General features: G+C 40.4%; 3 protein-coding genes and 1 long non-coding RNA gene across 4 annotated transcripts; 1 reads left to right on the plus strand and 3 right to left on the minus strand.

Annotated features, from left to right (window-relative positions):
• Positions 1 to 254: 254 nt before the first annotated feature.
• Positions 255 to 1,352, minus strand: LOC147795327 (uncharacterized). Its single transcript, XR_015423993.1, has 3 exons — positions 1,213 to 1,352; positions 822 to 1,004; positions 255 to 398 (listed from the first exon to the last, which is right to left on the minus strand). It is a non-coding gene; the product is annotated as an uncharacterized LOC147795327 (long non-coding RNA).
• A 147-nt stretch (positions 1,353 to 1,499) lies between these two features.
• LOC147795328 (uncharacterized) lies at positions 1,500 to 7,760 on the minus strand. The gene is made up of 7 exons (XM_087132048.1): positions 7,756 to 7,760; positions 7,319 to 7,493; positions 6,384 to 6,435; positions 3,475 to 3,612; positions 2,971 to 3,182; positions 2,149 to 2,282; positions 1,500 to 1,743 (listed from the first exon to the last, which is right to left on the minus strand). The coding sequence occupies exons 1-7, from the start codon at positions 7,758 to 7,760 to the stop codon at positions 1,500 to 1,502; spliced, it is 960 nt and encodes a 319-aa protein (XP_086988174.1).
• Positions 7,761 to 8,960: 1,200 nt separating this feature from the next.
• LOC147795329 (uncharacterized) lies at positions 8,961 to 14,705 on the minus strand. The gene is made up of 5 exons (XM_087132049.1): positions 14,155 to 14,705; positions 13,527 to 13,612; positions 10,373 to 10,410; positions 9,478 to 9,591; positions 8,961 to 8,965 (listed from the first exon to the last, which is right to left on the minus strand). The coding sequence occupies exons 1-5, from the start codon at positions 14,239 to 14,241 to the stop codon at positions 8,961 to 8,963; spliced, it is 330 nt and encodes a 109-aa protein (XP_086988175.1). The 5' UTR covers positions 14,242 to 14,705.
• A 27,910-nt stretch (positions 14,706 to 42,615) lies between these two features.
• On the plus strand, positions 42,616 to 69,891 carry LOC110988094 (uncharacterized). Its single transcript, XM_087132050.1, has 30 exons — positions 42,616 to 42,899; positions 48,331 to 48,421; positions 48,817 to 48,900; positions 53,788 to 53,852; positions 54,028 to 54,129; positions 55,231 to 55,368; positions 55,755 to 55,859; positions 56,239 to 56,496; positions 56,845 to 56,998; positions 57,453 to 57,666; positions 58,281 to 58,461; positions 59,067 to 59,360; positions 59,780 to 60,146; positions 61,842 to 61,968; positions 62,065 to 62,235; positions 62,323 to 62,529; positions 62,641 to 62,915; positions 63,472 to 63,616; positions 64,117 to 64,335; positions 64,525 to 64,675; positions 64,904 to 65,187; positions 65,541 to 65,741; positions 65,939 to 66,077; positions 66,381 to 66,560; positions 66,852 to 66,970; positions 67,096 to 67,386; positions 67,750 to 67,915; positions 68,133 to 68,348; positions 69,187 to 69,398; positions 69,662 to 69,891. Exons 2-30 carry the CDS (start codon positions 48,363 to 48,365, stop codon positions 69,791 to 69,793), a joined length of 5,256 nt encoding a protein of 1,751 aa, XP_086988176.1. The 5' UTR covers positions 42,616 to 42,899; positions 48,331 to 48,362; the 3' UTR covers positions 69,794 to 69,891.
• Positions 69,892 to 69,987: the final 96 nt, after the last annotated feature.

Here is a 69,987-nt window from a genome sequence, read left to right on the forward strand (position 1 = left end):
ATGCATTTGAAACTTGTGCAACTACAAGTTGTTGTCCTTGACAAGATATAATGCTCAAACGTATATCAGGTGTGTAATGAAGATTTGTATAATGTTTGGAATATGTGACCAGCATTAACATTTTGCACGAAATGTAAGATGAAAATAATAGCTCAGTAGTTACTGTGGGTTTGTAATAAATCTTGTGTTTCTTTGTAGACTACACCAAAATCGCCTGCTGAATTGGTGAAAAAGTATTATCTGACCTGGTAGAATTCCATGACGTCTGTCTTGATGTCGCTAAACAGCTGAGTGGCCTTGTTGACAACACTGATGACGCCTCTGAAGGAAGGTGGGAGTTGGTCTGGGTCAAAATGAGCGAGTCGGGACACAGCTCTGGTAGCCACTGATCTCAAATTCTGTGTACAGGAATTTTGACGATGGAACTTGGTACATGTCCCATGTGGTCAACAACGGGAAAGCATTATTACACATTACGTGAGATCACACCGTTGAACTACAGATGCGATCTCAGAAGTCATAGCCGTAAATAGATAGGGCATCCCCTCAACGCTTCTGAAATTGTACCACATAGTTGGTCAATCAATGAAGAAGCTGCGATAAATTATTCCGAAAATCAGTACTTCGACAAGTATCAACGTTCCTTTTACCCCAAGCTGAATTTTGGTGAAGAGTGGATTAATCAGGCACTGGGCATTTATTCCCGAAACTATCAGCTATATCACTGGTGGCTGCTCCAATGGAAACCAATTCCTCTTTTAAGAGAAAAATGATTAAACTAAACGACATCACCGATTCCTATTAACTTTCTAATGACTTACCGCGACGTTTTGGGGAATATTCTCAAGTGCCTGAACAAAGTCGTCGAATAGCTGACCAATACTGAGGTCGCCGTTGAAGAGCCCAACTACAATGTCAACCGCCCTCCTGATGTTTCCAACCACTTGTCCAATGATGAGGTCGTATGCTTTTACAAAGTCGCTGATGCGCTCCACACCAAATTCCTGATCGAGGAAGAAGAAGATCCAAATTTTAAGGGTATGGTCACCCATCACATAATCCTCAGAGTCAGGTTTTTAACAGTGATGTTGACAACAGTGATTTTGACACACAGAGATGGGTAAATCATTTATGAAGCATTGTTTTAGATTTCATATTTGATACAAATAAAGAGAAAGAAATTATGGTGCACAAGTTACAAATAGGGTTCACCTGCAGTATGTTGAGATTGTATTTAACATAGCCATTGAAGCAGAAACGGGCTCGGACAACATCCACCGACAGACCAAGAAGTCCAATCGTGACTGTAGCATAAGCCTCATCAAAAACGTCCACAACGAGGTGGCCAGTCAGAGGGGCTGTCAGAAAAAAGAACGTTGCGTTCAATTACACTTAAGGCTTAAGTTTTTCTCTCTAAGTTCTTGTTTCAGTTCTCACCGGTTTCCATAATACACAGAGAAAAAAAAACTAAACGCAACTAAAAGTAGAAAATGTCAGGCTTAGAATACAAAGTATTTTCTGGAAAGTCTGAGATACGTACAAATCTTCATGTCGAGTTCATTTCTGATGGTCAAGCCAAACTCTGCCCCAACAGTACGTCGGCCGCCGATGGACTTCTTCCAGTTAACTGAGGGACTGGCCAATTTGAACTCAATGCCCTCCCAAAAACCTCGTCTCAAACGACGCCTGGAAGGAACACTTATTCCGGTAGTTGATAAATTGGAGATATTGGCAAGAGCATACCTTAATTTAAAGAGAAACAAAACCAGTGCATGTTTATAGTAGTTCAAAATACATTTCTAGGTAATTATGACCGAGGCGGGTGTGCGGTACCTGTGGTATTACAAAGGTTTAGTTTGGGCATGTAGTAATAATTGCAGTGGTAAAAAGCAGTGGTGCTCAGGGTGAAACAGTTCCTCCTGCAGTGAGCCTCGGCGATATTTCAAAATGGCAAAGATACTTGAGAATGAAGGGATAATATTAAATTGTTTGAATTTCAGTTTGGGCCACCAAGACAGGGCTTTTACTATGCACACGTGTTACGATAATCTTGAACTTTTGAGGTATGATGGTCTTAGATTTCAAGCATGCACTGCTTAACAAAGAACTCGCTATCTGGTCTTTGAAAATCAGCATCCTAATTCTTACTCTTCAGGGGTGACAAACTTGAAGGCATTATGGTAGCCACCGTTTGGGTGGTCCTTGTAGAGCAGGGATGCCGCATATCTGACGTGTTCATCCTCGTCTTCATCCAAGGCAGATTTAAGGAGTATACCAGCAGCCTGAGTGGGACCAGGAAAAGGAAAAGCAATTTCTAGTGGCTCAAGATGGAGAACACCATTACTTAGCAGCAACAGAGACAATGAACTGGTTTAGTATTCAAATAGCGCATGCTCAGAACGAGGCTATTGGGAAAGCTACGCCTACTTGATAGTCTGTCCTATCAGCATAGCCATACTTTTTGAAATACCGAACTGGCTCATCGCAACTCCGATTATCCTGCAATGCCCTGTTTATTGTGTGGAGTATATACAGGCATACATTGATGGTTTTGCAGAGGCACCGGGAGTACAGCGAAATTGAAGTCATAGGGCGCCCTGACTTTTCTGTTCGTCCGACATGGTCCGAAGTCCTTTTTAAGCAGAAGAAATATATTGGTCAATACCTTCACCCTGCAGGTCTGTGCAGGCCTAGGTCTTTGAAAATGGTTCAAATTTCCAGTGCACATTCTTCGTCTTTTCTTTTATTTTTCTATTTACTTCCTCAATCTAAAAAGTCAATTTCTGAATGATTACTTAGTAACCCTCTGCCTCAGTTTGTAACCTTAAAGTTCGTTTTGTCCATGCCAAAAAATTACTTCTGGCATGCTTTCATTGTCAATCATGACACCTCGCTTAGGGTGTTAGGTATGGACGGATTTGGTTCTTGGTTAAAGAATGCAAGTTTTAAACAAGAAAAACACTGACTTACTGTGTCATGATGGTAGTCTCTCATGGAGTGCAGACCAGCCCTTTTCAGCATTGGATGAGTGGTGCTGGAGTTGGTATAGCTCTCTATGTGAGGAAAGGAGCGATGGAGCCCGGCATTGCCCAGGGCTTCGATCAAGACGACCGTGTCGTGATACAACTTGTCTTGTTGATCCTTACTAAGAGATGCTAAGGTCTTCTCGTAGGCCAAGGGGTCTGGCAATTCGGAAAAAATTGCACAGGGTACACATTGGTTTTGGACTGTTGTGTGGCGCTGTCAAACCTCGCAACGTATTCATTTGCAAAACTTGCGGAAATAAAAGACTTATAAAGGATTGAATATGAAGAATTTATTTTATGATTGCTGTGTGGTTTATATATCCAACTGTTTAAAAGTAGACAGTTAAGAGTAGAGCTGAAAAGAAAAATTAGGGTGAGATTGTATTGAATGAAATGATGTGCTGTCTCCCGCCTAAAATATCTAAAACATCCTAAAATCCTTACTTACCATGCACACCAAGTTTATCCTCAATCTTTACAACGATGGACTCTGCTTGGGCTTTGTGTCCAGCCTGCCATCGGTCACCAGCTAAAGCACCGAGAGCAAGCACAGCAACCCTCTGTATCTCAGGGTCTCTTAGAGATTCTGTGGGGAGATTAAGATTTACATGTTACTTTAACTATAGTGAGATGTAAATAGTGGTTGAAATATTCCAAAAATTAACCAAAATCTTAACTGGAATTTGGAAATAGATATGGGAATGAGAATCTTAATGGGAATGAAATTATTCTTTTATTCTTTCAGCAGCAAACAGTTTTGGGTATTCTTACTCCCACGTATTGCCGCACACTTTTACGGAATAGCAAAATGAAACCAACGACTGTTGTTTTTTTCAGTCTGCCAAACCTTCCGTACTGCAATTTTTTCTTGCGATTGCGTTCTAAATACACAGTTTAAAAATGAGACTTTGTCTCTGTGAGATATATATGTGGGTATACCTTACATTATGAGTCATATTGCGAAAAACATGTCCTCCCTCGTTGAACGACTTCTTGAAGGCTGACATTAATACAAGGCTTAAACTGGGAGCGATTTTTAAACTCCAAGCTTTAACTGAAGCACAAACACTGACGAAACTCAGGTGTGATATAGAGACGTCTGGGGTATTAATTGTAATGCAAGTCACGAAACTAAAATGATGATATGATAAAACATAGAGGTATACATAAAACTACAAAGTGATGCCTGCTGGGCGCATCCCTGTCTGTGCACAACTTATTGAAAACAAGAAATATTGTGATTTTTTTACGGCTATATGCAGATCTGCGTCTGTATTCAAAAATGTTACATCCACAAAGGTGATACGTAAACAACCTGAACGCACAAGTAATAAATAAACGTTTCATTTTGTTTTTCGTATTGATATCCATTGTAAAAACTGGATAGGACATCGCGTCCAAACCGCGTTCCGCGTATGTGCGTTCTAAGGAGGGTAAATAACGAGCGTCGTGAATATCGTTGAGTTCGTTTTTGCATTCAATTGAGGACCCTGGACAATAGAGAACAATAAGGTCCCCGATTGACAGAGGGTCCCCGCTTGACAACTGTGTACAAAACATGTGGATGGTCTTCTAAAAAGTTGAAGTACAAACAAAAGAAGAACAATAGTGGGGCCCCAGTTGCAGGCAAATACACTCTTGTGTGCTTGTACTTTCAACAGGAGTTTTTTAAAAACTGGATGAGGTTACTGTACTTCAATAGTGAGTTTTTGAAAGCATAAGATTTCTGCAAGTGGACCGGATAAATTTGGAAAGAATAATGGTTGAGGTTTACGCAGCAGTGAATCACCGGAGATCGACGTCAATTTTCAAAGGAGTAGAGGGAACCGTGAGGAACACTTTTCTAGTTTCAGAAAGTTTCTAGACTTGTACTTTATAATGCTTAACTGTAAGCTTATATAGGCCTAGTAAGAAATGTATGAGAGTCTATCCATCCTCGGCAGGCTTTGTATATGAGACTTTACTATCTCCAAGTTGGAACCGTCTGACATATTACCTATTGGCTAAAGTGGTTTGAAAAACTAAATGACTGATTTGTCGTTAATTTCCCCGAGATTTCACCAGAAAATCTCCATGAAAGCTATGATTTGTGTTTGTCAGATCTACACCGCTTAATTTGTGCTTACAGCAAAGATTCTCACATTTCCTTGTGCCATATGTCGGTTTTCAATAAAATTTATTCAATATAAGAATGAATTTTATTGCGTACAATTTTTCCTGCGAGTGCGTAAAATTAAAATTAATACTTTCATTTCGGGTAATTGATGAATTTCTTTTCAGTGATGGCTCATCGAAACCAGAATGAAAAACAAGTGGACATTTTGGACTTCATATTTCCTGACAAAACCTATTGTATGTCCTGGTAAAATTCTCAAAGTTTACACACTGAATAAATCACGATTGAACAGACCCAAAGTAAATAAAAAAAAATTGCTAGAGCAAGGCCGTAGATAACAGGTAGTAAAAAAATCAATTACAAACAAAAACAAACACACACAAACTCCAGAAATGATATTCTTGCATTTTCTGTTTATTTTTGGCTTGTTTTCGGGAGGGAGGCCGGTGGATTAGCCATCATCAAGGGAGAAAAAAGGTTATGTTAATTAATAATCAGTTTTGACCAAAAATGCACAGCATACAGCATAACATTATCCTCCTGAAGTGCCGCCATTGTTCGACGGCGGATTTTGTGCACAAACAATGTGCGATGTACTATCCAGTCTTTATTATAGATCAATGGTTCTCTGAAAACACAAACGCGTGCACGTACGTGCTGCACATGAATTTTGCTATGATGTGTTTTTAAATCGGATTTTATAGGTACTTGTTCTGCAGGACAGCCGCTGCTCAAGGGCCGTCAAGTCACATAACAATGATTGAAGTAAGGGAGCAACTTTTTAAATTCAATTTAACTTATTCACTGGAAGACAGCCGTCGAAAGACATCCATACACATTCGGACGACCTTGCTCGAACATTCGTTTAAAAATAATCAGGTATGGATGTAATAAATGTATGTCATTGCTCTGTACGTGTGAGTCGTATTCAAAAAGACGCGGTGATGTTCACGCATGTTGCACTTGCGCGTTGCATTTAGAATACATAATTCGAAATTCATTCTATCTGATCTGGAATGTTCTAGAAGCACGCATTTGGATTCAAAATGTCTGCACCTAGGATGATGTCAACTTTTCCACGCGCCAAGAATGAGAAGCTGGCGCGCTCAAATCCCTATACACAGCACTGTGGGTAAAACTGACTGACTGCTTTTTTTTTTATAAAAGGCCTCAAAACCGCAAAAGAAAAGACAATGAATTGGAACAATGAATGAAAACTCATTTGAATTTGTGACACTCACCAGGGAATAATTGTGGTTTGAAGAAGATATCTTGAACAGTACCTAGGAAATACTGAAAAATAATGTGTTGCTGTTAAAATGACTGTAATGAAAGTGTCTCGTATATCGACAAACGCAATTAAGGCGCCTCTCCATTCGCACGTTTTTCAGTGCGCTGCGTACATGCGTTTTACTTCACGGACACAGAAATCGTCTCCAAAACACTCGTGTGCGTAGCGTTAAAAATAGGGGCGATTTACAATATTGCACCTCCAAGAGTTTGCAACGCAGTGGCCAATCATAAATGTGCGCGAAATATGTCGATCCAATGCGTGTTTGGGAAGGGTCAACAGATTTTGCGCATTGTGACTGGACAACGCGTTGTAAACTCTTAGGCCGAGTTCGGGCGGCTTGTTCCCGTATGTTCATGTACAGCTCGATTTGTTAGTGGGTCGGCCGCTCAAACCCCGGGAACAAACAACCGGTTATCGCTGGTAGTTAGTGACAAGCAACATGCAACATGGCGGCGTCCATGTAGGCTACGTTATTCGAGAGTTAATGTTTGTATGGGCTGAATTCTTTTCTATATAAACAGGAACATTCATTTCTGTGTTACCAAAAATAATTAATGTTAATTTTTAACATCCCTTTGTCTATGGCTTAGGAAGCCATCTCTCTACTTTTTGCAGCTGTTCAAAAATCAATATCTCACGAGTTTTTCCGTGTGTTCCTGTAAAACCTTGAGGAGGAGGTGGTGTGTGATCCTGTTCCGAGAACAGTGTTCTTGAGTCGTGTTCCCGCCGTTCGAGCGCGAGAACCAGAAACCCATGTCAAGAACAGGCGGCCCGAACTCGATCTTAAAGGCGCAAGCGTTGACGCGCATATCGAGGTCGGCTTTAGTCTCTTGCACTAAACTGCCGCTAACTTTTAACAACTTGAGAGATGTCATAAACTACCTCGGAAATTGTGTGTTTGAAGCCAGCTGAGGCAATGAGTAGTCTCTCTACAAGCTCCTTGTCTGGTCTTGGAGACAGAAGGATGAGATCAGTGAGGAGTGACTGAGAGGTATCAGTATACATCGCGGCAACTGCATCCAGCATGTACAGTCTGTCCTGCTTGTCACCAACACGACTGTGGTGAGGAACGTGCAATCTATTATATCTGATCTGTCTGCAAAATTACTTAAATGTACTGAACGTAGGAACACATATTATTTGTCTTAAATAAAATACTGGAGCCTTCACAAGGTTTGAAAACTGAAATAAAAAGAACCAAATCGTATCAGCCCCAATATCCACCAACCTGACGCTTCTTCTCAAAAGAAGAATTACGAATTTTCTCAAGGCCCCCGTGAAAATATTAGGAATACATTTTTGAACCAAACCAGACCTACTTCATTTGTGAGTCGCTTGCATAATACGGCCTCGTCGTCGGCACAAGAGAGAGAGACTGCATTGGCCGGCCATTTGAACTGGGTAAAGGGCACCTCAGTTAAGGTTGTACTTTAAAACAAAACTTAGTGACGTGTCAGCGCCCGCTGAGTAGACCTAGTGAGTCTTTACCTGGACAGTGGTGGCTTGTACATAGGGGTCACAACCTCAGCCAGTTTCTCTCCGTCAGGCACTGAGTGCAGGGCTTGTACGAGCTTCTGGAAACAGTGGCTTTGTTCATTAGAGCCTGGTTGCAGCAAAACGGGAAAAAGTACTCTGGTCACCCTTTCCCACCTTTACCCCATAAGCACTTATGCTGTCCATTTGTTTTGATCAGTTCTAATTCACAAACATCTGCACTTGTACATGTGAGAATGAGATAAGACTTGGGTCTGAACAAACCTTGAAAGTTGTTTTTTTTCGGGGGGGGGGAGGCTAGCCATGGCATGGTTAGCTATAAACAGTCAGGCGCAAGATCATGGGGCATAGGGGTATTATGTATCCCCCAGTTTTGTGATCATGGGGCATAGGGGTATTATGTATCCCCCAGTTTTGTGGTGAGAAAAAATATGGTGGGTTTCGAGGAAATTTTCTGACTTCCCAGCAAGCCAAATTTATTCATTTGCATTGAAAAAAGGGAGAAAATAAAAAAGTTTATAAATACCCAATTTTGATGTACTGTTTAGGAGTGTGAGTATACATACTAAAGAACGATAAAAGTCTGTATCATAAATAGAGCCCCCGATGTTATCATAACTATCAGTTTATTTCGACCTGGTAGCATTATCAGTTTTCTTCTAAAATCATATTACTCCTTTTGAAATTTTTATGGCTGGGTAATTTTTTTAATCACATTATTATTGTAATTGTGAGCTTTCTGTCTGCGATTCCTTTAATCAAAAAGCTGTCCTTCCCATTCAGAATGGTCTGGTGAAGGTTCAGCATTTGAGTGAGAAAACCCACAATAGTGGATGCTAATAAATTGGATACCCCGGATAGTTGCCTTGTGGGTGCTGACTTTCTATTGTTGGAAATATTGGCGGGTCAGACATCCTCTTTTATGGCTAAACTGGCCACCTCACCTGCCAATGGTGCTTTCCTCATACAGGTAAGGTTGCCAGCGATCTGCTCTTTCAAAGACGTCATGTTGAAGCCCAGATGATCGTCTTCAAGCTGGGGACAGAGTGAGAACGCCAGACACTTTCAGGACGTACTCTACGCGTTGACCTACTGTCAAATCGTGACCCAGTCGAACCCTTGACTGCAATTAAACTAACTATTATTTAAACTAGTCTAGAACAGTTTGTTCTTCAAGTGACTACTTTTATGGCGAAGCGTGGAGGGTTTGGGAGGTTAAAACATTCTTGAACTTTCGCCATGAAATCACGAGAAGACATGAAGCGAATGATCTCTAGCACCACCAAGGAGTATGACTCAAGTTGTTGAAATCGTACCAGTACCACTGACCTACAAGGAAAGGCCTATGCCGTATGACATAAGTTCCATCAGATATCTTGTCTATGCACCACCCTTTCGCCTCGAGAATGTCTTTTGCAAGTCGTCGGTGTTTGCATACGTCAAAAAAATTCTGAAGAGCGTTCATTTTCACACATAAATTCTTTACATTCCTTGATTTCACTTACCTGTTACATACGTATTGAGTCTACCACTTACCTTTTGCATACGTATTGAGTCTGTCACAAGGTCTTCATCACCCGGTGGTCCAACGGGTGACGGGTAGTACACCTCTTGTACAAACTTCAGCTGGCCTTCTGAAAATGTCTGCATCTCTGGAAGCACTGAGCGACATTCCAAAATAGCAATGCAATCAGATTTTAAATTAGTTTGCTCAGAAAATAAGGCAACATAAATAAATTTCATTACATTTCTTTTATCTACAAAAATAAAGACCTGACTGCAAAATGAAATTTTGCTTGCCTGATTTTGTACCTGAGTTATGCCAAGTTAGCATTCAAAGCCTTTCAAGAAAAACTTAGGGTCATTTTGCAGAACATGTCAGGCATCAGGCACTTTTCTCGAAACTTTGTGATAAAAATATGGCCGTGTGTTTTTTTCCTCTGGCCAACTTAGCACATAAAATGCAATGTTCAGTAGGAAAATAGACAACACTGGAAAAGATTATCATTTTGTGGCTACAAACTACAGGGTGTATAAAAAGTATACAGTCAGAAAATTAACTGCAAAATAAAAAATGTGAACATATTTTGAAAATCTCTTCTCCAACATGAGTTGATCACAGTATCATGCTGTTATTAAACTTGTGATCATTAACAGATTTTCATGCCTGCGTGACCAGGAGCAATTTTCCTAAATCTCTCAAAAATCTAATCAACCTATGTGGGAGAAAAGATTTTAAAAATAGTCACATTTTGATTTTGTAGTTAATTTTCTGACCGTATATTTTTTGATACACCCTGTATTACCCTGTATAAAAGCATCTTCTCATTCAAACCATTTTATAGACTTAAAAATGCAACAGGTCTTCAGCTACAAGTCATGAAATACCAAATTGAAATGAGACTTACAGCGAGAATTCAATAAACACTATGGGAAAATTACCAATATCGTCCTCTGTTTTTTCATACTTGTGCTGAAATCTGTGAAACAAAACAAAATAGCTTTACAACAGGTTAAAACCAAAAAGCCAAGGCCGGAACTCACAGTTTCTGAACATTCGCGCGGCAGGTGCGGATGATGTCACCGATCGATCCTCTGATCTGCCCTTCATTGTCTAAGTGGTATTTATGTCCCAACACTGTCGCTCAAGCTACACATTTACTGAATCTGAATTGCCCTCTCATTTGTACATGATGAAAAAGATAGACAGCAAATGTGTGCAAACCCAAGAAAGAGAAACACCTGGCCAGTATTCAAATCTACAGATCATTCTAGTTTAGATTGGAAATAACAGGCAGATGCTGCGGAAAAGCTCCGGATTTGCCTTTTATAGCCGTGTGGCCGCGGACACAAATGACCAATTCTTCTTTGAGAGCGACATTCTCTTGAAATGACTGAGTGCGAACAGGAAGAAGCAATAAGGCCACTTGACTGGACACCAACATCCAATTTCCTCCATTATTCTTTATGTTCAACACAATAAGCGACGCTCAGTGCAATTGAAGTTATCTGATAATCTCGGCACTAAGGTTTGGGGCAAACCCTTTGTTATCTGAACCTAAATGCAGCTGGCAGAGGCACGTGGCCACACACAACACGAAATGTCAATCATTTAAACAGGCAGGTATTCTCGAATCAAATTTTTTTGAATTGATAGGAAGTGCAGGAAACATACTATGGGGCGCCATCAGGGCCATAATTACAAAACAAATACCCCAAACCAAAAAAAAACCAAAGCTTAAAATTTAAATACAAACAAAAGAAAAACTGCATAAGCAAAGGACATAAAAAAAAATTAAAATTTAAAAAAGAATGACAAAAAAGAAGCAGACTACCGAATCCTGCTTTGTGAACGCATTTGTGAAATAAATTATGAAAACCTCAAACGATCAAATCTGAAAAAGGAAAAGATCAAAGGACAAGAATATACTATAAAAGAACAGAAATGAATAATAATAGCACAAAACCAAACAATTATAGAACAAAACCTAAGGGTCTAAAGACAAAACTAAACGATCAAAGGACAGAGCTAAACAATCAAAGGACAAAAAGAAACAACTAAGTAAAGGTAAACGTTGAGGGTGGCAATTGCTGACGCTATGACAGCGCACGTAAATCCAATCTCGACCAAAGATACTACAAGTTGCACTACGCCAAATACGCGCCCATAAAAAACTGTGCAAAATTGGAACAAACTAGCGCCACCTGTTGACTCTCGTGAAGAGGTTGGCCTCCGTTTTTTTCCGAAATATTTCCATGATGCCTCATGGTTATGGCCTCTCATATTGTAAAATCTCCGTGGGATCACAAAATATCAATGAGCTCCCGCGCAGAAATACAGCCATTTTGGTAGAATGCCCCCTATAGCGCCCTATTCAATCTTTGATTTCGACTCCATTGTGTCGAAGAAGTAATAGATTGTTGTGTATCGATGTGTGTAGTGTGTATCAAATTCCTGCAGAATCTAATCTTACATGAGAATGGCAGTTTACGGCTTTAAAAAGAGTTTCCCCGTTTTAGTAACATTGCAAACATAGTCGTTTGGAAATCCTAAAAAATTCTCCACAATCCGCTTTAATTTTTGCTTATTACAGTGGGGGATGACTCGATTGCCAATCCCCCACCTCTAAAAGTGGGGGAAGGGGAATATATATCTCATCCGGGATTTACGCCCATGTGTAACTGGTAGTTTAGCATAACAGAACTTGGCCCAAGCCTACTGGCATTTCAACTAACGTTAGGCCTGGTGGTTAGGGCCTACTGCTGCTAACGTCTGTTGGTAGTAACGCATCCATCACTAGCACTCTGTCAAGGGCGTTGAGCAAACGGTTCGCAGTCTCCTCGGTTATCATGGCATAATTGTCCTTCTATCGATAACTACACTCTTCATAAGTAACGAACTATGACTTGTTTGACACACTTGAGTCGAGGTCGGATTTACTCGTGTCATTGCGTCAGCGATTGCCGCCCTCAATGATTGCTTGTACTTAGTTCGTCTAGTTACTTGATCGCTTAGTTTTATCCTTTGATCGTTTAGTTTTGTCTTTAGATCGTTTTGTTTTGTTCTTTGATCGTTTGACTTTGTTCTTTTATTATTCATTTTAAAGTACATTTTTGTCCTTTGATCATTTGTTCTTTTCTGATCGTTTGAGGTTTTCATAATTTATTTCGCAAAATGATCTTCTCAATGCAAGATTTAGAGCTCCTCTTCATTTTCTGATATTCGTTTTGAATTTACCTTCTTCTATGCAGTTTTTCTTTTGCATGTTTTTAAATTTTTAGCTGTGTTTTGGTTTGGAAGATTCGTTTTGAAAAATTTAATTTTGGCCCTGATGTCGCCCCACAATGCTGTAAAAACAGACAATGAGGGAAGAGTGCCCACAGTCACCAGTATTGTCCAATCGGGAAAAAAGGCCGGATCTGGACGGTGGACGGAAAAGGAGGACACGTAGATCGACATGCGTCATATGAGTATTATACCCAGAAAGTGTACAGTACGTATTTTATGCGTCCTGAGCATAATACGCATATGAGGCAAGTCGTTCTACATGTCCTCCTTTTCCGTCCACCAATCTGGACGGGGGGGGGGCAAAACGAGTAAGCAGCATCCATTGTTCACTTTTGCATTAATTCATCGCACCAGCCCCAAATGAAGCACCTGCTCAGAAACGATATACTGAACAAAATGGCTCTGCGTATACAAAACAACCAAAATTTTTAAGACTGTATATCTTCACTCTGATTGATTAAAAATAATATACCTACACATTTCTTTTCAGAAGTGGTTAATTCGTCAGAAAAAATAAGTTCATTAATTCGTGCATTTGACACAAAAGTCCAGGTTCGTTAACCCCCAATGTTCGAAAACTCGAAAGCGTATTGTCCGAATTTATCCTAGAGTTCAAGAGTCCAGAACGAAAACGGTTCCATAGTACCCAGGTTAAGCACGCAGGCTTCAGAAGTCTGAACTCGGCTCCAACCCCACTTATTTCATTCTCAGACAACTGAACGACTATTCTTATTACCTTAATCGTCAGGCAACTGTACGACAAGCATGAATTTCAAACAAGAACAGGGGATGTAAAAGGTAACCCACCCAGGTGCCGATTCCCGTGGGGCATCGAAGCGATCCAGTATTTTTACCAATGAGGGGAGCTTCATACCAGGATGATAGTGGATCTCCTACAGGCAAGAGACAAACGTGCCCGAGGGCATTAAAGTCCAAGAAACTAAATTAAATACAGTCCAAACTACAGATTCCGACCCCTCAAGCGCAGCGCCTACTAAATAGGAGCCAGGGGAAGAATCACTAAGATAAGGTTCCCTGACCCAGACAGGGTTCTGCTCTCGTATTACATATGAACAATTTTCTTTGATTATACATCTAATCACTTTTGCTAGATTCATTTTAAATGTATGCACATTACGCTCGATGTCAAGAATTGCACCTGGCTAAAGGGAGGAAGAGAAACTCTAATACGGCAAAACAGCGAACGCAATGTTTCAACAAAACGCCGTACAGCTTTACAAAAATGTAACAACAGATGTTTGGTTTCCCTTCAGTTTTATCTTTATGTATATTTGCTGCTTTGGCCGAGGTTTAACACAATGCCAAAAAGGAAAAAAAGAACTCTGCTGTTTAGTCAAAGCGACAATTTTCGTATTTGTTCCAACAAACAAGACTGCAAAATGTAGGACCTAAGTTATGGCTTTTGATCCGATACCTTTTGATGCGTGGATTTTCCGTAAGGTATTGGGTGAGTATGTCTAGTCTTGGTGAAAACAATGATTCCATCATTGCCTGGTGCCATCTGAGCGGTGTAGGACGCCTCATGGTTACCTTCGTGACCGGTCTCATTACAGTCGTAACTCCAGCCATTGGCCTTCAGCTTTAAAATAGATACCGGATATGGATATTAGTTATAAAGAATCTGTAAAGTTCTTGTGAAGAACTTTAATTGAAAAAAGGAAGTACAACGAACGCTGTTCTATCTGATGGCGCAGTTTTAATGGCAAACATACATGTACATTGAAGCAAGTTGCTGCGCCGAGTGACGTTACCATGTATTTGATAATGATAATCATGCTTTCTGCGCCCTTAGTCTTGAGAATTTCGTCACTACTTTTTTTTAATTTTGAGTGATTATGCATTACTGGAAAGCACGATATAAACAGGCTCAGTGCCAGGCTAGAAATTGACATTGGACACAAGACAGGGTCCAGAAATTGCGGTTCACTCTTGGACTCCGAGGATTTGTGCACACTCTGAAAATTGTTCCTCTCTAAGCTGTCCAACCTGTAGGCACACATTCTTTGCTTATAGCTCCCGTGGTGCCTCGAGATCACACAAATCCAATTACCATTCGTGAGTGGAGTCCTTGAAGCGATCGAATTCGCATACATACAGCTGGCGGTACTATTACAACGAACTTGGCTATTTCTCTAGAAGACAATCGCATTAATTGGTTTTAAAAGGCTCAGCACAAAACGTAATAGTAATATGTGACCCACTTTGTGAAAATGAGTCTTAAGTCGCCAGAGCCACTTTGGAATAAAACGTCCTTAAGAATAACTTGGCACAGAATGTATCAATAGGAGCTCACAGCATTTTTCTCCATGAAGCATCCACTTTCATCAGGATGCCAAACTGAGTCATACATCAAAACAAAAAACTCTTCCAATACAAATGAAAACTCACAAAGTGGCTCTGGCAACTTATGACTCATTTCTACAGAGCAGGTGACATAAATGAAGCACTGCTATGAGGTGCATTTTTAAAAATTATTTGGAAGTACCTTGTCTGCTGAAGGATTTTGCAAGTTACCAGCTAACAGGCTAATCAAACCTTTCTTGACCATTATCACATGGCTGTCTTCATCACGAGGATAGTACACATGACGAATCGCTCCGTTCTCGCTCATGTCAAAGGAGAACCTACCAAAAAACTGGTTCAATTAACTTCTTTGGTAACTCTTTTTTCGTTCAGTTAAATTAAAAAGCAATTGAAACACAAGAGACAGGTTAACTCGGAGTGTACTTTTTTCGATCGCCGAGATCCCTTTCAAAGTTGAGGTTAATTTCACACTTGACCATTCATCACATTAACTCTCAAAAAGAGCCCCCCTTACATAGTTTTAAAAAGCCAAAATAGGAAAAACGATACCTTTTTGAGAAATTGCATTCAGCGAAGTACCCTTCCCAGTGCACCTTCACTCGATTTGTTCTTTGCGTTGATGGTCCTTGTCTTTTTGAGAAGCAGTGGACGTGTTGTATATCCAATTTGTAATTACAAGTGCGATTTGTATTCAAATTAGCAACTTTTCTAATTAGCATCGGACCTTTGGACTGGCTTCTCGTTTTGCTTGAACCCGTTTGAAAATAGTCATGTAATCAAACCACAGCTGAAAATTTCTCCTGCAATCGCTCAAGCGTTAGATTTTTGTAACCCAAATTGTGAATTCCCCCCAAAGACACATTGTTTGCCCTGCAAGCTTCTCCATCAAAGGCTGAAGGTGTAGTCTAGGTTTTTCCCGGCCAATTTCGGAAAATGTGCTATTTGTAATTGTTAAAATTTGTAAAAAAAATTATTTAGCGTACATTTTGAAAACGACTTCAAACCTTGTTTCATTTTCGCAAAAACAAGAATTCGACTTCGTTTTAAATTTTTCGAATAAATGAATGTTTATTACGTTTCGTTAGAGATGTAACAAATACGTGACTGGGATATCGGATTGACGTATTCCTTGCCAATTACAACAAATTCTTATTCGCTTAAATTCTGTCTTTTACCGTGACCCTTCGGACGTGAGTATTCATTTTATAATTCAAAATCGCAAAATATACGTTCATTTTGATTAGAAAATACAGGGTTGCACAAATCATGACACCGCTTTTATAATAAAACTAATGTTACTCGTGATTGTTTATATTATGTTTGTTATCAAACTGTACAAACGATAAGGATTAGAATGCAGCACAAGAAGGAAAGTGTTTAAAGGATTCCTACAATAGTCGGTATGTTTTCAAAACAACATGGATGGTTTCAATTAAATCATGCCTATTCGTACATCTAGCCAATCAGCTAATTGCCTCTAAGAATGTAATTTCTATTACAATAGAGTTCTAATTATTCACCAGGCATATATTAAACAACACTTCTTAGGAAATGTCTCTCACATTTTCCGAAACAGATTGAGTTCAAGTTCATATATGCAATATTGTAGAGATGCATTCGATTTGGTGCAAATATGAATGTCAATTTACTAAATCAGTGCAATATCTAGAAGTTAATCGTTGACTTAGTACAGCTGTAATAGAATTTGTATTCGAAACGGTGATTGTTGTATTTAGACAGGGATGTTTGTATAGAGACGGGCATTTCAAAGTTTGATCTATTTCAGTCGAAAGCGAATGCTGCTATTACTAATTCATTCCCATACCTTCCGAAATTGGCCGGTAAAGTCTGTTTTTAGTAAACGACACGCCTTTCTCTTTCTCACTAACCTCTCTCTGGGCGACTCAAATACACGACGTGACGGTACGACAGTTCCCTTGCATCGTGCTGTCGCGTCGCGCTGCCGCCTTCTTGCCATTACGTTTGCACACAAACGACACATTGCATCGTGCATCGCGTCGTGCCGTCGCTCGTCGTGTCGTGCAATCTTACGTCTTTTCCATTTTGCATTTTTCCTGTCCAGACTACGTTTTTTCCCTCCTCCGTTGCGTTGCGTCGTATGTCGTGTCGTGTGTCGCGTCGCCTATCAAGTCACCTACGGCGCGTCGTGTGCTGACGCCTTTTGCTGGATAATGTTTATAGAGGGCGCTTTTGCTTTTTTCTTTAGTTTCCGTCTCCCGCGCTTGCACCATTCCCTGAACCGCAGGCGTTGAGTTTTTTCTCTTCTTCTTTCTTCCATTCTTATTTTTGATTTAGTTTCTGTCATATTTTATTTTTTAAAAAGGGGGAAAAGGTAAATAGAAAATCCACGAAAGTTGAGACTGCTCTCACGTATCGAAATAAAAAAATAGAAGAATGAGAATTCGAGAAAGAAAAGACAAAGGTCTTTTCTGAAGTCATTTTGCGAGATTCAAATTATACAGATACTTGATCAAGATTCATAGATTCATATCCTTTTTCATATTTCCAAATCCCCCAAACAAATCTCTTGCCCTTAACAGGAGTGCTGAATTCATTTACCTGTAGGGTTAAACTTACATGGGGGGGGGGGGGCAAGGTACCCAGGCATGTTTTGATCACTGATCATGCCACTATGGTTGGCTTGTAAAGCAGTAAACCTGCGTGAGCCGGCGGGGAATGATTTGCACCAGCATAGTAATGAAATCAGTTGCTCAAAATGTTTTCATTAATCCCCCCCATAATCGTTAACTTTCATCAACTTCCATCCTGAGCTAAAGCCTGAATTCCTGAATGATTTCTCATTCATGCTTCTCTGATACTTTGCCATTTCATATTTAAATAGAACAAAACTGAACAACATTCACTGTTACACTCATATCACATCTAGTCAAAATTAATAATGCCATAAGTGAGCATGTATTTTATCATTACAGTAATGTACTGTAAAATCACGGTCAGCCTCTGAAATTAAAGGTGTGGATATGGTGTTGGAAAAACTGACATGCTCAATATTTCAGGTTGAAGCTGACGTTCGATAATCCTTTGATGTATGAAGCTGGGTGGCATGGTAAATTTAACGAAATAAGGAATATTTCCCATGACTTGACTACACGGCCATGATGACACTGCAGTGAGGCTGTCTTAACTTGGAAAGGAGGGAGTCAATTTGGCACAAGGTTTCTTTCCTCACCGTCCACCTCTAAGGGCCCGGGTTCAAATCCGACGAAACAGGCGACGAAACTTACAGTTTAATGGAGCCGTCGCGTCATATGAATTCGTAGCCGCAACATAAGGAACAACTCTGGGAACAACCACAAACCTGTTTAATCCGGTCACGAATGTGACGTCACTTCATTTCCAACCACGCCCGCTGCACATACAAGTTTCAGAGCACTGACTTTATATTGTATTCTTGTCAATATTCTGATCACGGTACTACGCGCAGCCCGTCCATATTTCACTGCACATACAATGCACAGTTACATGCATTGATGGGTCCAGTCCACTAATTCAAGCCCCATTGAAAACAGTGTAAAATCAGCACCGTTCAGGGCCCAATAGCATGCACGCCAACATCCCTGAGATTTCTGAAACACAAATGAAATTCTTGTCTGGTCACTTATCTTTCAATTTCTTTTCAATTTTTTGTGGGTTAACCAATTACATTTTTAATTATTCCCACAAAACAAAATCACCCCCCAAAAAGTGATTTTTCCGAAGTCTGATTGCAGCCATTTTTCAAGTGGCAACCCTCAACTTTCTCGGGCACTTAGGACCATTTTTCAACCGTAGTTTTCAGCCCTTCTGCCCTCATATGAAAGCTCAAAGACCCAGGGAGTTGATCCTGGCGACGATTTACACAATCTCACCATTTTGGGGGCCAAACAATCTCTTTTTTCAAAAGATACTGTGGGTGGGGGCACTTTTAATGCTAATGAGCTGGTCAGAAATTCTCACTTGAATTAGTGGTCTGCACCCTGATCGCCGTTTACATGGAGCCATGGAACTGGAAGTTAACGTGCAACTTCATTGATCGTCCAATGGGGGCGTGCGAATCATGGTGCGCCCGCTTTTGTCACGAAATCACATACGAAACGGTACAATCTGAAAACAAATGAATAACCCAGCTCTTAGAGTAAATTTAATTCACAACTTCTCAACCGTTCGTGGTAATAATTTTGTTCTTTTAGCGCATGAAAGACTAGTTCATATGCTTTATCGTGATTCAAAACTTGTTGTTAGAATCCAAATTGAGTCGGTAAATTTGACTTGAAATTAGACACTACAGCGAAGATTATTGTGCGAGTCTCATTTTTTCCCCTCGATTTTGACCGCTCTTGAGCCTCTGACCATCCGTAAGTCCACAGCCAACTCCGCTAATCTTTTCGTTTTCAAGCTAAAATAGGGAGAAAACTCTAAGGATCGAATCTTCTAATATAAATTCTATGCCAGGTGGAGGGAATTTAATCGCCATCGTCAAAAAGACCATAAAGGAAAAGGTTCACCAGCGATACTGTTGGATTCTCCATTAAAAGTGCGCTGGGTGCCTTTCCCTTTTAGCAAAGCGTGGTTTTTCTCTGCAGTATTTCTCATACAATTTTACACTCTCGGTGTCGTCAGATAAGTATTATATATGGCTAGAAAGCTTAGGAATTGGCAATTCTTGTCGTGTAATATTATTTTGATGGAATACAATAAGAAGGAGCTGTAATGAGTGTTTAAAAAGTGGCCTTTCTAGACTCAGTAGCATGATCAAAACACGTTGGCTTGCCAGATATGCCGGACGCTACCTTTTTCAGTGTAGGTAAATGTGTGGACACCTACGTGCAAAGTATTTAGTGGCATATTTTTATGAACCTACGTGCAAGTATTTCGTGATAAATTTTTAGAATTCTTATAAAAAATTGTTAAACAAACACACAAAAAAAGAGAAGTAGACCCAGGCTGTTAAATGTATGTGTGCGCTCGTGTGTAATGTACTCTCAGTGAGTTTGAATCATAAACCCCTTTTATAAAGTGGATTTGTTCCACTAAGGACGCGCACGACCACACACGAATGCGTGAACTCAAAGTCAAAGCCTAGCTGCCCAAAATGTTGTAGAGATTCATCGTTTAACTTCAGCGTGGGATTTGGTCGCGTCGGGTAGTCGCGTCGCCTAGAGAGAGGCAGAATAGGAATGTGTCGTAAATAGAATACCAGAAAAGTTTAACTGCCTCTATGAAATGCCCACACGATCTTGCAACGATTTTGTGGGTTTCATTGGCATCAAAACGATAATCATTTGTTCGATGACGGACACATTGAAGTCAGTGCTGTCCTATGGGCCAGGTTTTAGGTAGGCCTAGTTCCTTTGCTTCTCCTGCAAGTAACGCCGTTGGTCCTTTTTTCAAAAATACAACGGCTATCGTTCATACATTTATGCAGACTAAAGTCTCCCAAATTTACGTCCATAGACAGATTTTTTTAATCTTTGTTAACTGTGAATTATAATACATTCCTGGTGATCCAACCCAAACTTACTCTTGGATCCGATTTCGTGTGCATGAATTACAGACCCGAACAGTCATTGATGTAACTAACGAGCACCATCTTGCGAGGTACCAGGGGACGCAATGCTTGCGCCATAGTGAAAGTGTAGGTTGTTTATGAGTAACTGTGCATTTTCGAGTACTCTTAGTTTACTCTTTCAACTGGTATTCCCTTAATTTCTAATAAGCTATTGAAACAGTTCATGAAACCAAAAACTCGCCAAGAAACTCACCACTTGCTAAATTCCCTTTCCTCGTTCAGAAGAACTGCGAAAAAATATTAATGCAGCACGGTAAAATGGGACAAGATTTGTATGAATCTTTAGAGAACTAATTCGCTTTGTATGCATGTTTGGCCCAGTATCCTTTCAAACAGATTTGCTACTAAATTCCACCAGTTAATAACACATTCGGCCAGTTGTTTTGTCTGTTTGTCGCTGATTGGTCAGCCAAACAGTTTTTTCAGCAGGGCAAAAATAGTGTTTTACCTAACCGTCTGAGTATTTGACAGGCATCACAAGGCATCACAAAATTTAGTGGAAAGCCAATAAGCGTCTTGGGTCTTTGACCATCCACAGTAACATAAAAAGGATGCAAGGTGTCATTCTTTCATTAAAAGCCCCGGAGACTTTTCAGAGTATATTGTCAATAAAGCAGTCAATTTCTCTAAGGTGTCTGCACAACTCGCTGTGGTCAATTTTGATTGCTAAGACAATCTAACGTTCGTTTGGTTGGACGCAGGCTGTTGATCAAGGGTGCGTGTGTTAACTTCGGGGGAATTTCTTTGGTGTGATTGATTTTGACTCGAAAAAAATGTGCTGCCACGACCTCGTGTAAACAGCCAATAGACACAACCCTCAGGCGAGCACTGACACCGGTTCAAACACCAGTGAATAATGTGCCTATCTTTTTTTTTTAGATGGAGCCATTATTGTATGATCAGTTGAAGTCTACAGTATGCAATTGCGTGATGGAGTTGAATATTTCCATTCGTTTCCGCATATCACCCTTTTTACCCTTTGAAGTGGGTTCGATCGACAGGAATTTTTAAACAATGAACTTGCAAATACACTAGAGCCAGGCACACCTTTCATATATCTAAAACCAAGCCTAACAAAAAATACAACGATTAATTAATTACCTCTTTCCTCTTTGCTGAATACATCCGCAGAGTAAACTCGCAGATATATTTCCTGGTTCCTACTAATCTCGTTAGAACTTTTGACCAATATGAGTCCAATCTATGATCATGTGAAAAAAAATAAATATGGGAAGTCTGGCTACAGCATTCTCTACTCTTTGAAGTTTCATAAGTTTGGTCTGAGCTACGCCGTACAATAGACTGTTACAATAATAAATGAGACTTGTAACGAATGAATGAACCAACAATTGAGTGTCCCAACGATTAAGATATTTCTGAATACTGCGAATATTATGTAACGATAAAAAACTAGCTTTACAAGTTTATTTATAGGTAAATTGATCTTGAATTTTTCATCTAACTAAACACCGAGGTTCTTAAGTAGTACAAAAAACCGACAATTGTGGAGCACAGCCCCTTTTTCACTGTTTTCAGCAAAAGTCCTGGGTAGTACATCGACTCAAAAAATCGGGGGAATCCCCTAAAAATCTGAAATTCCAGATTTTAACAATTTTCCCTGGGTACCTCATCGACCCCAAAATAGGCTCTACTATATTTACATTCCAGGGCCAAAATCTCTTTCACCCACACGCACCGGGGATTTCCAGTTACCTTGAACTTTTGACCCCGGCGCACTTTTCCTGTAAACAACTCGTGACCAGCACCGATCGCACAAACAATCACTCTCAAAAAAAAGGGACTTCCCGTCACAGGCCTGTTATAAAAAATGAAAAAAAATAAATAAACCCTACATAAAATAAATTGTAGGTCACACTACAAACGTGAACTGTTATTTTTGCAAAGACACGAGAAATTCGATTGACTTGATAGATTCGTACCATTGCTTTCGTTGTTTAAATTCCAAAAGTTTACGCTAATGCACCGATTGTAAAGAATGCCACCATTGTCACCAATGTAACGATTGCACCAGATGTAAGGACTGCTCCACCTGCGACGATTGCGGTAGATGTATAAATTGCGTGGCTTGTTTTATTCATACGACTGCCGAAATTCAAATGCCTTGGACAGTTGCAAAGACTGTTACTAGTGTGCCCATTGTATCGGGTGTTTTGGTTGTACGTACTGCATCTGCTGCATAAATTGTGTCGAGTTGGAAGGAATGGATCACGCGTTGCTCGTGGACGGCAAGCATAAAAAGCTGAGGCACGCGCGAGAGAACGAGCCACTGTCCGATTCAGCGACTAAACTCGACGCAGATTTATACAAAATTGGACTAATTATTGAGTACGACGTTGACGTCGAACATTTAATTAAAGTAGAAATCTCACCCGAGTTATAACTGAGGTTGATATTAATAAAAGATGACTGATGCAGAGCTTTGTCACTTGCTGAATCTAAAGGAAGTACACATAGCGGGATCTCAAAAACAAAGTAAACCGAGACCCCTTGTAACCACCAAACACTTGAAATAGATGAAAGATACGCTTGTAAACATTGCGGTATAATTTTTCGGTGGGTTTCCTTGTACACCCCCGTAGACATGGGAGATCTATATTACAAGCATCACGTTTGGAAAAAACTGCCACCACCAAAATCAAGAAAAACCCTACAAAAATATAACATTTGCTTTAAAAACGGCGAAGTGGGTGAAATAGAATATAAGCTAGACCAAGTTTTAAACGGTAAGATCTCTAGAGGTAAACCGTTGAAGGCTTTAATCGCGGTAGGTTATCAAGAGACAACCGGGGAAACCGAATCTAAAGTGAAAGATCTATGTCTTACCGTTTAAAACTTGGTCTAACTTATATTCTATTTCACCCACTTCGCCGTTTTTAAAGCAAATGTTATATTTTTGTAGGGTTTTTCTTGATTTTGGTGGTGGCAGTTTTTTCCAACGCCCTCGACAAATTAAACCTCGCTAAACAAGATTTAAAAAAAATGGATGAAATTTACGAAGGGAATCCCCCGACTCGACCTACCACCAACTCCTCCGCAACACCCACGAGACCCAGAAGAGATTTAACTAAAAGATTGTTTTTGACGGGACTAACTTAACCTATATACGACAAACTTCATTCACGAAACTCATCTGAACCATTACCCCAGGGCCAAAGAGGAAGCATCGTGGTATCCCCCGGTTATTATAGCATGGAATGGTTTCACTTTTTGTTAAACTCGATACTGGGCGTTTCTTTTAAAGTTCACTCAGAATCTAAACGGGTGACTTTGGCCATTACGGACCCCAATCTCAAGTTGCGACTAAACAAAAAAGTGTCCAAGCTACTGAACTTACCCAAAATAAAACGTTTACCCAACTTTATTTACGAAGGCAAGTACGATTTAAACCCATTGAAACTCGCGTTTATTCATTGAAAACAATTAAATACATTTTACAATTTTTATAACGGGCAGTCTTTAGACTTGCTGTACGTGATAGCTACCGAGTCTCGCACCTCAACACCCGTGACGTGTGAAACGCCTAAAAAATTAATCGACAGGAACATCAGTGAATTGACTTTTTCTCTTTCTGAAAGATCGAAAAAATTAAATCCCAAATCCAAAGAGAACGCGACGCGCGCAAAGCTAGCTATAAAAAGATCAAAGGACTTTTAACCGCACTCGGATACGTGGAGTACGGCATGGAAGCCCTGGGCGCGACCTCGGCAGCCGTCGGCATTTCCACCATTCTGGGAGTCGTTACCGGATCCGTCGGCTTGTGATGGAAGGCATCGCTATAGGTGCGTTTGGTGCTTACTCGGTTCTAAAGTATGCCTCCCGTGGACTCACCCACAAAACTAAAAAACATGACCTAATTCGAATGTTGGCAGACGCTAAATTAAACACCATCGAGGAATACGTATCTCACGCGATTGAAATTGCAAGCGAGCGAAGCGAGCACCAAAGAAGAAATCGAACGTCAAGTCAACGAAAGAGCAGAAGCGCTAGCCAACAAACGGGCGGCCGTTTAAAAAAGATCTTATGAAAAAACTTGGCGAGTAACTTTAACAAAGTCGGTTAAGTACGAAGACTTACCACCCGCTTATCGAGAAGCCACCCAACGGACAGCCCCTCCTTTAAAAATCTAAATAAAAGTCCTTTAAAATAAATGGGAGCCAACTTTAGTAGTCTAACAATTTTATTCAACAAAGAAAATTCTTTTATAGCCGAGTTTCCAAATTTAACGCACGCGTATAAATTACCGAAAGTAACCACGGACGAAGCCGTCAATCGCTGGTCTACCGAGTCGATATCGTTTTACCAAAATCAATTTAATTTCGCGGTCTATTGCGCGACGACGGCCTGCGGGTGTGGGCTTTGATCTGCTCTCTAACCCCAATCCATATATATCCGCCTTGTACAAGTTTCACTTATATTACACGGTTAGAAGAATTTCTCATTTGTGTGATTTTAAATTGCCCACCGAAAAATTTTTAACCCGCTTGATAATTGTTATAATAGCGAAACATTTTTGAACATCTGTCAAGATTTTGAAGTGGACCCGAGTAAGCCCTATAAACAAACTTGCGACACTTTGTCAAACGGATTAGGGACAGCTTATTACTTTGACCGAGCCGTTTGGATAGACAGGGGTGTTAGGAGGTGGTTACCCGTTCCAGGTGGCGACTTTAATCCAGGTGATCAAAGCCAAGACCACAATGTCATGAGACTACACCATGCACCAGTTGGCTCTGGTGAAACGGCACAATATATAGTAGAATATATCGAGCAAGATCCAAAAGTTACTTTAGCTCGTGTTGGGATTTTATACCTAGGCAAAAGATTCAGTTGACAGACGTGGGAATTAGAAAAGTGAATGAACAATTCGAGCTCATGTCTATGCGTTACTCGGGGCACAGGCACAAACCAAGACAAGCGTTTTGGCTACTGGCACTGGATTAGACGCGCAACGGCAATTTATTACGATTTATTACTTGAATCTTTAATCAATTCAGCTCCCGACCTTGAACGATCTATCAACGAATTTCAAGATTCGTTACAATACGCTAAAACTCCTTTAGACTATGTCATCGGTCCGAGTTTGTATGTAATCTCGTCAAGCATGGACTTACGCATAGGTACGTTTGAGGGTTACAACAATAACTTACAAATCGTGACAGCAGACATGCAGACTGGATAATGTAACGGATTTAAATTTGAGGCCTGAGGTTCAAGACGATTTTAGCGAACTAAATGAGCAGAAACCAAAAAGCAAAGCGAGCGGAGCGAGCAGAAACCCGAGCAAACCGAGCATCCTCCCGGCACATCAACCAAGCATCGCTCCGCTCGACATACACAACGAAGAGAAACTGTCCTTCACCATCGGAGCTGTTGCCGTGGGTGTAATCGGTTTTAAGTTATTTAAAGTTTTAACTTAAACGGTTTGATTTAAGGCAAAAAAAACCTCACCCCAAATTTGAGGTGAGGTTTAATTTTTTTTTTGCCTATTTACATCTTTTGCACGTAGGTCAAAATCAAAACACCTACGCCTACAAACAAAGTCCACACGTGATCTGCTACCCAGCCGACAGCTTCACTCGCCATGTTAAAAATCCAACTCAAAACGCTACCGATGATTCCGGGCAAAGGCCAGATCGACAAGAAAAGTTCCTTATAGAAGGTGGAGGGTTAGACACAAGAGACCTACAACTGGCGCTCATTGAAGATAAGGTAAACGACTTTTACGATTTGGTAAAAGTGTCCCAACGATTAAGATATTTCTGAATACTGCGAATATTATGTAACGATAAAAAACTAGCTTTACAAGTTTATTTATAGGTAAATTGATCTTGAATTTTTCATCTAACTAAACACCGAGGTTCTTAAGTAGTACAAAAAACCGACAATTGTGGAGCACAGCCCCTTTTTCACTGTTTTCAGCAAAAGTCCTGGGTAGTACATCGACTCAAAAAATCGGGGGAATCCCCTAAAAATCTGAAATTCCAGATTTTAACAATTTTCCCTGGGTACCTCATCGACCCCAAAATAGGCTCTACTATATTTACATTCCAGGGCCAAAATCTCTTTCACCCACACGCACCGGGGATTTCCAGTTACCTTGAACTTTTGACCCCGGCGCACTTTTCCTGTAAACAACTCGTGACCAGCACCGATCGCACAAACAATCACTCTCAAAAAAAAGGGACTTCCCGTCACAGGCCTGTTATAAAAAACGAAAAAAATAAATAAACCCTACATAAAATAAATTGTAGGTCACACTACAAACGTGAACTGTTATTTTTGCAAAGACACGAGAAATTCGATTGACTTGATAGATTCGTACCATTGCTTTCGTTGTTTAAATTCCAAAAGTTTACGCTAATGCACCGATTGTAAAGAATGCCACCATTGTCACCAATGTAACGATTGCACCAGATGTAAGGACTGCTCCACCTGCGACGATTGCGGTAGATGTATAAATTGCGTGGCTTGTTTTATTCATACGACTGCCGAAATTCAAATGCCTTGGACAGTTGCAAAGACTGTTACTAGTGTGCCCATTGTATCGGGTGTTTTGGTTGTACGTACTGCATCTGCTGCATAAATTGTGTCGAGTTGGAAGGAATGGATCACGCGTTGCTCGTGGACGGCAAGCATAAAAAGCTGAGGCACGCGCGAGAGAACGAGCCACTGTCCGATTCAGCGACTAAACTCGACGCAGATTTATACAAAATTGGACTAATTATTGAGTACGACGTTGACGTCGAACATTTAATTAAAGTAGAAATCTCACCCGAGTTATAACTGAGGTTGATATTAATAAAAGATGACTGATGCAGAGCTTTGTCACTTGCTGAATCTAAAGGAAGCACACATAGCGGGATCTCAAAAACAAAGTAAACCGAGACCCCTTGTAACCACCAAACACTTGAAATAGATGAAAGATACGCTTGTAAACATTGCGGTATAATTTTTCGGTGGGTTTCCTTGTACACCCCCGTAGACATGGGAGATCTATATTACAAGCATCACGTTTGGAAAAAACTGCCACCACCAAAATCAAGAAAAACCCTACAAAAATATAACATTTGCTTTAAAAACGGCGAAGTGGGTGAAATAGAATATAAGCTAGACCAAGTTTTAAACGGTAAGATCTCTAGAGGTAAACCGTTGAAGGCTTTAATCGCGGTAGGTTATCAAGAGACAACCGGGGAAACCGAATCTAAAGTGAAAGATCTATGTCTTACCGTTTAAAACTTGGTCTAACTTATATTCTATTTCACCCACTTCGCCGTTTTTAAAGCAAATGTTATATTTTTGTAGGGTTTTTCTTGATTTTGGTGGTGGCAGTTTTTTCCAACGCCCTCGACAAATTAAACCTCGCTAAACAAGATTTAAAAAAAATGGATGAAATTTACGAAGGGAATCCCCCGACTCGACCTACCACCAACTCCTCCGCAACACCCACGAGACCCAGAAGAGATTTAACTAAAAGATTGTTTTTGACGGGACTAACTTAACCTATATACGACAAACTTCATTCACGAAACTCATCTGAACCATTACCCCAGGGCCAAAGAGGAAGCATCGTGGTATCCCCCGGTTATTATAGCATGGAATGGTTTCACTTTTTGTTAAACTCGATACTGGGCGTTTCTTTTAAAGTTCACTCAGAATCTAAACGGGTGACTTTGGCCATTACGGACCCCAATCTCAAGTTGCGACTAAACAAAAAAGTGTCCAAGCTACTGAACTTACCCAAAATAAAACGTTTACCCAACTTTATTTACGAAGGCAAGTACGATTTAAACCCATTGAAACTCGCGTTTATTCATTGAAAACAATTAAATACATTTTACAATTTTTATAACGGGCAGTCTTTAGACTTGCTGTACGTGATAGCTACCGAGTCTCGCACCTCAACACCCGTGACGTGTGAAACGCCTAAAAAATTAATCGACAGGAACATCAGTGAATTGACTTTTTCTCTTTCTGAAAGATCGAAAAAATTAAATCCCAAATCCAAAGAGAACGCGACGCGCGCAAAGCTAGCTATAAAAAGATCAAAGGACTTTTAACCGCACTCGGATACGTGGAGTACGGCATGGAAGCCCTGGGCGCGACCTCGGCAGCCGTCGGCATTTCCACCATTCTGGGAGTCGTTACCGGATCCGTCGGCTTGTGATGGAAGGCATCGCTATAGGTGCGTTTGGTGCTTACTCGGTTCTAAAGTATGCCTCCCGTGGACTCACCCACAAAACTAAAAAACATGACCTAATTCGAATGTTGGCAGACGCTAAATTAAACACCATCGAGGAATACGTATCTCACGCGATTGAAATTGCAAGCGAGCGAAGCGAGCACCAAAGAAGAAATCGAACGTCAAGTCAACGAAAGAGCAGAAGCGCTAGCCAACAAACGGGCGGCCGTTTAAAAAAGATCTTATGAAAAAACTTGGCGAATAAGTTTTACAAAGTCGGTTAAATACGAAGACCTACCACCCGCTTATCAACCAACCCAACCGACAGCCCCTCCTTTAAAAATCTAAATAAAAGTCTTTTAAAATAAATGGGATGCAATTTTAGTAGTCTAACAATTTTAGTCAACGAAGACAATTCCTTTACAGCCGAGTTTCCAAATTTAACGCATGCGTATAAATCACCGAAAGTAACCAAGGACGAAGCCGTTAATCGCTGGTCTACCGAGCCAATATCGTTTTATCAAAATCAATTTAATTTTGCGGTCTATTGCGCAACGACGGCGTGCGGTGTGGGCTTTGATCTGCTCTCTAACCCCAATCCATATATATCCGCCTTGTACAAGTTTCACTTATATTACACGGTTAGAAGAATTTCTCATTTGTGTGATTTTAAATTGCCCACCGAAAAATTTTTAACCCGCTTGATAATTGTTATAATAGCGAAACATTTTTGAACATCTGTCAAGATTTTGAAGTGGACCCGAGTAAGCCCTATAAACAAACTTGCGACACTTTGTCAAACGGATTAGGGACAGCTTATTACTTTGACCGAGCCGTTTGGATAGACAGGGGTGTTAGGAGGTGGTTACCCGTTCCAGGTGGCGACTTTAATCCAGGTGATCAAAGCCAAGACCACAATGTCATGAGACTACACCATGCACCAGTTGGCTCTGGTGAAACGGCACAATATATAGTAGAATATATCGAGCAAGATCCAAAAGTTACTTTAGCTCGTGTTGGGATTTTATACCTAGGCAAAAGATTCAGTTGACAGACGTGGGAATTAGAAAAGTGAATGAACAATTCGAGCTCATGTCTATGCGTTACTCGGGGCACAGGCACAAACCAAGACAAGCGTTTTGGCTACTGGCACTGGATTAGACGCGCAACGGCAATTTATTACGATTTATTACTTGAATCTTTAATCAATTCAGCTCCCGACCTTGAACGATCTATCAACGAATTTCAAGATTCGTTACAATACGCTAAAACTCCTTTAGACTATGTCATCGGTCCGAGTTTGTATGTAATCTCGTCAAGCATGGACTTACGCATAGGTACGTTTGAGGGTTACAACAATAACTTACAAATCGTGACAGCAGACATGCAGACTGGATAATGTAACGGATTTAAATTTGAGGCCTGAGGTTCAAGACGATTTTAGCGAACTAAATGAGCAGAAACCAAAAAGCAAAGCGAGCGGAGCGAGCAGAAACCCGAGCAAACCGAGCATCCTCCCGGCACATCAACCAAGCATCGCTCCGCTCGACATACACAACGAAGAGAAACTGTCCTTCACCATCGGAGCTGTTGCCGTGGGTGTAATCGGTTTTAAGTTATTTAAAGTTTTAACTTAAACGGTTTGATTTAAGGCAAAAAAAACCTCACCCCAAATTTGAGGTGAGGTTTAATTTTTTTTTTGCCTATTTACATCTTTTGCACGTAGGTCAAAATCAAAACACCTACGCCTACAAACAAAGTCCACACGTGATCTGCTACCCAGCCGACAGCTTCACTCGCCATGTTAAAAATCCAACTCAAAACGCTACCGATGATTCCGGGCAAAGCGCCTGAAGCTTTCAACCCGAGTTTCTTCAATACGTTTGCCAGGTTCCACAGTTGACGTTTGATCCAATCGGTAATTCTGCCTATAGAAGGAGGAGTCGGCGTTGGTTTAGGTGCAGGTGTGCTCGCTCCGCTCGCTCCAACAGCTCTGACACTAGCTATGATACTACTAACGATGGTACTCACGGCTAAACTAAAAACCATTAAAATACTTACGATCGTGACGCCTTGCTCCCTAAATATCGTTCGAATCCTTTCGCGTAGCGTCAAATCTGAATCCATGGTCTTTTCGATAGTTTCCTTGATGTAATTGATTTGGCTTCTCAATTGATCGGTGTGTCTATTGATGACTTCTAATCTACCCCGTCTTTAGATTCGTAAGTCGTCCAATTGCTGAAGTTCTGTACGTTCTCCTTCCGATGTTGCTTCTTCCTACTCGGCTTCGACCTGTTGAATGTTTGCGTCTAACTGATCTAATTTACCTTGATTTAAAATTAATTCTCCTTTTACCGTTTGTAACGACTTATCTAAAGCGGTCAACTCCCGATAGTTTAATTCTTCTGTTTGAACGTTTATATCTTGGGTGAGCTCTTCAACGATGTCACTTACCTGGTCAGCTGTTTCAGGTAGCTGTCCCATGCGATGCTCTCAGGTTGAAGTTTTGCTTCTTCATAAGCCATTTTTTGTGCCTGTTGTCTCGTTTTACCAAGAACGTAATCTTGTAGGCCTAATACGCGTCTTATAAAGTCTACGTTCGTGTCTTATCTGATGGTCTCTAGGCCACGAAATATAGAACTGTTATTTTTTTTTTACTCAAAAGAACTTTTTTGCCCTTAAATTTGCGTATAAGCGGTCTTTATTATCTAAACTAAAAATATTTGGGTCTCTAATTAACGCCTTAAAGCCAGTTTCTTTTTCAACCAAATCGTAAAAGTCGTTTACCTTATCTTCAATGAGCGCCAGTTGTAGGTCTCTTGTGTCTAACCCTCCACCTTCTATAAGGAACTTTTCTTGTCGATCTGGCCAACAAAATCTTGGTCATCTCGCGTGTCTTGCTCAAATTGTTCTTGTTTTCGTTCTTGCCCCATTTCGTCCAGTTCAAATCCTCCTTCAGCCATTTTACTTTAATTTTAAAATAAGAAAACTTAACTACTACTCATAGGAAAACTCGCGGGCAATATACCTTGCGCCACTAGCCAACCCTGGGAAGCCAATGCACCGCTAGACAGTGCGGTCAATTTCAACGAGTCTTCGACAGATAATTTATTTAGGTCTGACGGGTCGATTTTAAAAAGCTTGCTCGATAGCATGGCGTAACCCACAGAGATTGCCGAAACGACTGCACCGTGGTAAGCAGTATTGGCGATTCCGTTTACGTCGATTGATTTAGCGTTACTCATATTTAATAATAAGGAGTTTTTAAATTAAATCCAAATTTATTCCATGTCTAAACTGCTCTTCTTCAATTTTATTTTCTTGGCTAAAAAATTAACCGCAAACGCTCCAATGGCCAATCCACCAAATATCAAATTTCTGTTCTATACAGCCGTTTGATAAATTTTATTTTCTGAGCTGAGGTTCTGGTTCTGGCTGCTCTCTTTGCTCGCTAATTTCATCTTGGCGAACTACTGCTTCAGCTTTTTGTTATGCTCGGCTAATTTTTACCCTGTTCTACTCGCTTCGGATTTTTAGCTTTAGTTACCGTCTGTACCTGGTTAATTCTCGCTTCGCTGTTCGCTTCGTTCTGGGGGCTCGCTTTTGTTGCCATCTTCTTTTATAATAATAGAACTAATAGAACTTTTGTTGAAATTCTTATTAAATTCCAGGTGTTTAGTGGTAATCAACATAGTTGTCAATGGTGGCAAGTAAACGCCGTACTTATAACAAACTTCCGTAAGTAAGTGACCCATGGTCTGACTTTTAATCGGGTCATCGTTCAGGTCTTTAGCCAGACGTTGAACCCAAGGAGATCGACCGGAGTAGCTATTCCTAGCAAGCGAGAGTAGAGGCTCAAGATCGCGTGGCCGAGGGTTTTTACGATCTCTTTACCAGATTTAACTTCGTACAAATTGAATAGCTTTTCTTGGTCTTTGGGTAACAGAGCTTCGATTTCTTTGATCGGGTATTCCTTTCCTAGGTACTTCTTACTTTCACCTGACGCAGCTATCGAGCAGAGTCTGTCTTTGACGTTGGGTTGGTGCTCGGTTGATTCGCTTTTTGAATCGGTTAGAATGCTTTTGATGTCGTCCATTTTAATAATATACGATTTTTAAATTTGTTGACCGTTTACTTTAGGCGTAGGAAGTCGATCGTAAGGTAGGTCAGGTTGAGCGTGATAGCTAACTGAATAAGTAGTTGAACTAGCACGAACATTGCTATCATTGAATTATACCTAAAATAAAAAACGTTGTAACCAGGCGGACGTCAGCCTAGCTATAACAAAAGGTAAGTAAATGGTAACTAGTTCATAGGTAGGTCAAGTTAGCTGTTATAACTAGTTTTCAGGTCTTTAGACGACGTAACAATTAGCTTATCAGACTTTTTAGCGTTTGTACACTTAAAACAACAAAGAACGCAATTTGATTTAATGTGGCCAATAGAGTTATCTAATCGTTCAATAGTACAGAGGTCGTCTCTATATTCGATAAATTGCATAGTAACCTCGCAATCTGGGTAAAACAGTATTTATAATCCTCGATCAAACCACGGCAGAAGTTTGTGTCAATAAAACGATGGGAATCAAATCGATTGTGCTTTTGTCTTTTTGGTCGATCCAACCTCGAATCGTCAATTCAATTGGGTCAGAACATATTTTGCATTTTCTTCTTTCTCTAGCATGCTCGCAAGTGCCGTTTCCCCCACAATTTTCACTAGCGTATCTTTGTCTCCCATAGGGGCATTTGTTTAGTTCTTGATATCGTTTTACTTTAACTAAACAATCGTTACATGTTGAATTGACTTTACACGTTTTACGAGTTTTGGATACGTCAACGAGCCATCGACACTTGGCACAATTCTTTTTATTATTTTCGGCCATTATCTACACTTTTATTAAATATTACTAAAATATTTCTCAATTTTTTCTTACTTAAAAATGCTAAATCAAATTAATTAATCCAATAGCTCACCGGTGGCTCCGTATTTAAAATTAGCTTACTTAATTTCACTTCGCGTCGGTAACTTTTAATTTCCTCTCGTTTTTCGTCCGGTACAACGTCCAAGTAGCCAACATGAATGGTTATAATGGCGCCCACTAAACGCCATCTTACTCAAGGCGCAAGTGCTATTCAACTTAGACCTCTCTCTATATTTAATAAATTGATCGGCCGCGCAATCGTCAATAATGAATAATGTATTTACCCCATCAAATAGACGTACATCGTCAGAGGCCCTGCGGTATCGCTCGCTCTTTCCATCTTAATCGAGATATCTCCACCGCCGCCTAGACGTCTACCCGACCTGTGAGCGCTGTTATCATCAGAACCTCTGAAATCGAGCCAGAGACCATACTTATCTCTTAAATATTCGGCTATATCTACCCCGGTTAAGTTTAGGTCCTTGGCCACAGCGCAAGCTGATTCTCTATCCGAATCGCCAAAGTACTTCGTTACCTGACCGGTGCGGACAAATCGGTTGTTAGGAACTGGCTAAAAAGCAGGCCATTTGGCAAATATATTTACCAAAACCAAATTACGTACCCAGACCTACAATGTTGCAATCAGAATCGGTCAAACCTAATTACGTGCATCAAACGGACGTTTTGTATTTAACCTGGGACCGAGTTAAAGAAAAACGTTTAATTACGCTTTGTCCGTGGTAGACGTGGGTTTCCGGTATAAAGAAGCCGAGCCGTTGACCATTAAACCCGCGGGGCAAGTTAGCGAAGCGAGCAAGAAAATTTACGGACGATCACCTCTGGCCTGGCCCAAATTCGTAATGGTAGACTTGGGATCTTATTTTAAAGGCGAGTTTAAAAAGTTAATGGCAAAACACGGGTAGAAATTCAAGTGGGTGTGCCGGTTGTGCACAGATCGCAGAGGACCGTGGAAAGGTTTAACTGCACTTTAGCCGAGCGTTTATTCGGCCATCAATACGCTCAAGAAATGATAGATGTGGGTGAGCGAAACGTTGAATGGGTACAACGTTTGCCCCAGGTCGTGAAAGCGTTAAAAGAGGAAGCTATAAAATTAGCGAGCGTAGCGAGCCAAACACTTAGTGCACCTGTAAGAACGACCCAAAGAGAACGGTCATTAGGTACCTCTATTACCCGGGCGAGCAAGAGTGTGGAACCGTCAGAAGGGCGACAGATCCGGTCTGGTCCGTGGACGTTTACCAAATTGGAAAGCACACCAGTCAATTTAAACGAGTAAATGGCAAACGGATAAAAACCGGCCCAACTTTGTAGTATCTATTAAACTGCCCAAATAGGAATTTCGTCAAAGAGCAACTTTTGGTCGTACCCGAAATACCAAATACCGCCTGATTAGCTCATGCCCGTAAACTAACGTATCGATTCCATTCGGCAAAATATTGCGCTTTGGGTCCAACGGCGAGAGGCTTAGCTTGTTTTGCGACAGAGTAAATACCCGATGTTTATCTGATTTCAATAGCTGCTGTTTATTAAAATGGGAAACCCGGTCAAATAGGCAGCTTTAATACATCTCGTGGGTTAACCGTTTCTCGGTTACTACTTTTGTGACCCCTTTCGCCTTCTTTAAATTTGATTGGTAGTTAAGATCGAATACATTTTGGGTCTGATACAAATGACCTCTGGAATTTTTTGACCACCAAATTCGTCTTTCATTTACGATGACTTTTTTGTCTTTTGAATCGTTGAGTCGATGATCGAGCGGGTAATTACTAAAGTCAAAAAATGAACGATATTTACTCAGGTAGCCGGTTGAATCGTGCTCGCTTCGGTCAATCTGAACTAATGAGGAATCAGTTTCCGTGTAAAGTAAATTTACTTTGTCACCAAAATTGGCTTTTAACTCGTTGTAATAAAAATCGTACATCAACGTTTTTGAGATATCGAGAATACTTACACCACAGTAGATTGGCTTATTTAATTTTGTTTTGGTTCGGTACATCTCCACAAACGAAAGTTCACACTCTTTAAATGGTACCGTCGATTTGTAATTTGGTTTATAAGTTAATTTTCTGTATCTATCTGCGTCTTGTACATCCCTCAATAAATGACCGTCAATTCGATATCTGACATTTTCCATCGTCTTGCCAAAGACCGAGTTGTTCATCAATTTGAAAAAGTCTTTCTCAAAATCAGACTTGGCCAATTTGCGCAATTTTGTGTTTTTGTCAATAAAGCTTTTCATCCAAGGCCACTGTTTAAACGACATGACACGGTGTACCTCTTTTAATTCTAATCCTAGTTCTAAATATTTTTGTAAAGTTTGGTAGTGAACCACATATTTTCGTTTGGTGTCCAAAGTGGCCACGAGTTTGTCTACCGTGCTCGCTTCGCTGGCTACTCCGTTGCTGATTAAATTTTGTTGGTAACTCGGAAACCATTCATTAGGCACTACTAAATTTTCAGGGGCGAGCGGGAAGTCGTTGTGGGAGGAATGTAGGTGTTGCGGATAGTCTAAGGTCACTTCAAACATGTACCCGCGCGTCTTTAGGTCGTAACTTGGAAATAAACTCGGGTGTAAAACGGGCTCCTACAGAAGAAATCCCACCTCTGTTTGCCCTTTCAAAGAACAAGTGCTTATCAATGTCTGTCAGTAGTTCCAGTTGTATACCCGAATGCTTTTACAATGCATCCCAAGAGAGACCCGGTGACATGTAATAGTTAGCAGGGGCAAGGCCGTAGTGTTGTTTACAGACTTTACGGAAGTTTCAAAAACAGCCGCTAGCAATAACACGTCCGTTTGTACATATAAGTCGTGGTAGTCGCCCAGGGTTTTACAGCCAAATGTTTTCCAGACTGTTTCCGCGCGGGTATGTTCTTGTTCAATTATAGCGGATTGTCTCAAAGAGCTATAGAAAGCGTCTATAGGCGGGAGTCTTGTTTCTTGAAATTGATCAAATGAGTCTATATACTCATATGGGTAAATTCCTTTTTCCAACAATAAATTTGTGTTATTTGGAAACCTTTCAAATAATAAGTTAAAAACATCGGGTGAACAATCTTTAACCAACCGATCTCGCGAAGCCGCCATGAAATGAAATAAGTCTAAAAATCTGAGTTGGCCAAAAGAAAACGAAATGTAATTTTCAGTATTTTTAGCGATCAACTTGATTGATTTCCGTAAAATTTGTGGGCGCCTTGCATGATTAAATGTGCGTCATATTTTTCTAAATTATGTAAAATCACCGGAATGGGTGTTTGCTTGGCCACTATTCTTAACTTGAGATTATACCTGGCATGCGCGGGGCCTCGGTACTTCCCTGTCACGTGACAATGATCTCTGACCTTTCTAAAATTATGGATGGGTTTTTTGCAATCTAAATATACTCATCCTCTGAACCCAGCTTCATTTTTGTGACAGAAATCAATTTTGTCAGCCTTTGTTTTTGGTTCATTTGGAATGTCACAGTGGCATTGAGATTCTTCTTTTCTCTTGTCTATCAACTTTTGGCAGATCCAACAGCGATTATAATTTTCGTATATTTTTTGTAACTCGAGTGACTAGATCAACTCCGCTTTGTTTTCAAACGTTTTGTTGATCTTAGACGCTTCCTTAGAAAGTGACCGTACAAAATTAACAGCCACGTCTTGACCTCTGTACGTCTTTTGGCTAGTGCAAACTCCATCGCATCTGACGATCACGTATGAGTATCCACAAGGCTTGTGAATCTGTGTTTTGAGAGTGTTTGGTTGGGAGATATTCGTTGATATAGGTGCTTGTTTCTGCTTGTTTCTGCTCGCTTCAGTAATACTCGCTTCGCTCGTTTTGTTTGCTTCGTTCGGATTTGCTTCGGTCGGGTTCGTTTTGTTTGTATCTGTCGGCCGTAATTTTTGTAAAACAGACTCAAAATCTGCGTAAATGACAAAAGGCGTGTCTTGTTTATTTTTGTAATGTTTAAATTGTAAAATGTTTTTGCCTTTGGCAGGCAACTCGACCGTACATATGGGAACGCTTAAGCCTCGACAATCTTCTTTGTGTCTGGTTAACTTTTCTTCCGTTTGGAAATGCAACATGCAATGGAAACACCAGTGTTTTTGGCTGTCATGATGATTGATATCGCCCGTCAACATAGAAAAATTTTTAATCCAACAATAATGATTTTCTTCATCTCGGGTAAAATAAAGTAAATTGATCGGTTCTTCTGGGCGCTTGCTTTTGTAAAGAATGTAAAGACCGTCTTTTTTGGTGTAACCAAGCACATTGATTGCCAAATTATTTTGTAATTCGATACGCGGGATCCGAGATATGGGTGTTGGAAAGCTTATGCTTGTAAAATTTAAACCATCTGATTCTGACCTGTAAGTCGATGTTCGCTCCTTATTTATTTTTATATTTTGGATTTGTTTCTAGCTGGCTTTTGACGTCAGAAAATAATTTTAAAGCTGCCCGCAACGCCCATCGGATTCATTCTTGATCTTTATTTTCGGCATTTATGATTGCTTTTTTGTCTCCCAATTCTTTGGGCAACGGAATGTAAGAAGAACCCACTGGGTTATATTTAACCACGTTGATGTAGAAAGCGACAACTTTGTCAAAGATCCAACCCGAGCGTTTTTGTGTATGAGCCTCCACCTCTTTTATTTGTTTTTCCCTCTGTTCAGTGAGTGCGTTTTTAACGTCGGCTTTATTTGCGACTGCGTCGTTGTCGCTCGGAAAGGGAAATACGCCAAATTCAGTTTTTTTAGGTTTCTCCAATCTAAACTGAACTTTAATATTTGTTTGTAATTTGTAAGAACCAATTTCTTTTAGTTCTTCCAACGCTTTTTCTCGATGAAAGTTTTGTAAAAATCAAAAAAGTGCACGAGGTCATATTCAAAGAAACGAGGTATCAATTCCCAATTGCGGTGGTTACCTTTAAAGCGCCTCACGTTTCTAATGTCGGCTTCCTCAATTTCCTTGGGCTGAGTGTAAGCTTTAATCGCTTCAATAAAGTCCTGTTTGACGTATCTGTCTTTGTTTGCAAAAGGAATATTATATTTTTGAACCGTTTTCAACAGCTGTCGATATGACTGACGCGGGAGATACCTAAATTGTTTTTGATCTGTCCGTATGGCTTCAATGAACTCGGGTTTAGTTTGAGATGTACGCTTGGGTGCCGGTAATGAAATATTGTACCGCTTGACAAAATCTTCTAAAAAAGCCTTTTTGAACCGGTAAAAGGTCGATCGATAGTAGAGGTCTGTGTTGTAGGTTACTCTTGTCTCTATTTATAAGTTGGTTTCTAAAATTTTTATCATTTTTTCTATCGAGCCAGCGACGGGAAGTTTTCTTTTTGTTTGAGAGTGATTGTCACGAGTTGTTTACAGGAAAAGTGCGCCGGGGTCAAAAGTTCAAGGTAACTGGAAAACCACGGCGTGTATGGGTGAAAGAGATTTTGGCCCTGGAATGTAAATATATTAGAGCCTATTTTGGGGTCGATGGGGTACCCAGGGAAAATTGTTAAAATATGGAATTTCAGATTTTTAGCGGATTCCCCCGATTTTTTGGGTCGATGTACTACCAGGAAGTTTTGCTGAAAACGGTGAAAAAGGGTTTGTGCTCCACAATTGTCGGTTTTCTTACTACTTCTTAACCCAAAAGACAGGAATGATGCGATTATTGCCAACAATTATACGGTCAATATTGATCTGGGATTATTGTTGCTTCGTACCAATGACCAAAAGGTCGGTCTTAGCGTCAGTGATCATCAATTTTTCTTGTAACATTCAGTTAGTTATCTTGTAACATTCAGTTAGTTATAAAAAAGCCCAATATTTCATGCTTGCCTATTAAAAGTGAAATGCATTGATGAAAATTTCATCCGTAGTTTCGCTGAAATGTTGAGAAACATTTTTTTCCTTTCTGATGGGACACCTCTGAAAGTGAACATAAAGCGATTTTGAGGTATACGGTTTATCCTGCTTCCCCTTTCTCAGGAAAAGAAAGTCTTTCAAGTTATCCATTTCTATTTCCTTGTAGTGCCTAATTACGACAATTTCTGTTGGAAATTTCTTTGATAGAAAATCACTTTCAGCTTCTCTTGCAAGGAGGATTACGAACGACGACGACAGATACAGTTCTTATCGGTTTTTCTTGCTGCCACTGAGGACAGACAATGATTGATTTATCCAGGCGGAAATATTTTGTGTCATACCTACTTTATTATAAAGCCTACAATGATCCAAACACACTTTACGTTTTTCACCAAATTCACAAATAAAATTCAGAGAAAAACAGCAGGTGCACATATATATATGCTGAATTACGGTAAAAGGAGACAATTGATTTAGCTCGCTTATACGAGACATCTTTCGTTTTCATGATATTTCACACCATGTTTGGAGGAGGGGCGTGTTATGGGAGGCAAACAATTACAAAGGTTCTTTATATAACCTGTTTAATATGGCGTTTTTGAAGAATTAGGGTATATTTTAGGGCTTTTTACATGCTTTGGAAATGTAGAAAAATAAAATTAAAAGTCGCCTTACTCTCAGTATATTTGGATCTACCACTACTCCCTCATCTGCATCAATAGCGAATTGCTAAATAGAAGTCATTTCATTATCTGATCGACTTCTGTCGGTGCGTGATTTTACCTTAGATTCAGCTTGCAGAGTTCGGACGTTTTTCAGTTCCGTGGAAGAATGGAAGCTGTAGATGTACTCTGTGTCCGGCTTAAACTGGATGAAACTGGCCAGGCCGGGACTAATCAAGCCAGTGCTAATGAGGAGGACCAGGGTGAGCTGAAGCACGGTGACGTGGCACCGAAAATTTGCCCCCCGTGCTGGTAAGGCCATCTCGGAAGGATCCACTGTTCCAGTCTCAGTGAAATCTGACCTCGAACACGTCGAAATTCCGAAATAAGTATTGAAAAAGTAAACCAGGTTCTAAAGACTATTGCACAGTAAAAAAAAAACCGAGGTAGGTCGATTTCAGAATCGCTGCACAGTAGCACGAATAACATCCTTTAACTTCCTCGATCCCAACCCCCGAAACGAAAGAGAAATTCGTTACTTAACCTGTAATTTGTGACTCCCAATGAAAACGAAAGAAAACATAATAGGTTTTTTATTCTATGAACGACAATGAAACTAGATCGATACCCACTCTTGCAAACCTGCAGAAAGCAAAGCAATAAACTTGTCCTGTACATCTTCACCACCAGGAAGCTTAAACCGCAGTTATTAAGCAAACAAATTGGTTTTGATAAACATACCAAGCCAGTTCAAATACGGTTAACACATGGTTGCTTTAAAGTATTTAAAACCAGGGATCAAAGTTTTGAACGACGGGAGCAATCCGATCAACCTATACCTTGCGTTCTAAAAATAATCAGCTTAAGACTTTGTTCGGATCGCAACTTCTGCCTTGGTCTTGACTGCTCAATGCCACATCTAAATCACTTAGCAGTGGCGTTAAATCACACTTGGTACTTGGACAAAAGGACTTGTGACTTTTTTTCTGTTTGGACCATGATGCCTTGTGACTTGAATTGACCTGTGATCAATTGACTTGTGACTTGACTTGTAAAAGGACCTAAGGACTTGTGACATGGCTTAGACCGTTGCAAGAACTGACTTTTGACGTGACTTGGGCTTGCAAATATTGACCTACTCTAACCTCTGGCATTTGAACTTATCCATTTAAATGACGACGTATTTTTTTCGAATCCACCATTAACCGAAACGTACATCGGTAGGTTTGATTGCCAAACTAATTCCGCTGCAATTTGTCCCAAATTTAAGTCCGTATTTTAAATATCCTGCATGAACTCTGAGCCCGTTGTCACACTTGCAACTTGGCTTTCTCATATTATCGAAGGTGGAAGAGCCCGTGAAATGGGGTGGTAACCCCTATCGCTGCATCATACATCACCATTTCTCGCCCCAAATTAGGAATCAGGTCGTGTGATCTCTGTGTGCTAGCTGAAGGCTCAACGCAGAAAGAAAAGGACAAAAAAACTAGTGGGGCGATGTAAGAAATACAACCTCAATGGGTTTCTGTGTGGTAAGCGCCAGAGGTTTAACTTTGACATTAGTTTCTGACGCTGAATTATGCACCAATCAACTGCGTGTATGCTACTAAAGGAACGTCGTCTTCAGGAACTACAATCTTAGCCAAAATGATTAGAACGCTTCAAAATAAGAACACCCTCCCCAAGTCCACCGCTCTCCCGGTCGATGTTGTTATCTCAGGTTGGAGCACAGAAAGCGCAATGAGAGACAACGTCGAGAACGGGAGGGGGGCTGGGGCACATCAAGATTTGGCTGGGGTTATAGGAAGTAGTTTTAGTCGTTACCACCCCCATAACTTTGCAAAGTGGTGATGTCTGAAGCTTTTTTTTTCTCTCCCCAGGGTGCAATTTTCCCCAGAAAAGGACAGCCCACGGTCTCACATGCAGCGCACAAAAGCACTGAAGCTACAGTTGGCAGCGTAGAACACCAACTGAAAGAGTAATCGGTTTTCGAGACTTCACCCCCCCCCTTAAAAACACAGTATCAACCTACAATCGCAATGATCTTACCTTTTACACAGCCGGCTCCTTTGCTGCTTCCCCCAATAAGTTTAACAACAGCAGATTCAAGTATTTCGTTATCGTCAACTACCGCGAAGACACAAGAGTTGCAGGTATCAAGCATAGAAACTGAAAGACAGGAAATGGTGCAACGTTAGTGAATGCGACGAGATGCACCTTCCATGTATAGTCAAATGAGAAATGCAAATGAGGTCTTGCCACAATAGGAAGCCTTTCGAGTAGTCCAATGTGCTTCCTAGTTCCCCTGTCAAAGGATTAGATTTGTCTGCAGGGTCTAGTGCACAGCAGAGTTTTCAACAAACACGGAAAAGAAGACAAATTCCCCGGACGATTCGACCCTGAACGATGATGACAATCCTGCAATGATTAGGCAACGTGTGAAAACACCTACGCATTTTATGGTTTGTTTGCTACACTGAAGACCAGAAATACTGAAGCCTAGACAAGACGAACGAAATCAAACTGGTTAGTGTTTTTTTGCAAGAATGCCCGCGCTCGTCTTTGCTTCGAATCAAAGCTAAGGAGTACATTAGCTCTGCAACTGGACTTCCTTTCAGTAAGTACTGGGTCAGTTTTTAGGAAGATTTCTTTCTCGTAAAGTACACTGAAGTTCAAATCGCTGCTAAATTAAGCAGACCTACTACTGAAAGCTTCATTTACTTTCCAGACATGGGAGACACAAGTTGAGGACAGGTCAACGTAATATCAGTCAGTAACATGTGCAGAATCCGTATTTCTATAATTTTTGCAAAAGCATAATGTGTGAGAACTCCTTGTGGACTGAATAGTTACGAATTAATTTGCCACTGTATACAGACTGCAGTTAGTTGTTATCGCTTCATGTAAAAATGTTGTCGGTTTATTCATTATGTTAACGCTCATGAAAGCTTCGATTTGAACAACATCGTTATCTACGATCAAATGGTTAAGATAAAAATTTGCTTCTCATAGAAAGCAAACGCAACTCTCACCTTTTCATTCGATGCATTAGCTTTATAAAATAAAGCTCTTCAAAAACAGTTATGTTAATTAAAATGTACCTTGGTCATTCCATGAGGCTTGGGCACAATTGGTGACAGTGTCCATTGTTATTTGGGTTCCGTAAAAATGAGCAGTATTTCCCCGCATTTTGATTGTAAATTATACATCTTATACAGAGGTGTGTGTTATTTTTACAGAGCAAATGACCTATTCTACAGGTCATGACAGATGGTAAAAGCTACCCATAGAACAAAGGCATCGTCACAAATTGTGCCCCCGCCTCATAAAAGGATCCACTTCATAAAACTTTGCAGAGGTGATCCTCAGCTATTGTTTATCTTTGAACCAAAATCTTGCAGGTTCAGTCTCACAAGCATCTTCATGCTTACATTGACAGCAATTTCAACGTTCCGGTTCATATTAGTAAGCAGTGTAATTAACTAAAATCCTTACTTCCTTTTGCTTTCCATTTACAAAAATTCAGTTTAACGGGGCTGCCGATTTATTGGGCTGCCGTTGGTGATGCACCTATGCCAAAGACTCTCCTGAAAAGTGATAGACCATTTACTTGGGCTAATACAGATCTCCCTCCACCAGAAACCCCGAAGTAATGTTCATGTATTTCCAAACAAATTGTCAGGATATCGTTGTTTGGGGGTATTAAATTAAAGCTAAAATTAACAAAACTCATTTTCGTTCGGTCTAATGGGAGTTAACACAGTTCACCTTACAACTCTGTGCTGGTGCTGATTCCAAATTTTACATTGTCACACAACAGTGTGACGATGACTCCTCTGGAAGTTGTTTGTAGCGTTAAACTTGATGAAACTCATGGTTATTTCAGAAGATATTTTTGTTGTTGCGTGGAGGAAGCGGCTTCTTTTGGAGAGGCCATTGGAGCTAATGAAGGTGTATATTTTTTTCGTCCAAATGCAATAACTATTTATCTTATCCTACCCCTGTCCATGCTGAAAAACCTGATTAGTCACTTTGAAGCCAGGGCCCTCCCTAGCCAGAAACAAATTTTAAAAATCCAGCCAGCCTCCAGCCAATTCCCATAGGACTGTGGGTTAGGTGGCCCCTTGTGTAAAATATAATGGATTATTTACAAAACAGTGCCTGGGCCAGGCAGTGGAATGTTTCTTATCAGTAACAGCTGTCTGGAACTTGTCGGAGGCCTCTTTCGGCAGTCTTTGAATTGTTATTTTGGTTGGGGGATGTTGTTGTGGTGGTGTGGCTTGGCTGGCGAGTGTCGACCCCCCCCCAAATAGGGATAGCCTGGGAAAACGCCCCCCCCCCCGCACTGTGATATACTTTTGGTGGTTTTTAAGAGCTGTAGAGGGTACAGGACAACCACTGAAGCATTTATATACCTTTAGGACGGACTCATGGCTCTGCAACCCTGAGAAATGAAACGGCCTCGCCAAACAAGCAGCTCCAGAAACCACGTAAAAATCGAATCAGAACGCAACGCAGGGTTAATTAATAACAATTAATAACAGAGCTTAATGGGTTTGTCTCAGAGAAAACCGTTTACTAAAAAACTTTTGCAGTTTACCTCAGTCAGTTTGTAGCAAGGAGTATTTATCTTACCGATTTCAGGATCCTGTTTATTTATTAAGGAAAACCAAAGAGATTTAAAACAGAGCATAACCTGTTCATTTCAGTATCCTCCCTCTATTGGCCTTTTCAATGATCTCATGTTACGCAGCGGAAACAAAGTACTATTTTGATTGCTTTGGTAAACCCAATTGGACAGAACAAATTTTAAAAAAAGTTGTCTCACGTAGTTGAGATGATCTCCGAAAACGATCGTTGTGATGATTAAACCTTATTTAAAGTGAGATATTCGGGTTTGAGAACATAACATTTCAAGCTTGATTTCGATTTTCCTGACGATTAATTTTGTAGAAATTAAATGTTACGTTCGGATTCCATTTTTGAGACACTCTGTGAAACTTCAAGACCTCGTTTTGTGAACTTTTAACAACAGGTTCCAGTTACATGAATTCCAGTGATCCAGACTTAATAAAGTCTGCAACTAACGCTATTATTCTTATTCTGAAAGTTTAATGTGGTTTAAAATGCTGAGGCCTTAACCTTGTGTGGGTATGGTTACCCTTAAATGAAAATATTCTTTCCGATTCATTCAGCAGATATTTCTTCAAAAAAATTGAAACGACTAGAGTGTCCATCTATCATGAATCGGAATGCTATGCCTATTTAAAGCAGCGCCATGATGCAGCAGCTGCTCACACACCTAACGAAAAAGATGGAAAAAGAACAAGTCGGCTACATCCCCCTTTAAAATGATCTTCATCCGTCCTTTTGAACCTGATCTGGGCAAGTTTACTTTAAAAACGCCCATCTGGTGATAGTATTCAATCCTGTTAAAAAAGTTCATGTCTGTTTTATCATAGACTTGTGACAGTGTTCATCCGGGTACTTTCCTGATTTTTTCCATAATTTCTGTGTCCTTTGTCGTCTAGGGGAAATCCAACAGGCGAATGGCTGTTAGCCGTACAGGTGTTCCAGAACAGTAAAAAAAGATGAAGTGTGTCAGCCCCTAAAATACCCTAGTCTATAAATTGTGCACGAAAAGCCCTTTCTGTGAAGCGAGGGAATTTCCATTTACCCGGTACCCCCAGGTCAGTTAACACCAATTGTCAGTGCCAGTGCTGTTCAAGGGCAGCTGGAGGTTGGGCAAAGGTCCTCCCACATTGTGTTTGTTACCAGATTATTTGCAGCTTAAGTGAGGCAATTCAGAAGGAATTCCACTTTTATTCCTGGATCGATTACATGTCGGATCAGTTTGTAGCTTGAAGGGTAAGGGACAAAAGTAACAATACATGATCATGAATCCTAATTTCACACACAAGCCATATTTCTTAAAATCTTAAGAGAGTTTAGAATACAAACGAACTGTTGTGGTTGTGTGCTGATAAGTTGCCGAAAGGGGTAAGTAGGAAAAAAACACAATCTGGAACAGAATGTATCTGCAGAAATTCATCTATTCATGCCCTGAAACATTCTGAGTTTCCCAAGTTAGCCTTTATAAAGTGGATGTTCACTAAAAGTGGCATTTTTGAAATGTAAATACAGCAAGGCAATCGACTACTACCAATAGGTGCCAAAGCACATGGGTGGAACGTTGGTAGAGGAGCGCTACCCCCCCATGAATACAAAAGGAAAACATGAGTGAAAAGCGAGAAAAATGTAATATGTTTATTGTTAAAAAATCATTGCTTTTCAGCCTCTCCTCAGAAAGCCCCCGTCCCAGAAAAAGCGCCCCCCCCCGAAAAAATTCCTGCGACGCCCAAGCCTCTCCCCGGAAACTTTCCCGCTAATTTGACCATAGCAATTCCCTATTCCGACTTCAAACAAAGAAGTAAAATAGTCATTTGAAATGTATATCTCTTGAAAATTATCGACGAAAAATATATCTAAAAGAAACAAACTTGCTGAAAAATATACCTCGTTAAAACGATTTTATTCTAAAAATAGACACAGTGTTTCTCAAACCAGATGCCCCTATTACAAACTACAGAAGGCATACAACTGTATGTCCTACAAAGGAACTTTGGAAAACATATTTCTCGTAAACACGAAGTTAACAAAATGTATTTCCCTACAAAAAACAAACTCAAGAAAAAACTTTACCCTTTGGAATTATGAAAAACAAAACACTTGACTGCTCGGCGAATGAAAATAAATGCACTGCGACGATTTCAGAAAAAACCTCAAGGAGGCAAAGGTGTTCTAGGTCTTTGAGGGTTAATGGTTTGCTGCTAATGAATGTTCCCCTCTCCTTTGGAAATGCAAAGCCTCCTGGAAAGAATCCCGGTGAATATCACGGCTGCAGTGTGTTTTAAAGACGTAGACAGGGAATGGAACATACTCATCCTACCTTTGGCCGGGAGGGTTGGCCCTTTGATTCGAACCCCTGACACCTCTTGCTTTGAATGTAAAGGGGAAGCAGCACACAAACATCTGGCGGATAAGACCTCAATATAAAACTAACATTAAGTTCCTTTTTAAAAAAAAAACAGGTCCAGCAGAGGTCTGAATGCTGTCCTGACAGCACAGGAATTCAATCTAATCAGTTTAAATTTCCTTTTATCACTAGTGCCATCATAACTACGCAGGAAAAGTCTGATGAGCAATCAAGAGAAAAGGGGTCGTCCAAAATGCGGGCTTCTCAGACCCCCCTTCCCCTGTACACATGGCCTAGCTACTCAGGGGCTCCATCCCCTCCCCCTGTATGCATACCCATACGGGAAGAGGACTGTTGGAGTGCAGAATAATGTGTTTGAAAATGGAGTTATTAAACTCATTTCAAAGCCTAAAAGCTGATTTTGGTAGTTACATGTATTTGTATCAGAAAGTGTTTTGATATGATGGAGATTCATTAGAGGCAAAGTCTGAATTTGCATACGTACGGTACGCACTGGCTTGACCCCTTACGCGTGGTGTACGCTACGGCACCAACCCCCTCCCTACTTCGTGTATACGTATTTTATGGACAGCCCGAAGGTAAAACACACTTCATGTGTTTAAACTATTTTACTTTCATTTTACTTCTTAAAAGGAGTTTATACTGATTGGAGAGAACTTGAATTTACTTACCATTTAGGTCGGAAAATGAACAGAAATGTCGTCCAGAAAGCTCGTGGGGCTTGTTAATACTTTTCCATGCCAAAGTCAGGTTCAACCATAGGAACGCTGCTAGTACGAACTACCCAGGAGCCCGCGTACGCCTGCAGCTGAATAACTTTCACCAAATCACTGCCCGTGACCGGTCGTAAGAAACGCAATGTAATAATGTTCAGGCTAAAGAGTGTAGTATGTAAACTGTTGGCCCTGGCTTTTCCCTAATAGCAACAAGTATGGTATGAGTTTGGAACAGGACAAATTCCGGTTACAAGGTGTATTATGGTAGGATAATAATGCACTCACAAGTATTTTGCCTATAGAGAGTGATAATTATTGCTTTACCTATCTTTCAGGAGTTTTCAGTGAGGCACCTGCTGCAGATGCCATGTTCTCCTTCTGCGTCTGTTTAGTGGTCCTTTTGATCGCGCACTTGCCATGTTCGCAGTAAGTGTCCTTTATCTGTCGTTTCTACTCCAAGTACTTGGCACTTTTTATTGTAAATTTGACCTCGAAATGTACCCTTATTGCAAGAACTGAGACACACCTTTCTGTTTGGATCTACTAAAACTATAGAAAGTGGATAACACAGTAAAAATAGGCAGGCAGCTCAAAAGATCGTCGAGAATCCTAATTAAGTGTACAATAGTATGAGTTCAGTTATGTTTACATGTGTCGAAATTTGTTGTTCCCTGTAAACTCCATTCATCCAAGCACTCTGAACGAATCCCTTCAAACAAATAAACAAAATATTTGAAATGTTTGAAGTTTTTTAGCAACAGAAAAATGAAAGTAGACCGGTATTCTTGGAGATACATGAACGTTATTTTTCTTTTATGAAGGGGAACAGTCTGCAGTTACACATGCCCACAGCGCTACACGACTTCTTGCGGATTTTGGGGCTGGAGTCGTTGTACCAGATACAGGTGAGTAAAGCATCCACATTCATAAACGACTAAGAGAGTTTGCCCATTCCTCTGATCTCCTTACTTGGATTTGTTTAAAGACTAATAAAGTAATAACATGTTTCCAAACTTTCCCAAGTTCACATGAAATGTTGCATCCTGCTTTGTGGACTCTAACCCTCAAACACCACAATACTCATCGTCACGTGCTTATGTGCAATTTAACCAACGGATCAGACAAAATACGTAACCCAATTTATGTAATAAATTGGCTACAATTGTGTTACAGCCTGGAACGAAGAACAAAATCGTAGGTCAATATTCATTTTGGACTTATTTTGACTTTTACAAAAGGGTGTGATCGGTCTGTGGTCACAAGCCTGTCGCTAGTAGTGGCCCTCTCCTTTCTCGGTCTGCTGTCATCCCCAGACTCCTATCCTGCGCGTACTATAAATAAAAACCGCCCCACAAGACACCTATTGCCATATATTAATCCTTGGGAATCTTATTCAAGAGACTGAAAATGAAAATCTTTGGGCGCGTCTATAACACAAAAGATATGTAAGATTGTCTTACAAAAGTGCCTTGATAGATAGCGTCTATCTCTGATGGCATCAAGATCAGTCTGGTATATCTGTTTCCTTTTTCCTGAATGTGTAAAACAGTATCTCCTTGCAATTTAAAATGAGACCTCAAACTCAGGGGCTGCATGTAAGCATATATGTCTAGGTTTTGTGGCTTATAGAAGTAGGTTCAGTTGCCAGATCTTAATTTTCAGGTTTTCGAAGGATACACGTATATCTGGGTCTATACCTGTGACCCATAGACCCCATAACAACAACAATTTTGCTTTGAGACTTCACCCGGCAATTCTGAAGTGACAGTACAAACTGAATAAATCCTTCTCGGTGGCTTTACTACTACCCTGGCCTTGTTCTGAAACCCATCATTCCAACCTTTTTAAACTTCTGAGTTTCTGTATATACCCTCTGTTCACTTAATTTTGTCAGAAATATCCACCCATGCCCTTGGTCCTCTTATTCAAACTCATGCTTTGTATTCCGGTAGAACTGACACATGTCCTCCCCCTCATAAACTCGATAAATTGGGATACAAGCTATACTCTGACTTATGATGCGGTAACTGTGTTTACGATAGTTTGCCTTTCAGAACTGGCATGATTTATTTTACTTGCTATAATGACCTTTCAGCTTCATGTGTCCACATGCTATTCAGGACGGCAAGTTGAGGAATGACATTTTACGGCCCAAAACTTCTACAAATGCTGTTTACTTTCAGGGAAAGATTTTTTTCTCCAAAATAAGAACGCAAACACCGCAGCTGTTGGTAAAACATTAAATTTTGTCAACTTATTTAAACAAAATATGGGTGGTGATAAAAAAAATTCAGCGCAGATCTTTAGATGCGTTTCACTCACAAGTACAGTTACAAGATACTGATTTTACGCATTTTGAAATTCGAAATGAATGTCTCACTTCACCTGTAGAATATATCTCACGTTCTCACGTTTCACACTTCATTTGAAATGATTCGAATGAAACTGAAATTATAGTTACACACAGCTTAAACCGTACCACTATGTGTGTGTTTTTTCCAGCGTAATATGGTGGAACGTAGCTTTTTGATAGGTACCTAAAGCCAGCCTATTTGAGACGATCCCTGGTTTATTTCGTTTGTAAATGCTGACATGCATGGAGTCCATTTCAAAGGCCCAGACAGGGAAATTCCACTTTGTTTACCCAATTGCTGAGGTTATTCAAACTGATGAACTGTGTTGTACTTGCGTCCAATTGTGTAGCGCAGGTTATGGAGGCATCATCATGATAGATTTTTTGCTAAAGTGTTAAGGGAGTCAAGGGAGCTATCCAGACCAATTAAAATAAAGTGATATTGGGCGGTTCCATTTAAACCTGGCAAGGCAGAGGCAACCTAAATGTCTCCAGCAGGACAGAATTTTTATTTGGTAAATACACTCACCGTGATCAACATGAAAGTTGAACTTATTAAGTTAAAGGTCCTAAAAAATAAAACAAATAAAAAAATGCAAAGTTGACTGTCTATCTACTCTGTCTTCTAGATCTACTGTGTGTTCATGCACCTGCTCCCAGCGCTATTACAACGTCCTGTAGATTTTTGGGTTAGGGTTGGTGAACAAGATACAGGTTTGTACATACGAATAGTGAAAATTCTCTCCCTCCAATTGAAACTAAGGACTGAATGAATTTAAGAAAGTTCATTGCTCAAATAGTTCTCGGTTTCACTCGAGTGCCCCACTGCAATGGGTCTTTTTAAAACTATTTTAATTTAAGGTGATTTTTACTCCAAATCGTTTAGTACTTGGTTTCAGTCTTCAGAAAGAAGACAGTAGGAGGCACAATGTTGGTTTTAAAATCTTCCTTGCTAGCTCACAACATATTTTGGTCCTCGACTTTCTGTTCATGCTTCTTTTCTTATGCGCTGACATTTGCCAACCTTCTCCACTGATTTTCTAGGTTTTGTTTCAACTTGTCCAACTGCGGTCATCTCCCGGAAGTATATATATAGTTTTACCCCTGTAGCCAATTCTGTTCATCGTATGATAACTTTCTTACTTTATCGTGCGTTTCCAGTTAAAATTTGCAATAATTCTTACTGTACAATCTTTCAACTTCGATGGTTTCAATGGGTCTATCATTTCTCATTTTGTTAACATAATTGTTCAGCAAGCAAACCATTTTATCAACGAAAGTTTAAGACAGTTTGGTTAGAGCAGTGACACTAGCTGCAAAGGGAAGCTAGAGTTTGTTGCTTTGTAAAAAAAAGTATAAAAGAAGTTTAAAACCTTCAACCATTTAACGTCCATGGACAGTAAGCCGTGATTCAGTCAAGACTTTTGTTGCCTTGGTCTGTATTTATAATCCGCGAAAGTATGCATGATCTGTCTTTGAATTGGTGAAGAACACAAAAGAAATTCGACTTCTTTGCTGGTCTCCCTCCATTTCCCCCCGGCACATCTTCTCATTGACTTTCACAAAGTGTGACTGAGAAAATTGCTGATTTAGGAGTAGGAAGCATGCAGTACGTAAAGTCGTTCCATGCACAATTATAATTATCTTGGTCCTTGATCTGTTTTACTGTTTCATTTCCTACTGCACATAATTATTCGCAGTGTATCCATACACTTCATACATTAATTTATGTAAAGGTTTTAACAAAGTGGACATGAAATAAGCTTAGAATGATGGTTTAAAGCAATTAACCCCTTGAAAGTATTTTTTCGCCTTTTTTTTCGTATTTTTTCACGGCATCATAGGCTATTCATTTCAAATCGTTTGTGTGGAAACCTTTAGTACCGGTTTATAGTGCGCGTTGGGGATTTTGTGATCAACGAGGCTAAAACTCTATCTGCATGTACCAAAACTGAAAATATTAACTTGACTCCGTCAAATTTCACTCAATTTCCCTCAGATGTTCACATCTTTGTATTCCCACCCGTCAGTTTAGCAAAAATAAACTTTACGGGTCGCAACATATTCAGGTCATACTAGGGATTGTTTCCCAAATCTGTGCATGGCAACATGATGACTTGATGCTCTTGCATATCGTGAAGAATCTACCAGCTATCACATGTCTTCCAGTGAAGTATAGCCATACAGCTGAATAAGAAAGTTCAAATCGACTATGGCATCAAAACGACTGTAGGAAAGGTTCGGACTGAAGAACTCTGTGCTCATATCGGCCTTTGAACTTTCAGAATTGATTTACTTATTCTAACTTCCCACTAATGATCCCTTGGACGAAGGAGTCTCCAACTTATTTTACAAATCATTGGCCGGAAAAAGGACCCTTTCACTTTCGGACTGGCAACCCCAGCTATAAAAAACCTATGTAATTCCACTATCCAAGCTTACCGTATCCATGAAGCATCCAACACAGATCACGTATTACATAATGAAAACGAAAGAACACTCACTTGGAACTCAGAATAACGATAGCGTCAGTGCGAAAAGTCAGAAACAGTTAGGTACACAAGCTCTGAGCTTCCCCTAATTAAAGGGCCCCAAGCAAAGTGAAACAGAAGCCGGTGTATAATACAGTATATTTAAGTATTTATCTTCGTCTCCCTTGAGACACTGCATGATTTAAAGTATTACTTATTATACACAAATTAGGCAAACTTAAGACCTAAATCCAAAGAGATTATCTCAGATATTTCCATCAAGTAAAGACAAACATTGTATTCATCAGCCAGGCTTGAGGTCTCAATTCCAACTGAAAGTTTCGCCGCACGGGGGGCTTATATACAAGTATTGGGCAATGCTTTCCAGCTTGGAAAATGGTCACGCTGTAACCGACCCTACAATTATTAGCCATTCATTTAGAAAGGAGAAAATACAGAAATAAAAGGTTTTAGAATTACCTTTTATTTCCAGAATAAAGGGTAATAAAATTCACTCTTTGCAATTGTGTTTTGAAAATATGCACCATCAGTTCAGAGCCTTTTGACATCTCTTTGGAGAAACCAGAATATAATACATTTCGGTGCGATCTATGGCACACTTCTCCCCTCTGATGCTATGGTAGTGGTATCTGGGATATTCCGCTACAATAAGTTTATGCTATTCACCAAGATAGGCTAATAGAAAGTTGTATAAAATGTGGGCAATATTGGGTCCATTCCTTTGAAAATGAGGGGCAGAAAAGACTGGGGATTGGAAGAAAGAGGATGACAGTCACCGATTTGATTGAAAACACCTTGGAATATACTTCCTTCCAGAGGCTCGTATAAAGTTTGCTGTTATAAAAAGCTTGCATGTCCAGAAAGCCCTTTCCGTCTATACTACCAATGCTTTCGACTCATACAACGGTTGTGTAGACCTAGTGCAACCTGTGTTGTTCTTTCAATAGGTATAGCACTTGCTATCAGTGTTGCACAGGATGGAGTGGAAGTACTTCACATAATTGTCCATACCGTAAGTCCACCTCAAATTTTGAGGCTTCCTTCCTTAGTTAACGCAAGGTCGCAACGAAGAATCTTTAACAACTAGGCCTAAGTAGCAAATACGTAATGATTACTGTATGAAACAATTTGCGTAAATGTTCATATGAAATGGTTTGCGCAGACCAGTTTCTTTGTCGTACCTACAGCCGTTTGTTTTGGCAGTACCATTTGCCCCAATGGAGGGACGTGTACAAGTCCCAATTACTGCAGCAACTGCTACCGAGGATTCTACTCTCCAAGATGTAATCGTAAGTAATTGAGATAGCACTGTTGCAAGAAAAGAGTTACTACTCAGTCCTCTAAGTTTTGATTGTTACGACGTACATAACAGTTTAAAAAATAATACAAATAAAAAGAACCAGGAAAAGTGGCATCTATGAAGTGGGCCCGGGAATCATTTGTTGTACATTCCCTACATATATACCTATCCGTTGGAGCTTGCAACTTTAAATGCTAAGATACAAAATTGCAATGAATTTGGTACTTGCGTTATGGTTTCTCTTTTTCAAAAGTAGTGCTAGTTGACGAAGAAGCACTTTGAGAAATTCAGCAGCAACAAAGCCACTTTGAGGCAATGCTAGTGCCGGGAAAAAAACAATAATGATGAATTTTGATGTGAAAACTGCCCTTTTGTTCAACAAAAATGGTTTAATATCATCCCGCAGCTTCAAACATCATTCAACCAGTGCCATCCCCTAGGTTCGTTTATTTATCCCAGATGTTTTGAGGCGGAATAGACCAACATTCATTGAACTATATTTACAGAATCCAGCAAAGTGACCAAAATCCATCAAATTGATACCCCATCCAATTTGGACCTAGCAGTGTAGTTATTTTAATTATTCCTAAGAAGTGGCGCAAATGCATTGAAAACCTTCCCTGGTCAAAACAGCTTCTGTTGTTTGAATGTAAGATTTTTGAGTCAGTATTCTTTGTGTTTCTTTGACATGAAATTACAAAAAGTTGTTTCAGTGATGGGTGTGTAAATACTGTTGTTGAGCAAACTATATACACAAATTATAACAATATGAAATCTCCTGCACAGGAAGGAAAACAAGTGTCTCAGAAGCGTGGCAGATTTGGATGTGCGGTCAGCAGTGCTAGGCTTCCCTTGAAATATTTTTAAAAAATGAAAAGGAAAACGTGCTAAAAACCCTAATGACACCCAGAAAGACAGACAATCTTCTGATTCCCTTTTCAGACAGATTCAATACTATCTACAGAGGTTGAAACTATCCGTGCAGTATTTTCATTCAGTAGTTTGTATAGGGCTCCCGTGTACCAGTGCTTAGTTTCATGATTGCACCACATTGACAAATGTAATAACATGATTTGGTTTTCCACTCTAGGGTGTACAGCTATTGATAACTGTCTTGAAGTGTTCTGTAGTAATTCGAATAACCAGAAATGTGACCGATGTGATGGTGATTACGGCTCTGCTCTCGGATCAGCCTACAAGAAGTCTGATGACATGCGACATTGCATAAGTATGTTTATTGACATCTAAGAAAATGTGTGTTCCCAACAATATATATGCATCTTGAAATGATGTTGGTGCGATTGGTTTTGAAATCGTTTAGCCATTTTAGACACCTTTGCAAAATTGTGGTATTTTTGCAATTGTATGAGGAAAGTACATTTCGACATATTTTGAAATTTTCCTTGCCCTTTCTTGACGTGCAGCTTCCGGAAGGAAAGCTGTGTTCAGAATTTTTTTTAAATGAAAGAACGACTGGAACTAATCTTTCACATGAGAAGTTGAGCAGGGCTGGAACAGATTACGGGAAAAGGAAAAAGACTGCAGAAGAAGAGCCATACAAAGGGAAGTGGGGTGTTGTTGCCTTTGGGCTTTAATTTGTTTTTGTTTCACCAGAACAATGTTCATGGAGGAGTGACAGCAATGCCTGCTACCCTGGAACCTGCACAAATGCCCAGTGCACCTGCAGCAGTGGATTCTCAGGAACTGACTGTCGAACAAGTGAGGGATGAAAATCAATAAAAGCATCAAGTAAAACAATATTCCATAAAGCAACGTCTCACCTTTCCTACCATGTACAACGGATAAAGACATTCATTTTGTCTCCCAATGGACAGTTATACATTCACTATGGCAGCATAGCCAGTTCCTCCTCACGCGACTTGTCTTGTTTATGCCTTCGTTACGTAGACCTTGAGTAGCCCTTTCCGAGGTTTCTGATATGTGTGACTTTTTCTTAATCTCAGACTATTAATTGTGCCTAGCTTGTGGAGTTGTATAGCGCCTTGGAATATATTTTTTTAGAAATACCGCCTTAGAAATGAAATAAATGTTAAATATTCAATGGTCTAATTTTACTCTTTATGGTGGTTTTTAACAGTGGGTGGCAGTCAAGCGCCAGCCCTGTCAGAGCACCGTGCTACCCTTATCCTGGGAACAACGACTCTGGAATCGCCTACGTTCCAGGGCAGTGCGGTCACCGTCTACACCAACGTGCACAATTTCACAAGCGTTAAGATCAAGTGGACAAGCTCCTACCAACCCACTGGACTACCAGACCCCAGCAGTGGTGGACATCCATATGTCCATAGCCGTGGACTTGGCGTTGTGGGTGCAAGAGTCGTAGCCCTTGTGAAACGTAAGAATAAAAAACACGCAAAATTTATGAAAATAAGCTGGAGAGATCGCAACTAAGTGCTCCCAGGTTAGTTAGATCCAAATAACTTCCCCTCAGAATTATTTTTAATAAAACTTAATTTGAAAGTGCAATTAAGTGTTACTGTTGGGCAGAAAAGTGTTACGAAGTGCTTCATCGTTCATCAGTCTAACTGTATAAAATGATGTATAAAGAAATTGATAAACCCATGGTTCGTCCACATTGTGAAAATTTCTTCAGGGAAATTTATGAAAAACCCTTCAGGTTATTCATTATCAATTCCTGAAAGAACGTGTTGCTTATATTGTGCAATGTGTTCTCATGCAAAAGGGGGTTGGAGTGATCTATATTCAGTTGGCTCCTGGGACTGCACATCGACAAATGGAAGCTCCTTCAATCGGGACAATCCCGCTACAGATCTAGTATCCTGCGACCACACTTTTGGTTTGAACTACAACGCGTGGACACCATCTACAGGAGATGTGTAAGTGGGGTAACCTGTGTAGAAATGAGGCCACAGATAATATACCAATCATTTATATTAGCCTTTTAAAAGTACTGGGGACACAAATAGGAGGGAGCTATTTGAAGTTGGTAAAATTTTAAATACAAAAGATTTTACCCAAACCAAATATCGCCCGCTGATTATGTCCGCCATACCTCTAAAAGGCTAATTCCAAGCCTAGAGGGTAATTGAATGCAGAAACGTAGCCGGACTACCATGTAGACCTTAATGCTGATCATTTTGTATAGGTTTACACTGCTTTCAAGTTGTTTGTAATTTTCATTGCTGAGTCCTTTTGCCAAATACCTGCAATTCTGTTGGGTAATGCTATCAAGTTGTACCAATTCTCATAAAAATTTATGGTATTATAAAATGCTATTATTTCCAATGTTGGTCTGACAGTCCTCTGATTTTAATTGTAAATGTATTGCAGATTAAGGCAGGATATTTATACAACCAGCGGCGGCTACTTGAAACTTTACAACAGAGATCATTCAAGCAGCATCATCACACGGTACTATGGCGGCAGCACAACGTCTGCCCATTCAACTTTCACCTTTGATTTTGTTGACCCTTACCACTGCGTGGGTGCGGGCGGTGGATGTAGAACCACCATGCTGGATGCAGGGAATGACGTTACCTCGCAGGTCAGGGAAAATTTATCTTAACTTGATGCAGACTTGATAGGTTACAGGAATCGCAATAGTTGAGTGTAACTAGTCAGAATATACAGGGAGTAACCAGGTTTGATTATCAAAGAGCAATGAAGGGAGTAGCACTTGAACCTGTGACCCCCAGAATACAACTTAACTCAGTCCAGCCTTGTTTTAAATTTTATTTGATGGTTCTTTGTTCAACGAAGGTAGTAATAACCATTAATTAAACCAGCATACAACACGGACAAAGACCACACACAACTGAAGTCAGTGTGAACAACATCTGCAAAATTACGTGCGTTGCAAACCTGGAAAGGGGAAACAGGATTGTACTCCCAGAGGCTCTCGAAAATAATCACATATCTTTATACAAAAGTTAAACGACGCCATTTGCTGGAGCGGGATATGGGCCTGCAATCTTTAGAACACAGGAAGAAGACATTTTTTTTTGCACTGTTCACCCTGTGGGTGAGTTAGTTTTTCAGTCTTTTGTATTAATTTAGAAAGCACATTCCACATATTTGCTACTTGTAACGGGCACCGGTGAGGATGATCTAATAACATAGCTTGATTACCTTCAGTGAGTTTATTCTCCTTCATTTCAGGCAGTGATTACTGTCACTTGGCAAGGTTGGTCAGACAGTCCTGCTGGTATTAACGAATATGCTTTAGAAGTGCGAGAGCTGTCCGGTATGCATGGCACTGAAATGACAGAAAAGTTTGACAGTGATCCTGTTTACACTGGACTAGCCAGCTCTGGTCAGAATGTAACCTTGCCCCATGTAGGTAAGTACGTTATCAAGTCCGTTATTGTGACCGACCCCAAGGCTGAAGTAGGTAAGTTAATGTCAGTGAAGCGGTGGAACTCTCGTTGTTCGTGATAATGGAAGTTCAACAACTGTCATTGTTGGACTTGAGCTTTCTGTAGACAAAATCTAGACTTTGGATCATTTTGAATTGTAAAAAAGCGGGGAATGGGAATTGTCAAGTATCATATATACCTGGGTTACTCCAGCCTTGTTTTGAAAGGAGGAGTCACACTTTTTAATCCAGTCAATTGGATGTCAATCGTTGGTCAGTTGACGGGTCACATATATTGAAATGATTTTAATTTGTTACAGGCTTACCTAGTTTAACTGGCTTTACCTTAAATACCTTCAATTGAAAGTGGATTGAAATATGTGGTTACCTGTGATAACTTGTAATGACTCTTTAACAACTTATAATGCACATTCTTCAAAGTCCTTTGCAAGTAGAAAAAAACGACCCCCTTCTGGGTTTTATTTGAAAGTCTCACTCAAACCTTTGAAGCGATATAGCTCAACAATTCAACTTATCATTTTTGGAAGTTTTGCATGAAAGTACCATCTCTTACCGCCAATACTGTGCAGGCGTCTACTCCTTCATCCTCTCTACTATCGACAACGCCGGCAATGTCAAACTCAGCAGACGCTTCGTGTTCTTTGACGATGATCCACACGACGTTACTGTCCAGAGTGATTCCCCTCTTCGCGTGGTCTCAGCAACTGCAGAGACCGATTACGTGTGGTTGACCAATCTCGACTCCAGCGGTGGGACGACCCCGGTGCAGCTGTCTTGGACAGGCCATTTCACCAATGTGCACCATCAGAACCAAGGATTATTAAAACCTATAGGGTCTTACGTCGCTGGTACCATCGATTCTGGTGAGATTTAGAACATAATTCCGTTGCTTTAGGAAAGAGGTCATCTTGCATGCCTTAAAGTGCAGGCTACTAAAGTGTACGAGGCATTGTTATAGTGCCAATGTACCTGGCTGTTTTAACCAAGCTGTTTCAATGAGTGGAAAAGAGTGTTTAGCTGGACAGCTGATTCCGACCTTGTGGAAAAATAGAACCATTTTCTAAATGATGCAGACCTTTTAGTGGGCTTTTGTCCAAGAAAATGTTACTTCTTTGCTTCTGCTTTGAATTAATACCCGGTTTCGTCATGTCTGCTGAAGGCAGCGGTGTCCAAAATGTTTAGGCCTAAGTTGTACGTAGCATGGGTTTTCCTGTTTGAAGTCATTCAAACTCTTGGCCTATGCAGTAAATATTGCTGAGTCTGAAGTTCATTTCTCATGTAGATTACGACCAGAACTTTGGCAAGCGTGGCCGTGCATTTATCCCAAATGCCCTTGGTGTGACCGAGTTCCGCGTCCTTCCCGACATTGACCACAGCGGTGGCCGAACCACTGTCAACGTGAGTGATGACAACTCGGACAATTGGAGCAATGAGGCCACAAGAACACAAGCCAATTATGACCTGCGCCTGGTGGATGGTGATTCTGTTCGGTTCTCAGTGGAGGCCCGAGACTTAGCCGGTCACTTTGTGAGGGACGAAGTGTTGGTCCATGCTGATTCGTCCCCGCCAATTATTGAAAATTTTGGGCTGGTCCGAGACGGAGAAGTAAACTTGGTAGTCCACAATTCAGCTGATCTGCATGAAATGAGGTAGAATGGTCCAACCTATTTTTGAGGTCTTTAATCGCTGCAGTGACGTTACTAATTGTCTGTTCTGTATGAAAGACTAACATTTGGGCATGCTGTTAATTAGATTGGTGTCTGCATTTAATTTGAGCTTTGAACAGTCTAAATTTTGACTTGGTAAACTTTTTTGTTCCCAATTGGTGTTCTTTAAAGGCCTTTAGACGTTTACTCCTGTTAAGGAAGTGATCCAAAATAAAATTCTTTTAACAGTCTGTGAGAGGTAAATTAAAGAAGATGAGAAAAAAGTGGTAATAGCTGCCTACAACTTAGAATTTAGTTTAGGTACGCTAAGTTAAGCCTGATATTTTAATCAAATCTTATATACCCATTTATATTTGCCTTTTAGTGTCCCATCGGTGTTCTTAGCATGAAAAGAACTTTGAAAATGCATGAAAAATAGCTGTCAACACCTTGAAATTTAGGTTACGTTTTCTAATGGAAAGCTTGGCCTTATAGTGTTAATCAAAATGCCAATTTATGTTTGCTTCTTTGGTACTTCGTTTCTTTTTCTTTAGTCAGTAAGTATAACTCCCGGTATTTTCGGTTACGTTTATTGTCCTGTGCCCATGTGAGCTTTATTTAAGCTGATGCATCCCCTCGAAAAAATAAAGCATAATCCCTATTCCTCAGGGTAACATTTCTTTCAAGTGAGGCCATGTGTTCCCAATTCATGTAGAATACCCCCTCAGCGGATAAGTAGAAATTGCACATGCTTATACACCGCTCCCGCTCTCAACAAGTATGGTGTGCTCTGCTTGACATTGTCTGCTTGGAGTTAGTTATTTTTCTCTGGATTGCACTTTTCGTTTCAATATTTACGCACCATGTTGATTTGATATTAAACTTTGGGTTAAGTGTCTGGTCTCACCTTTTGGTTTGGATTTAAGGATTTTACCATCAGACAGCCAGGTTTTTGCGGGCCATCTCACCACCAGGTTGGGTCTCTCCCCCCCCCACTGTCATTTTTGCTCTTCTTTGCCCAATTTTTTGATACTTGCCACGTATGCGAAAGCACTCATTACGAGTCTATATGTTAAGTTATAACTCAATCCATCTCTGTTGTTACGGTCAGTTGAAGTTTAAGGCTACAGATTTTCATTGAGCAGTCACTGGGAAATGCATACATTTTGGCTGACTGAACCTGTCTTGGAAAATGGGCGGGGCACTAAAGAAAACGGTATATGCGATTCCCACTATGTTTGTGTAAAAAGACTACAGAAACGAAACTCCGGAAGACTCAACATGTCAAATAAACAAGTGCCGCGACGATACTGAAAAGAAAGTCGTGGTGTCCTGGGGTATTTGCGGACTCAGTCTCTGGATATTTTAATTAATGTTACAGGATTGATTGATACCTGCTTTTTATTACCTAGAGTTGGTCTTTTCCCTTACCAGTTTTATGAATCATGCTGTAAATCTTGATGTATATGTTAACAAATTCCCTTTACTCTTTGTGCCTGAAATTTAAGAGTTGCGTCCGAGCCTCGATTAATTAATTCAGTTCCATAGGTTGGTTCCTTCAAAGCGCCCAAGTTAAGTTTAGTGTTAACTTTGTTACAGTTTCCGAGTAATATGCGCTTTTTCTGGTTACATTTGTGGCACTTACGTATTTCAAAATCTCTTATTATAACTGATATATGTCACCTTTCTCTTCCAAAGTGTTGCTTTCAGGACTTACGACATTCACAGTGGCATAAGAACCATCGAGTGGCGTCTTTTTGACAACTACACTGGCACAGGAATGGAACAGGGAAACCAGACGGTCCCTGCGAGGAAGGTCAATACGGTAAGCTCATATATATAAATACACATCAGGAAAAATCGTGCAACTATGAAACCATGCTAATTTGTGATGTTAGCTCAATGTTTTTGTCTTCCACAGGTTACTGAAGACTGTAATCCAGTCAGCTGTTTGTGTATTCCGATTGGTGACTGCTATGCCGTGGACTATGGTTTTAAGCCATCATTCCACATCAGTGATCATGAATTTGATTACTTCATCACATTGACAGTTACCAACCATGCAAGACTGGTGACTACTCAGACAATCAAGGTATGTAAGCTATATGTACCAACGGATCTTCTGAAACAAGTTCAAAAATATTATCCTATTGAACTGCCTATTTGTACTGACTTACAGATATCAGTGGACACATCCGCTCCCCAGGCCGGTGTGGTGCATGATGGGATACGTGGGTCGAGTGAGGTGGACTTTCAGGAGGGCAATGACCTCTCGGCTCACTGGGATGGGTTCTTTGACAAGGAGAGTGGAATCAAGTTTTACCAGTATCTGTTTGATAAATCCTGCTGGACTGGTAATACAACAATTGGCAGTGTTAGGGACGCAGTAAGTTTCAGTGGATTTTTCATGTCAGTTATCTAATATCCTGAAAACGATGCGAGTCAAGCCTTTACAGATTTTTTCTTTTATCCGTGTGCGATCCATTTATTTCTTTAGATGACAAACACCACCTTTACATATGCCAGTTGGACAGCACCTTCTCCGGGCCGGTACTATGTCACCGTCATCGCGTACAATCGAGCACTGGAGCCGTCCGAGGCAATCTGTTCTGATGGTGTCGTGATAGACACGAGTCCCCCTTCATTGTCACAGATTTCTATCCGCTATGCTCAGATGTGGCCTGGTCTTGCCAAGAATGCCGAGGGTCGGGTATGGTTTGTCGATGAGCACCGCAGAAAAACGAAGCTGATCAATGCATCCAGTGGGTGCAGGTACGGTCATTCCTGCAACTGGAGATATATAGGCATGCTGATGCGCTTTAGATCACGTTCTCTACTCACAAGCATAATTAGGGATAACATTAGCAAACACAGAGGTGGGAGTGACACGTACTTGAGTAACTCCGGTCCTAATACTGCTTACAACATCGAGATACACCTCATTTGGGTGAATCTATCCGATGTCACGTACATAAATGATGGACTTACCCATAGGGGGGCCTTTCATTACTGTTGGTAATACGCATAAGGTGTTTACACGTGTGCTCCGCACTAGACCAATGCAGTCTAGCAACTGGCTCTGCAAATGAATTTGTTGCTTGGTACACGTAAAAAGCCACAAGGACGACAGCTTCTTGCGGAGAAAATCACCCTGCTTGTTTTTGTATAGAACTTCTATATCTGTATGTCCCCTACTGGAGTTATCTTTCTCCGCCATGGTGTGCTTGTTTTTGGAGTTGATTGTTTCACGTAGTATCACATTTTTGCAGCAGGACTACTTAAGAAGCCATTCTATATTTTCAGTTCTTACTTCTTTTATTGAACCCAGATCCAAGGCTTCTCTGGTGACTGATTTGTCTGTTTATCCTGAGATGGCTGGCACCAACAATTCGTTAACAATACTGCTAGGAGATCCGGACTGTATCTGGATCTCAGCCGTTCAGCAGAAATTCTTCCTACCAACTCACAAACATGTACGTGTTTATATACTTTGAATTAAGATACGCTAATTTGGCACACAGTCATGTATGGCATGAGTGCTGTACTGATTTCCTTGTACTCTAGATCTGCATGAATTGATGGGTTTTTCACAGAAATTTGAATATTGCCAAGGGTTTTGTTGCGGATCATGCGTATTACCTATTGCATTCTGGTTATTTTCAAAACTGGCTGTTTCAGTACCCAGCTGTCTACTAAGAATATAAAACCCACGAGCCAAGTGCACTTGTCATTCAGATATGCTTCACATTCCTCGTGTATGTAAAAGAAAACACTTCAACAATTATGCTATGCTATGTGAATGGCATGCAGCCTTAGCGTTTTCACACCTGAAAGGTAAGACCATAGCACTGATTAACCATTACCCGAAGTCATTCCGTTGGTGCGTAAGTGTGCGATTTGAAAACTGACTCCCCGACTGCAAGAGTTTTATTATAAATAGCGTTATGTAATTGTTTTGTGTTGTCAATCGCAGGTAATGATATCCTGGACAGGTGAAGATACAGAGAGCTCTATGTATGACTATGAGATTGGTCTCAGCAGTGACCCCTCGAACCCAACCCCTGACCTTGTGACCTTCACATCCACATCAGGTCACGATCACTTTATGATGTACCATCCTGAAATCAGCCAGGGCGCCGTGTTCCACTTGGTCCTAAAGGCAGTGAACAAGGCCCAACTCTCAACATCCAAGGTCAGTCATTCAGTGATCAATTGGAAGACAGCTAAAGGTGATGGATGTTAAGCCAGAGAGAAACAAAGAAACGATTGAGTGCGTGTTTTTGGTTTGATATTAAACCAAAAGGCTTGAAGTCTCAAGTTTGGTACGATTAGTAATGGTGCTAAAACTAATGATTTTTTTTTTGCATTCTCCGCATTGTAGGTAATCGGTCCAATCATAGTGGATACCACCCAGCCCGTGTTTGTTGGGCGTATCTCAGTCCGCACTGAGGGTGAGTTCTTGGTTGCCGAATGGGGACACGAAGGATTCACTGATGATGAGGATACCGATCTGAGGTACCAAGTCGCCATTGGTGAGTCAACCAAACTTAGATAATCGGGAGAGTTTTTTTGTCTAACATCAGCAGATATCAGTCTGCCTACGTTAGTTGGGCGTGTGTTAGTCCTCAGAGAATAGGTTAGAAGTGCTTCAAGATTTTTCTCTGCTTTAATATAGAATATCCTAAGAGGACCTAGTCAAGGTAAATTCAAAATATTAAAAGTGTTATTCTCCTAATGTAGTATTATTTGCTTCATTGCAGGTAGCAACCCAGGTGGCACAGAGACGCTAGCTTACAAGACGGAAAAATACTACAGAAATGGTCCGTGTTCATCCCAAACCTCTTGTGCTGCATTCTCATTGGATGACCTAGACTGGCATCTCCATGGTGACCATGAATATTACGTGTCAGTCAGAGCACAGAATGGTGCTGGATTGACAACAGTGGGGACCTCATCTGTTTATAGACACATCGTGCAGTTGCCATCCCTGGGTGTTGTATTGGATGTTGCACCGCTAGGAGAGGAAGTGGTTGTGTACTTTGGGGTAACGTGACAAGTCTCAGTTATTCTGTTTTGGGCATAATCTCGTTTACAAGGGTCTGCTTTTGCCACTTTTATCGATATAATGTTTGAAAACACTAATGTTTTCAACATTAATATGGAAGTGAAAATTGTTTTCCCTGAAGGAAAAAATCAACATTAAAATATAACAATGGGGGACTGGTTTACGTTTTGAGATGCTGTCATGAACTATAGTTTACTTGTTGCAACATCGAACGAAAGATTTCAGATTTAGTGGTAGGTACCAGGACTGATAGGGAATCTGAAATACATTGCGTTCCTAGTCCTTTTGAAAGCCAGCACGTTACCTTTTCTGGTAACTTAATATCATACTAGGTGGCCGAAGACATTGATGTACAGACGGACAACACAAGCCTTTCTGCTCGTTGGTATGGCTTTGAGCATCCCCATCTTGACATCAACTATGAGATTGCTGTTGGATCACAAAATTGCTCCTCTGACATCAGCGGTGGATTCATCAATGTTGGCAACATAACCTTCCATCGTTTGGCTGGACTGGAGCTATCTTCCCTCACGGTAACACCAAATTGACTGGTTTCCCTGCAGATATTGTGTCATGCTTGACGCTTGCATAATTCAACTGGGGATTCGGTACTTTGTGTATCAGTTGCAAGTCTAAACGTCATGGTTGTCTGCCATTATTGCTATTGATTTATGCTTACGAAGTTGGTTTTAAAACGTGGAGATGTTTCATAACCCTTTGTCATTCACAGACTTATTACGTGACCGTACGCGCTAACTCTGAAGCTGGGAGCGTCAATGTTACCTCAGATGGCGTCAAAATTATTCAGGAGGGTCAGATATTTGAGGGAGCGTTGATCAAAGACGGACTGAGATGTGATGAAAATGAAAGTAGGTCCATTAGATTTTATGGGTAACATGCCTTTTTACTGCAGCAAGTATTAAGCTTGATTGACCGTCACGCTTGAAGTTCCCTCGTGTCTTCCTGAACTAGGTCGGCTAATTTGATCATGCCCGCTGATGTCTGTACTACCTCCTCAGTCATTTAAGTTTAATCAACCTCTCCAGAGAATTTACTCTTCAAAAGTATCTCATCACTCTTCCGCTAAACGTTGGATCAAAACAGTCTTCCACCAAAGACATCGCTGCTCTTTGAACGTTCCCTCCAATCTATTCTCTTCCTCTCTCCTGCAGCATCTGTTCCTCCAAGGTTGAGCCATCACTCATCCGCTGCTGCCCGACCCTGTCAAGATGACACCACCTTCCAGTCCTCCACCTCAGAAATCTCAGCTCATTGGACCATTCCAGAGATCTTGGAGCCCTTTGTTACTAATGTCATTTGGACAGTCGAGCAGGAGATTGAGATACACATTAGTAAACCCAATTTTATTTCTTGAGCTGTATCAGCTAGTACTCATCTCAACCCTAAATTATGTTAAAACTCAAGGTACACTACGGAAGATAGTAAATGCAGTATTTGATTTGAGATAATTTAAAAGACTTGTATAGCCTAGATTTGGTTTCTTAGAACAATATTGAAAAGTGTTATGAAGCAGTTCAAAGTAAATGTAAACGAGGTCAACTCTCTTTTGCCCCGGTTCTGTGAAATCACGCAATTGATTTTGGGAATTTTGACATTAAATGTGAATTCCACATTTTCCACAGACAAACAGAATACAACTAAGAAATGGATCGTTCTGCTTGATCAACGGGATCTGGGCATGGCCTTCCAACATGTTCAGGCGGGTATGGGATTACATGCTGGAGCACACTATAGATCAAAGGTATCGACGAACGATTTCAATCAAGTATAGAGCTAAGGTTAAATTCTTTGCGAAATATGAAAATCTAAAAGGGCTTAAGGACAGTTTCCTAAACTAGCCTTGCTCCAATATATCTTGCTTTGCAGGTTCAGTTTTGCCATGTTAGCGTTTGTTTCCGACCCATTGTAACTGATGGATTCTGGGTATTGTCCGAACCTCCCGAGGTCGGTCAGGTCACAGTCAGCAACATTGAGACTAAGCAAGGCAGGATAGAGATCTACGGGGCTTTTCAACCTTTTTCGCATGATTACGTTCGTCATGATGACCCTGAGGAACTGATGGACTTCTATGAATGGAGCATCGCTGAAGACGGTAGTAATGGAGCCATGCTGAGTCAGTGGAAAAGAATTGACAATTTTGTGGCTACTGGAGATGTGGTATGTTTTTAATGTTCTTGCAAGCTAGTTTAATTACCCCCAAAAGATATGGAATCGGAATTTGGCTTGAGGAACCTCGATCAAGAAACGGAGTTCAAATGTTTTTAATATTGCATATTTTCCCCAGAGATGCTAGACATAGGTCTACAAACGTATTGCTGTAATAGTCTACATTGCAGAATTACAAGCTGAACTCCAACAGACACCTCCTTCCATAAAAATTATTTATTGAAAGTTTAATTAAATCAAAGACTCGTAAAGTAGGAAGATCAGAAGCCTTTCTCGTTATTTTCATGAAGTCCTGTCCCCCAACTGAACCCATGAAATACAAGTTAATAATTCTTTTCATCACTTGTTCAAAAGTTCCGCTTCACAGCATTCTACAATGGACAGTTAGACCTAGATGTCTGTCTTCGGCTATCGATCAGGGGCTACAACAAGGCCGGCCTGTCCTCCATCGCCAGCGCCGAAATTGTTGACTGTGACGATGTGACGCTCATTGTTCTACATACTGTCATTGATGCAGATCGTAAGTTGTATTTCTACGTGTTGTATTCTGAACGTGTATTCTTTTTTATACTAGGCACACTTGTGTATTTTAAGTGTGATGCTGTTTTTTATCAGTTTTCTAAAAGAAGCTCAGTGGGTTTTAAAATAACTGGTGAGTATCCATATAAAACTGAAGACCAAAACTTACTTTCATGGCAAAAATTTCATCATGGATAATGCTCCAAATTTTGCAACAGATGAAGTCAGCATGGACCAGAATGCTCTGTGGCCGGAGCCAGATAAGAACTACATCTCCTCTACATCCTCCTTATCAGCCGTCTGGCCCATGCTGCGCCACAGAGCCTACGTCTGGGCTGCCATTGAGGACACCGGATCAACAGACTTCGGCGACTTGGACAAGGGCCTGCGGTACCCATGTGATCACCCTAGGATGAAGGCCTGTGGAGAGACAGGTACAACAGGGAGTCTGAGAATAAAACTGATCAAATTCCTAAAGTGTGTCTATGGCACAGCGTTGAAAAATGTAAAACCTTGAAAATATTAATTATATATAACCTCACAAAAAAACCTCACTAGCAAACGGGCAAACCGTTATATATAATTAACATCTCCCCAACGCAAAAATAATACATCTTGAAAATAGTTCGCGGTACCCGCTGCTTCATTTGACTCGGACCGGCCAGCCGACCCCGGCAAGCTCGGTGGTCGAGTGGTTAAGACATCTGCACTAGTAAGCAGGAGTTCGTGGGTTCGAGTCCCACCCGAGTAAGCTTGCAAGGTTTTTTTTGCAAGCTCTCGGACAAGCACTGAGCATACAGTGGGTACGGGCAAACCGTTATATATAATTAACATCTCCCCAACGCAAAAATTATACATCTTGAAAATATCATTAGTTACAGGTATTAGAGGTGAAACACAAGGTACCTGTATTTGCAAAAGTCCAATAAATAAATGATCATTAAACCACGTCAATCGTTAATCGGCTAGGATGAAGTTTATTGTTGGAGATTTTAAGGGGCATTTGAACAAAAGGTCAAATCTAACAGTGGGGAATAAGTAAATTGAGCATTCACTTCACACACTTGAAAATTAAAAAGTGTACATATGGCTCAGGTAGAAGTTGTTTCAGAAAATGACTGAAAGACAAACAAAGTTTGTGACAAAGGTTGCTATCTGTAGAGCAAGGAGTTTGCCTACCCTTTGAATACAAACTTTGCCAAGTCAAGTTTCGACTTCAATTATGTGAAATAAATTTGTCGAGAATTTATGTCTGTTTGTATGATCTTGTAGACAAGGAGTTTGTCAATGTGCCCAGCTTATCGTTGTTGCATGGGAGGCGTTATCGTATTTGCATCCATGCTGATGAAGTTACATTGGAGCACGAGCTCTGGAATGAACTGTTGCCTGCTGTGTCCAGCTGTAGTGATGGTGTTGTCGTAGATACGACCCCACCAACACCTGGCTCCGTGTGGATTGGTTGGAATCAGCATCAAATCTATCAAGTAATTATTTTTATTATTTTTGTTAATTCCTGACTGTTTTCACATAAACACACAAAAAGTTGATTTATGCTGTGTGTATATTTTTGTGAACCAATGTTGTTCTTTGCATTTCGTTTCATATTGAACGTTGCAATTGGCATGAATAAAGATTTACCAGAAAAATTCTTTTGACTTAATATTGATGTGCCATCTTTTGGAGTTTGTTCAGAAGGTTTTTCTTATATCCTGAGTCCACCCTTGTTTTATAAAATTTGCTCTGACAGAGTTCCAACTCTGAGTTGGTGCTGCAGTGGGAGTCGTTCACCGACATCGAAGAACACGGCTTGGCACGTCATCACTCGGGAATTAAATACTACGAATACGCCATTGGTAGGGACAACTTCTGTCTGCCATGAATAAAACCAAATTGCTCAAATCAAACTCTTTGGTTTTTCTTTTCAGCTCTTGCCACACCTGACAAATGTTGACCAGTCATATCAGCTCACGGGTTGTAGGAATTTTTATGAGCACCCGGATACCAGCATATCTGAATGGAATCCTTCTTGGCATTTTCTTAAACAGCCTTTCTGAAAAGAAAATGATGTAGTTA

Source organism: Acanthaster planci, unplaced genomic scaffold (assembly GCF_054643075.1).
Source record: "Acanthaster planci isolate LZ-2023a unplaced genomic scaffold, COTS_SCS Contig71, whole genome shotgun sequence".
Lineage (NCBI taxonomy): Eukaryota > Metazoa > Echinodermata > Asteroidea > Valvatida > Acanthasteridae > Acanthaster > Acanthaster planci.

Excerpts from the sequence above, each read along its gene's own strand:
- LOC147795328 (XM_087132048.1), bottom strand. Across the intron at positions 3,183-3,474 it reads GGATAAACTTGGTGTGCATG|ACCCCTTGGCCTACGAGAAG; the intron begins GTAAGTAAGGAT and ends CCGAATTGCCAG. Across the intron at positions 1,744-2,148 it reads AAGTTTGTCACCCCTGAAGA|GTATGCTCTTGCCAATATCT; the intron begins GTAAGAATTAGG and ends CTTTAAATTAAG.
- LOC147795329 (XM_087132049.1), bottom strand. The coding sequence starts at position 14,241 with ATGGCACCAGGCAATGATGGAATCATTGTTTTCACCAAGACTAGACAT. Across the intron at positions 13,613-14,154 it reads GAAAATCCACGCATCAAAAG|GAGATCCACTATCATCCTGG; the intron begins GTATCGGATCAA and ends TCTTGCCTGTAG. Across the intron at positions 10,411-13,526 it reads CCACGGGAATCGGCACCTGG|ATTTCAGCACAAGTATGAAA; the intron begins GTGGGTTACCTT and ends TTTGTTTCACAG.
- LOC110988094 (XM_087132050.1), top strand. The coding sequence starts at position 48,363 with ATGTTCTCCTTCTGCGTCTGTTTAGTGGTCCTTTTGATCGCGCACTTG. Across the intron at positions 53,853-54,027 it reads TTCACATAATTGTCCATACC|CCGTTTGTTTTGGCAGTACC; the intron begins GTAAGTCCACCT and ends TCGTACCTACAG. Across the intron at positions 62,236-62,322 it reads TGACTACTCAGACAATCAAG|ATATCAGTGGACACATCCGC; the intron begins GTATGTAAGCTA and ends ACTGACTTACAG.